Source organism: Scomber japonicus, chromosome 12 (genome assembly GCF_027409825.1).
Source record: "Scomber japonicus isolate fScoJap1 chromosome 12, fScoJap1.pri, whole genome shotgun sequence".
Classification (NCBI taxonomy): Eukaryota; Metazoa; Chordata; class Actinopteri; order Scombriformes; family Scombridae; genus Scomber; species Scomber japonicus.
This window is the reverse complement of record NC_070589.1, coordinates 22,107,767-22,169,148: the sequence shown is the minus strand read 5'-3', so window position 1 is coordinate 22,169,148 and position 61,382 is coordinate 22,107,767. Positions and strand designations below refer to the sequence as shown.

Sequence of the window (61,382 nt, the reverse complement as noted above, 5' to 3'; positions counted from 1 at the left end):
AACCATGGAGATTTGTGGCAACATGGTGAGGTAACAGTTGGTAGAACCCCTCAGGACTTTACCATCCTCTTTGAAGCCTCCAGGACCTTCAACAAACCTGGTCATATTGCCATTGACGACATAGACTTCACCAACTGCACCCTGCCTGGTAGGCTCTGCTACCCTGCTCTACCTGCACATGTTTTTTTCAAGTTGATTGACATTCATAAACATTATCTTTGGTGTGTTTTTTCAGAGCCACAGCCTGTATGTCCTGAGAACATGTTCATGTGCAATAATAGTGTGTGTGTAGAGAGCAATCAAGTGTGTGACTTCAGCGATGACTGCGGTGACTGGTCTGATGAGAACATTTGCGGTGAGCTATTAGAAAATATCCAATGGTAGATTTTTTACCAGTACAGTGAATTCATATACATATAGTGCCTGCACACTACTATATACATTAGTTTGATATCATACCGCTTAAATGCTAGTCATTTAGAAGTGCAAATTCATTCTAGTGCAAAATGTATTTAAGGATATATCCTCTTGTCCTGAACATTATTTAATCATTTCAAATACCCTTGAAATGGTTAGATGTTGAATCAGCTTTTGAATTTTGATGTGAGGTTGGAGACATGGTCACTTTCACTTAAAAGTGAAAAGTAATATTACTTTATTAACCATACTTGTATGATTTACCTAAGTGAGATATAATAATGCGTTATTGTATATGACTATTTATGTATTATGTGTTGGCAGGTTGATCCAGTTTATAAGTTATGTTGATTGTCTATATCTCTCTCATTTATCTGCTGGTAATATTAATTTAGAGCAACAAGGTGTAGTGGAGCGCTGCAGCTTTGAACAAGGCCTGTGTTCCTGGGCGGAGAGTGAGGTGGACACCCCTGGAGCTGAGTGGACACAACACAGAGGGCAAGAAGCCTGGCCTAAATATGGGCCGCCCAGAGATCACACCCAGAATTCAGACGCAGGTATTAAACTTTCTGAACTGCTCGGTAATGGGATAATCCTCAAATAAATAGTTTGACAAAAATGGACAACACTCTCATATGTGTCCATTCAGTATAAGGCTACAATACAGCCAGCAGCTGATTAGCTTAACAGGCAGAAAACAGGGGAAAAGAGCAAGCCTGGCTCTGCCCAAAGGTTATAAAATTCAACTCCAAAGACCATTCATGTTATATCTTCTTTATTCTATTTGTACAAAAACTTAAATGTAAAAACTACAATACAAAATTGGGGATTTCTAGGGCATTATGTGGACTACGTCTGGGCCAAGAGCAGTAATGTAATGTACTAGGCAACCAGCAGAGACTGCAGGAATTCTTTAACTTTATCTTTCCATTTAATTTCTAATTTTATTAAACAGGTCACTATGTTGTCCCTGGGACTCACCTGACTGAGAAGGGGCAGACAGCAGAGATTCTCTCCAAAACCTTACTACCCAGCTCTAATTGCACAGTGAGTAGCCCATAGGTACTTACGGTCCACCTGGGTATTTGGAGCACAGCTAACCAACTAAAATTGACAAAAACAAAAATAATTTAATTAAACATGTTGTCATCTCAGAGATTAATAACATACAAAATATGTGCAAGTCTATATGGGTGACATCCTGACAGGCTGAAAATATCTAGATTTAATAATACTTTTTGTTTAGGCAATATAGTTGTTGTATTTTTTAAATGTATATCACAGATATAAATGAATGTATGCATTTAGTGTGTTTTGACTATTGAACCTCATAAAATTCTGATTGAAATGATCAGCCTCAGCAAAACTACAGATGATACTGCTGTAATGCCATGCTACTTAAGTCTCTGTATTTTACTACCTCTACCAGCTTATCTCTGATCTGCAAAGGTACAGTAGGTTACATTATTAATCACTTTTGCAGGGTGATCACAGTTCACAAGACTGTTCTGCCCAGTTCGATAAGACTTAATTTCTGTGAACAGCATCACTTAATTCTCTGTGTCCTACAGTAGCCAATGATGGCTGTGCTTGCAATTATATTTTTACTGCCATTATCTGCAGAAAACTAGCCTCATTACCTCAAAATAACAAGATAATCAACTTGTTATCATGAGAAAACAAAACGTTGCTTCCTCTTTTTGCTCGTAAAGTATATCAGAGATCAGGAGTGACATGGCAGCATGCATAGATGGTTATTTGACAACTGGAGCAGCTGATTTAAGGTGAAAGTGTTAGATCATGGAGTACCCATTATCGATCAATATATTATACTGTACTTCAGTAGGCCTTATCAGCTAGAGCTCCAGAAGCAGGCTGCATAGATTACACTGGTGTTCCTTGATGGTGTGATGATGTGTAAAGCTGATGGCTGTGTGGTCTCATCCACTTCAATATAATATCAGGGACTCTCTCTATATTTGTTGAATTTGGCTATTCCTGATCTGATCGGCATAAGCTATTCAAACACATAAACATGATATTTCAATGATGATTAATGTCAATGTACAGGTCTTTCTACTTTTATTTGTTCTTCTTCCTATTATTATTTTAACGTAGGGCTAACTTTATTCTGGGTTGACTCTGATGACAATTATTGTATCCACACAGCTGAGATTCTTCTACTATAGCCTGGAGGATACTACCACCAAACTGACCGCCCAGTCTAGGACACAACGTTCTGGTGTTGACGATACTGTGTTATGGCTCAGGGAAAACTCACAGAGCTACAGCTGGCAGAGAGCAGAGGTCACCTTTTCCTCCTCAATCAATTGCAAGGTCAGTGAAGAAAACAGTTGGTTAAATGACAGGTGAGAGTTTTAGGCAGCTAGGGCATTATGTATGAAAATGCTATCAGATTTTAAGTTTTACCATATGAGAGAGCAAAGATTAAAAGTCCCGTTTCCAGCTGCAGAAGGCAGCTGATTTCAGTGACAGCTCAGCAGCAAACAGCAGGCAGATTTAAAGACTAGCTGGTGGACATTGTGAAGACTTAAACAGCTGAAGAGTCAGACATTTCTCTCAGGAGTTGGTGGAGACCAAAACAGAGTTTAAAGGAAAGTGCATATTGGACCCACAGTTGTTAAGTAGACACAAACCCGAATCCAAATGCAAATGTTGCTTTATGGCTGATTGATGTGTAAGTAATACGTTCACCATATTAACTGTATATAGTCATAACATGTCAAAGTGTGCTCACGGTTTGTTGAACTGTCACCAGCTGTCACTGAACTTACTTATGGTAGTTTGTTTATGGTATTTTTTTTATCACAGCTGATTCACAGTAACAGGGATAACAGGTAGCAACAAGGTCAGAATGGAGTGTTTATGGTGTGTGTCCTCAGATTGTCTTCAGATACGAGCAAAGTGATGGTCACAGAGGACTGGTTGCACTGGATGACATCTCTTTCTCCAAAGATTGTGTATTTGACCCTACCAACAGTGAACTGCCTGACACATCCCCCACCTCTGCCCCACCTACAACCTCTCCTGCAGTCACGTCAGCCACCACACCAAACAACCCATGTCAGGTAAACTACTTATGCTGCTCATGGCAGCAACGGTAATCCTGTGAAACATGAAGCATCCAATAAACCAGGTTTGTAAATTGGTTATAATAAATCTAAGACTACTTTTGTTTTTTCTTTGCAGGATAATGAGTTTTTCTGTTGGCGTTCAGCTGGCAAAGTGTGTATTCTGGCTAGTTTACAGTGTAATTATCATCCAGACTGTCCTCAGAGGGAGGATGAGAATGGCTGTGGTAAGCTGCCTGTTGCACTCACTGTATCCATTTAAAACAGGCTGTAGGCCATTGCACCTACTACTACTGCTTTGCTTACCCCAATCCAACGAAGCTAAAAGGGAGTTTTTTTCTTGCCACTGTTGTGCTTGCTCACGTGGGAATGTTGGGTCTCTTTAAAATTAAAACCTGAAGAGTTCGGTTTAGAAGCTGATCTATGTGTAAAGTGCCTTGAGATAACTCTGTTGTGATTTGGCGCTATACAAATAAAGATTGATTGATTGATAAGATTGAAGCTTGATTGAAGCTTGAAGCACTTACATTTCAACAACATCCAAATGCATGTATGTGGTGCATATAAGTAAGGACAGTTGTTTTAAATGTTTTGCAGTGTTTTTTAGGATGAAAGAGATTATTATCATGATATCATTATATTGAAGAAAGCATTAAAAACAAAACCCAAAAGCATAACACATTCATCCATTTTTATAGGAAGTTGGTTGCAATGAAATCCCCCATGTATGATAGGGAACTGACTTATTTTTACATCTTGAGAGATGCAAAGGGTTTTCCTGTCTGGTGTTATGTGTTGATTACTGCATTTCTCCGAAATATTGGAAGTATAAAAATACAATATTTGTCTGCATGCTAATGCAGCTGAAAAGGTATCTGATCTGTACAATACTGTGACATTTCAAATTCACCAACAGAGGTCAAAGTGCCCTACAAGAGAAAAAATTTCAAAAACCTGTGATTCATGAACCAGTTTACACATCTCATCCCTGCAATATTACTCACACTTTGCTGGAACGTTTCAGGTCCGTGCACATTTGAGAGTAACGAATGCCAGTGGTTAGACACCAGTGATGGACCAAGGAGGTGGCAGAGACAGAAAGCCAGTGACAACACAGAGCCACCCACTGATCACACTACAGAGACAGGTGACTTCAGTGGCTCATTGATTGGTTGATTCCTGTATTGATTTTATGAGTACACAGGGCAAGATTCAAAGGGGTAAACTGTAAGGCTTTATACCCAACATGGCTCTCATATATTTATGACTACAACCTTGCCTCAGCAGTTGAATCAGCATTGAATCCGTTTGTGTTAATTCATTTTCTCTCATTCTCAGGCTACTACATGAGTGTGAATTTCAATCAGGTGTCCACACCGATTGAGGCACGACTCCAGAGTCCCTCACTACCCCCGTCATCCCCCTACTGCCAGATTCTGTAAGTGATGACAACAACATTGATAGCTAGTTTGTACTTATTGTCATAATTAACGTCTGTAACACATTTGTTTTGATAGAGTTGAATATCTTAGTGTATGAATTGCTCAACGCTCCCCACCGACCCCCGTCTTTCTACCACGCAACTCCCCTTCCCAATCCAACACTCTCCTCGTCTTCCTTCCTTCTTTCCTATACCCAGGTTTCACTTCCACATCAGCTCAGAGTGTGCTGGGTCACTCAGAGTGCTTATGCAGCAAGCTGATGGAAGTGAAGCAATCCTGTGGTCACGTAGTCACAACACTGTCTCTCATTGGACACCGGAATATCTGCCTCTAGGCCTGCACCAGCAGCATTATAAGGTGAATGCTCATGACTCCACTTTTGAACAGTTGAACAGATATATTTTAATTTCACAGGTATACATACAAATGGGTGACAAATTAAGGAAAATAGCTGAGTCAATGAGTGGGGGAAAAAATTATTAATCCATATGCTTCCAGGGTTCACTGTGCTGCTTTTTCCTTAACTAGGTCACCCATCTATATATTAATAATGCATGGAGTTTTAATACATAAATATGCACTTTATAATGTTAATGCAATACATTTTTGAAAAGATATAATAATGTATGATCCCTTGAATGCAAATTAATTGATGCAGTATTTTGCACAGTGTAATGTGTATACAGTATATCTTCCATATGTGTATACAGTATATTTCCATTCCCTTGAATGAGAAAGTGTGTCCAAACTTTTGACTGGTACTGTATCTACCATATGCATTTTATCTGAATGTGAGAAAAAATATACATCATCTACAAACCTATATATTAGTAAATACATGTGGAATGCATCTATGTCAGTGTCAGTAGGGTAGGGCGTGCATGAGGGTGAGGATTTTCAAATATATGTCCATGTATAGGATGTTTGAAGTGCAGTGCAATGCAATGTTTGTTTTTTGGGACTCTTCTCAGATTTGGTTCAGTGGCATGAATAAAGTGACTCATGACTGCTCCACCTCTAAAGATCACATTATTGCTGTGGATGATATCTCTTTTCTGAACTGTGAAACATCATTCCAACCACCAGGTAAATAAGGTTTGATCAACTTATGAAGTTATTTGGCATGAGTAGAAGCAGTGGTGGGTGTTGCTAAAGTGCTAAATGTGCTATTATTTTTCCATCCTCAGCCCTGTCTGCCTACGACTGTTCTTTCGAAGATGGTTCATGTGTTTGGGTGCAGGACGCTAAGGATGAGTTGGACTGGCTCAGCAGGTCAGGTCCCACCGACACACCAAACACTGGGCCTGCTGGAGACCACACTACTGGCAAAGGTTTGTACTATGCTACACTATCTTTAGACAAGCAGTCTACTAGAACACTAAACATACTGTGTAACTAAATGCAACCATTGAATTACATTTATAAACAAAAGCACATCAAGCTTTTTTTGAGAATTTTGTTTTAAATGCATAATGAAATGAAGTGTAATTTATTATAGACAGCTAAACATTGATAGTTTTGTGCAGTAGTGGTTTCCAACCTGGGGATAGGGACACCCCAAGGGATAAGAGTCAGAAACAAGATTCCTCTCTGCAGATTTTGAGTGATCTATCTAATCTTTCTTTTTATTTTAGTAAAATACTAGACAGTTTTACGTCCTCGGGCCTGTATAAAATGTTTAATATTCCTTTTTACACATTTATTTAATGCTCACAAGCCTAAAGCCATTGTTGTATTTGGTTTCACAGGAAAATACCTTTACATCAAGAGTTCCCTGCCAAGTATAAAGGGGAATATGGCCCAGCTGAAGTCCCCATTGCTGCCACTTGCTGGTGGAAAAGGATACTGTTTCACATTCTGGTACCACATGTTTGGACCCACGGTGGGTTCTTTAAGGATGTTTCTACGAACAGCTGATTCCGTGGACACACTGGTAAATAATGCATGAAATTAAATGTCTTCTTTCTTGATATGTTTTATCAAAGCCAATGCATGAGATTTTCATTAATGGTTGTGTTTTTTGTCTGCACGCAAATTACTTCCCTGTACTATAGTGTTAGAAAAACAGCTGCAAGGTTGATTGAGTAATAAATGGGACTGTTTCTGGTCGGCTTTCTCTGTTATTATGCTTTTCTCATAGTTGTGAAATGCTGATTGCAAAACCACATTGATATATGGTATAATGAGTACAAGTTGCACAGTTTCAGTGTATACCATGGTATTGCAAAAACCTCCTCACATCCTCATTGTGAAGTGTGAATCAGCCTCTTGTCTTTCCTGTAGGTGTGGCAAAAATCAGGAAATCAGGGGGATGAGTGGCTGCTGGTGCAGAGCCACATGACTTTGCAGAAAGTCCACCAAGTGATTTTGGAGGCCACAGTGGGAGGAGAGGCGGGGGACATAGCCATTGATGACATATCCCTCATCAGCGGTCCATGCCCTACCTCTGGTAATAAAACTGAAGATGTTTGTGCATATAACATGGAGTAGTTGACTTGTAATTTCAGAATACTTTGTTGACTATTTTAAGTGATTATAAACAGATATTCCCTGTTATATTTACATAAATTATTGCCGTCTCAAATGTACTATTTGCAAGTGAATCATTTGGGATCATCACTAAGCATGTTTAGTTGCTTGTTTAGTTGCTCATTCTCTCAACTACATCATCCGTCCCTACTTGCTAAACATATAATTGGATTTGGCTTTCAATGGAATTTGTTGGCAATAATAAAAAGATCAAATAACAATGGTCTGTTGAAGAAACTAGCTGGGTGTAAGGTCTTGAAAATCAGAACTAAAATAAAATTATATTTTGTTTAAAGCAGAGCGAAATCAAAGAGATATATTAATATACAAAGTCATACGGTATATGAACAACATTTAGAAAAGTGTAATTCTGTAACTAAGCTGCTTATGATCACAGTTTACAGTACACAGGATTATAAACCATCAGTCTGAAGCTCATTGGTCCTTTTGAATCACAAATAATTATGATTTTTGTCAGAATCCTCAAAGAAAACAATATCACAAATGCAAGAAAGTGAAATTTTGAAGCAATCTACTGTTAGGTCTTGACACTTATATTCAGTTAGTTACATAAACATGTTAGAGGTACTGAGTACTAAACATTGAGGTATTCTTTCCACTTCACACAGCATGCTTTTTATAATGCATTCCCAAATATTTTGTAGATCTGTGTGATTTTGAGGAGGGGAGCTGTAACTGGCAGCAGCAGACCACTGATGATGCTGAGTGGGTCAGACAGTCAGGCTCTACCCTCAACCCCAACACAGGACCAGACAGTGACCACACCACCAACACACCCACGGGCCATTACTACTACCTGCCCTCCTCTACTGCTGACCGCGCCGGCCACACAGCTGTGATGTTTTCACCACTGTACCCTGCAGGTGAGAGAGTTACTAGAAATGTCTAGAATCTCATTTCACTGCCTAAAAAGTGTCCAGTTAGTTGATATAATTTGAAGCACATATCTGCAGACCAACTTTACTTTTCTCTACAAGCAAATACACATATAGATATCAAAACAAGTTCACAGAGATAAAAGGTAAAAAATAAAGTTGTATTGCAATACACTCTGGATATTCCCTACAGTATTTCAGGGATCAAAATTACATTTGATATGGTTTTCCTTCCCATCAACCTTCAGGCAGAGGAACTTGTGTACAGCTGTGGTACCACATGTATGGAAAAGGCATGGGGACACTGAATGTTTACCAGCAGAATGTGGATGGGAAGAAATCTCAGATTTTCTCCCAGAAAGGAGACCAGGGCCAGCTGTGGTGGTTCGCTCAGGCTTCACTTCAGCCTTGGACTCAGTCTTACAGGGTGAGTCCCAAAGATCTGCCAAATGTTTGGGGGAAAGACCTATACTTGGATGTCGTTCAATATGTTATGGAAGATTACTCCCATTATGAGCTTTAGGAGTTTAGGATGTACATTATTTTTGGAGGGTCAGGGTCATCCAAATCACAAAAAACATAATCTCACGTAACCCTATAGTGGTATCTAGACACATTGTTTTATTTGTCCATTTTTATCTGCTGACAATTTTAGATATCCAGCTTTGCTACCAGCTTATCATAATCAGTTTATTCTGGTTAATCGAGCTAAACCACAGACCTTGTAGAATTTCCCTTAAAATAGTAGATATCTTTTTCTTTCTTTTTTTGAGTATTTTGGCAGCACACCTCTTTAATGACATTTGGATGTTATTAAAATAGACTATTATGACATCTAAAACTCCCTTCAAGTTAACTGATGTTAAAGGAAGTCTTTGGATTTACAGTAAGTAGTTTCCATCATGACTCACTTTGTGTTTCAGATTGTGGTGGAAGGTGTGAAGGCTGGTCCCAGCCAGCAGGGAGACATGGCTTTTGATGATGTGCAGCTGATAGATGCTCAGTGTCCTCCTCGTGGATATTGTGACTTTGAGATCAACATGTGTAGCTGGAGCAACCTTGGTGGAGGAGTCGACCAGGGTGACTGGCTCCGAGGGAACGGGGCCTCACCAAACCACAACACCGGACCCAGAGTAGATCACACCACGGACTCAACACACGGTTGGTTGTATTTTATATAACTCACATTCACATCTATTCTGCTCTAAGCGAAAAAACAACAACAAAGGTATGGCATGGCCAATGATTGAGTTTTTTGGAACTTGGATATAGAGGACTATCTAAATGAAAAAAATGAGTGAATGAATGAAAGGTTAAGTAGATTCTGGGTGCCACAGAATCAGGGATTCTAAGGAGCTGTTAGCAAACAATTATTTATTTACAAATCCAGCAGATACATAGTAACATTAGCATTGATTTGGAGTCATGTTTGTACATATACCAGGTTAATGCTTTGGGAAATATCTGATGCCTTAACAGCTAAGTCTTCCACTATGTCCATCTGTTGTTTAGTGCCATGCAGTACAGTCAGTTTTTAGAGCTTTTTTAGCTGTCTGCTGAGTCTTTAAACTACACTGATAAGAAAAGGTGTAAAAGGCTGTAAAACCAAAACAATAAGTGGAAAGGGTACCGCTAAAGCTCTCTGCTGAGTGAGGGAACTGTCAGGTGATGATTCTCATCACAAGGAGGGAGCCTTTTCACATTACATTGTTCATTTGATTCAAAAAAATATTAATTGTAGTAGTTTTAAAACCCTCTCTTCCTGTGTGAGAAGTCTCCTTTACAAGTTAACTCAGTGGGCATCACAGAAAATGCATGTGTAAAGACAGTAAGCAGCCCATACATAATCAAAGTAACTCATCATAAACCTGAGAAAAAATACAAGTTTTTAGTTTGCATGTTGCTCCAAGATCAAAGTAACAAAAAATACCATGACTGGATCATGATCCTATCCTAGGAGCATATTCTAGAGCAGGTCAGAAATATACTATATACACCTGCATTTAATTTTGCAATCCTGCATTGTACAATGACGAGTATGCTGAATCTTGAATGCCGCATACGAGCTGTACACATTTTTCCATCTCACTACATTTCATCCAGGTTACTATCTATATGTGGACACCTTGGTGGGTCAACGGGGAGACACATCCCTCCTCATCAGTGATATGTTCCAGCCTTCCACTAGAGGGCACTGTCTTACATTCTGGTATCACATGTATGGCAACCACCGTGGGACCCTCAGAGTCCTTATAAATGACAGGTAACCCTCATGTCTGATCAGGAGCAAAATTAAACATAATTTTACAGAACATTAATTAACAAATCATTCATTTTAATTGTTGATTTCCTGTCTTTTTATAGAAAAACACATATTGGTGACGGGATTCTGAAGTGGACTGAGACAGGAAACAAAGGAGACAACTGGCAGCAGGCCAGAGTGGATATTAAACATGAAGAAGCATTCTGGGTAATAATGAGCTTTTAATGGGCTTCAGCAGGATGAATGCTGATAGTGTTAGGATGAAAAACTAATTAAGAGCCTTGAAAGGATTTGGTTGTTTTAGTATTTGCTTGTATGACAGAAAGTCAGTTACAACATAACACTTAAAATAGCTCGTAGTAACTTCAATATAACAGCTGCATGGAGTCCATTTAGAGCAAGTGTCAGCCACATGAACAGCTGAATTGTCTCAGTAAGTGTTTGCAAATGAATCTCCTGATTTTGTTTTCTTCTGACTGCCACAACAACTTTTTTTTTGCCAGTTGGTGTTTGTATATAAGAGGGGGATGAATACAGGTGGACACATTGCTCTTGATGACATCTCCATTCTCTCTGTCCCCTGCTCCTCCAGTGATGGTAACCTGAAACCCTCATTGTCTATTTTTCTACTGAGCATCTATCATATGTACCCACAGTTCTTGGTTATTGAAATGATAATGTAAAGCTAGAGTTGTGTGTGTTGCTCTATTATATTTATTGATTCACTGACAAACTATCTAAAATACAAATTATTCAGAAATCATTAACAATCAATTACTCATCCCCTCTGAATTAGTTCAAACAACTATTTGATAAAAAAGAGGGGTCCAGACAAAGGCCTCACCATTTACTCTACTACCCAGCTTACCATTTTTGTCAACATTTGATATTTTCTGTTATGTAATTATCAAAATTGAATCATTAACCTAGTCAGTCAATTTTGAATACAAATACTTGAAAATACAGGATTTGAAAGCTTCAGCACAAGTGGAAAATGCAATTAAACAAAGAGATGCCTTTTAACAGGGTACTGATTTCACATATTGTGGAAATAACAAGTATCATCATTTGATATTCTTCGAACGATTCCCAATTGTTCATTATTTTTCATTGTTTTGTTTTGATATATTTGATTTATCTGAAATGTCTCTTTAATTGTATCTTTTATTATTAGAATTTGTTTTGGTCAAGTTAATGTCTGATGTTAACCTTTAAATCCTGTGTTTATTACATTCATCATGTCTTTCCACATCTGCAGATACGTTGTCTATAGGCCTCGGTGTTGGTTTCACTCTGCTGGCTGGTGTCATTATCGTCCTCGTCCTCTTTATAATGAACAGGAAGCGCTGTGTAAAGTATGCAGTGATTTAAATACCTAAATAACATACATGATGTACATAATAACATTAAAGAACACCCATTCATGATGTTTATCTACATTCCTGGTTGTGTTTCATAGGAACCAGCCTACAATTCTGCATAATGATGCGATTAACCAACGCGCTGCGTTTGACCTCTTTGACTGCAAAATAGATGTAAGTAAGCAAGAGTAGATAAGATTATATCTTGTTATGGTTTCATGGAGCTCAGATGATGATAAAAATATTTGTTTCCTCCCATGCAGGGCACACAGCATGGAAGTGAATCTGACTTATCCTTCTACAATAATCTTTATGGTGACTTCCCGCATGATGACACAATGGCTACATCTAATGCTTAATCCAAACACCCCCATTAATAAATACAATACAGCAAATAAACCATAACCAAATTATTGTACATTATACCTCTGATATCTTTTAAATTTTTATTTTAAAATTGAACATTTATGTTAATGTTTGATGTTTATTGTTTATTGTTTAGATCAAATAATGTAATGACCATACAGTCAAAGCCTTTGACTGAGGATTGAGACATGTTGTGCTTTAATAGAGAAACTCATTTTTATAAAAATGGAATTCAAGTAACAATGTAATAATATATTTGATGTTGTTGATCCTTTTGCTTTCTATGACCAGCAGAACCAATTAGATTCATTTTAGTAAATTATAAACAATTGACAAATGTCTGAGAGAGGTTTTTTGTCTAAAGCCCAAAGTGGTGTTGTTTTAAGAAACTATATTGTAAGGACATTACTGTATTTTCCTGTTCTGTTGAACATGTCATAACAGTTGTTCTGTAATGGTTTTAATTGCATAATGTTTAATCTGTGACTTCAATTACGAAAGTATTTAATTTGTCAGATTTGTTTAAAGCAAACTTACAGCCATCCATAGTGACTGCAGGGTCAGTTATTACAGAAGTACAAACATCTACACATGTACAGACAAAACTTTTACGCCTTATTTTTCCCCATTATTGAATCTTCTTTTTAATTTTTCAATGATAACACCCTCATTGGGACAGTTGCGTTCATTTAAAATTTGACCACTGGCGAGATATCAAGTTTGATATCAGCGGATATGAAAACAGCCTTCTAGTGTCAAAATCTGCACATGCATCATTCTGCATAGTGGCTCAAACATCCAAGCACAATAAGAGAAACACATTTTTTTTAAGTTCAGAAGGGCTTTAAATATGTCTGTAATTAGTGTTGATACTTTTACTTAATGTCTAAATAAATATGTGTACAGGGTTGAGAATGTTACTTTGGAAATGTAGGAGGACAGATTACTAGTTATCTTTTTTTAAATGAAATAATAATGAAACAATTTCACTTATTTAATCAAAGAAATGTAACTACGTTTTTTTTTTAACTGTTAAGGTAAGTGCACCAAAGTCTAAGTTCAGGTTTCTTTCATGGATACTGACATGATTTATAAAGGTGATCATTTCTTATAAAGCAAGATTTATCTCTCATTTAAAAATGTATTCATTAGTTCATGCAGATATTGGAATATAAAATAAAGATGTTTGGTATAAATTACTCCCACTCCCTACTCACACTGGTAATCTGTGTTACAGGGTTAGGGAAACAACATATTAGCAGAGTATTTTCATGTTTTAATTCATGTCTGGAGAGGGTCTGTATTTAAGTGTCATCCTATTTATTCTGGTTTCAATAAGCTACTGTACGAATGCAAACCGTCCATCTCATGTCTTTCTCCGGTCACATTTTCTCTCTCTCACACACAAGCACACACGCAGATACACACGCCTTAAAAAATACAGAACAAAAGACACAAGCACCTCCCAACCACGTGACATGCGCGCGCGCACACACACACACACACACACACACACACACACACACAGAGAGACAGGCTGTACCAAAGAAGTGTGTGAGAGGAAAGACTCAGGCAGGAACAATGGGAGTGGACGTCGAGACCCTAAAACCCGGAGACGGTGAGGATATGTTTTAATGTATATCATTCCATAAATGTAAATATGTCACCTCTATAAAAAAGATCCCAGTTTTAACACATATTTTCCTTCTTACAGGAAAGACTTTTCCGCAGAAAGGACAGAATGTCAGCGTGCACTATGTCGGTAAGACTGCTGACAGGGCAAAGGTTATTTTGTTCACAAACTCTCACTTAAAATAAATAAGTGAAACATCTGATCGATGTTTAAGTGTGTGTAATATTACCCACTTTTACGCATTTATTAGCTTTTTGAATGAAGCTACTCGGTGGTTTCTCGCTAAATGCTAACGTTTCGCTATCCTGTTTCTTTTATAAAGTCAGTCATTTGGGGGAGGAAAGAAAGGCTTGTTTGTTTTTTAATGCCGAGAGTGAGATGAAGAGATTCGTACATTTCTGTCTAATGAGCGTGAAATATGACTCTACAGCTGGTAAAAGGTTAGCTTGCCTTAGCTTCGCTTAGCTTAGCTTCGCTTAGCAGTCAGACAGGAAACGTGGGGAAGGGCTAATATTAGCCTGGCTCTGTCAAGAAAGAATCTGCTTTTCAGCACTTCTAAAGCTCACTCACTATTCTTACACCTTGTATGTTTCTTTACCTAAATGCCAAGATAACCAGTGTAGCAGCATGCTTTCATGTTGAGGTATGCTGCAGGCTTCATATTTAATGTGACATGACAGAAGCATGGTGGATCGGTCAACTTACCTCTCGATTTGAAAGCAAATGAGCAAATTTCCCTTCAGAAAATGTGGCTTATTTTGTACACTTGCTCATTTAAACACCCAGTTATATTGAAAAGTGTTTGAAAAAACTCAAAACTAGTCTTGTGGTCATACAAAAACAAATCTTTGTCAGCAGTGTGTTTTTTAATGCTGTTCTGGTTGTACTTAATGTAAGGGATGAAATGATAGTCCTCATAGTTGTTCTCACTGTTGTTTCCATGATTAGAGTTATTGATGCAATGCTGCTGAGTCTGTGTAACTCTTACTAATGTAATTTCATGTTTGTTTTATGTTGTACTTTACGCTGCCAAACCAGTTGCCCTTTGAAGGCAAATAAAGTTGAACCTCACCCCTTTTTTTTCTCCTTTTTTTTATTGAACAGGCACACTGACAAATGGGAAAAAGTTTGACTCCTCCAGGGACCGTGGAGATCCTTTCCAATTCAAAATTGGAACCGGCCAAGTAATTCGTGGTTGGGATGAGGGTGTTGCCCAGGTAAGGGTTAGAGGAACTTTAAAGGGGCATTCCAGTGATTTATACACATAAAGATCAGATTACTCAACATAAAGATGAAATAAGAGCAGCATCAGTTTCAAACCATCTGTGTCTACACATCATGCATTGAGTCACAGTGCTGCTGTTTCAGATCAATTAAAATAGAAATGTATCGTCTGTCAGCTCTCAGCTGTGACGAAGACGACTAAAAACGCAGCTGATACACCTCATGAATAGAGCAGCATTCAGCCTGTGGAGACATTTCTTTTTTTTGTTTTCTTAAAGATTAATTTTTGGGCTTATTATGCCTTTTATTCAGACAGTCTGACAGAGGGGAATGACTTGCAACATAGGTCCCTGGCCGGATTTGAACCAAATATAATCAACTCTGCGATTATATGGCATCTAACCACTCGACTACCAGGGCACTCCAAGACATTTCTATTAAGTCTCCTGTAGCTCTGCAGATTTCCAAACACTGAAAAAAAAAATGTATCAAGCTCAGACTTTACATTTTTAACAGTAAACATTTACCAACGTGAGAGGGCCCATCAAATGACAATGCTGCCTTATAGAAAATGTAGGATCCACTCCTTTTTGGGGTTGACCCATACCAGAGACTAAAACACAATGTCTTTATAGATATTCACCTGCCTATTTTAAAAATGTATGAGTTCCCCAGCATTATGAAAGTGTGGTAATCAATCAATGGAGTGCTCTTTTGACAGAGACGGCATACATATTAAATATTAGAACCATATTGTTACCTTGTTTGTAACTTGATCTTCACATTCTCCTCAGATGAGTCTGGGCCAGGTGGCCAAGCTGACCTGCACGCCGGACTATGCTTACGGCAGTAAAGGATTCCCTCCCATCATCCCAGGAAATTCCACTCTCATCTTCGAAGTGGAGCTGCTGAAATGCTGAGTGTTTAGCTGACGGTTGCTCCCCTGAATTTCTCATTCCACCCTCATCATCCCGGTCACAAATAACTTGTTTAATTAAAGGTGCTGTCAGTAGCATTTACAAAACACAAGTCATTGTAGAAATTATTCTGATATCTTGGCATAATTGAGACAAATAAGATTGTGTCCCAGTGCTTATGTTAGTAGGGTTATTGATGTTGCGATGACACTCAGTCACTAACTGTAAAGGAGTAGTTCAGCATTTTGAGAAATACTCATAAATTCTGTGTTAATTATGAAACATCCAGGAGAGGGTTACTTCGGTTTAGCATAAAGATTATAAATGGGAAAACGGCTAGCTTGAAGGTAACAAAATCCACCTACCAGCACCTCTAAGGTTCACTAATTAATGGGTTATATCTAACCCACTGTTGGTGGTAACTTCATGTTTTCCATACAGATTCGAGAGTGGCATCATTATTCTCTCAAACACAGTGTATTTTCCAGGATGTTGAACTATTCCTATAAATAAATCCAACAACATGTGTAATGACCTTTTTTAGTTGTTTAGACACAGTTGAGATACCACCTTTTGGTTGTAAACTTTCAGGATTTAGTTTAGCCTCATTTTTACCTTTTTATTACATATTTGACTTAACTCTCAGGTGGTTGAAAGCACTTAAAACACATAATCTGAATTAGAGCAAAAAACAAGGGAACATTAATCTAGTGCGCTTTACGAATAGCAGCTCTCTTTGTGTGCCATAAACCAACAGAATTATCACAAAATCTTAGTGAATGGCTCTGAAAAAAAGTAGTAAAGGCTGCCAGTCTATTCAGAAAATGTCTTTTGTGCATAAATATTTATTCCAATGTCTCAAAGGTAGTGCAGTAAAGATTATTAGCATATAAAATGCAAATGAAACACCTTTAATGAAAAGTTTATTTGTTTTTTATTCCCCATCGTAAACTTACCCCTTCAATAGATGCATGAGTTTGACAGCTTAAAACTTTGACACAATGTAAAGAAACACTTCATAAGTTTAGAAACAAAAATTGGCGTATGATTTAGTTTATCATTACTACTTGTGTTGCCATTTATAGTATTGGGAACAGATGTTAAAACCTGCTCCTTGTACTATACTTACGAGGCTTTTTGCCATAACAATTTAAATGTCTGAAGTGTCCTTGTATTATGTCACAGTGCTTAATGTTTTATTTCTTTGGTATCAGCCATGAAATTGTCTTACATTTGGGTATTGCATTCTTGCATTAAAAGGAATATACGATAATTATGTTTCATTTTTTGTCATTAATGTGAATTAGATTTATGTCTTAGGTGCTGGCAATGTACACAAGCTTTAAGTATCTTTCAGAACGTGGGGACTCTCTGTAAGTCATTGAAGCATCAAAGCTGAAAGCCTGCTATGATCTTGTTGTGTGTATTTGCCTTGGAGTGAATGCCACACCACACAATGTTTTCATGAAAACAACATTTTTGTTGAAGTGGATTCTGCTCTGCAGGTTTAGGTTGTCTATCATAAACAGGCTGCAGCTGTCTGTAACAATTTAATAGTTAAACAGCCTCTCTGCTGCTGCTTTTCCCCTAAGACTCAAAGCAAACAGTATATGTCTTAAATGCTAATTAAGTAAAAGAGCAATTAAGTTGAAAATGACTTGAAAATGTGGCAATTTTGTAGATTTAGTTACTATTGGTCACCATGAAAACGCCAATGTGTTAAGAGTTCACCTGTCCAGTAAGTTCCTCTCTCCAAGGTGTTGATCATTCATATATTTATGTGATTCTGTCAGTTATTTTAAGAACAAAGTAAACAAAAACAGAATAATTGATCAATATAAAATGAAAAACAATGTCCAAATGTAGCTGATTGCAATATATCATTAAGCTGCAACAGTAAAGTGGAATTGTTGATTTTGGAAAGTACATTTATTTAAAGTAAATGAAGAATTGGTGGAGTTATTTCTCTTTAAGTAACTTATTAATCAAATTCAGTTATCAAACTTGCTCAACAAAAATACATAAAAGTTTGTGTAATGAAACTGCACTCTATTCAATTGTGCTTAAAAGTGTACAAACATTAGTTAAAACATCTTAATATCAGTGACCTCATCACTCTATTTACACCAGCTATAGGCCTATTATGTTTTATGTGTTTTGGTATCTATAATGCCTTTAAATGTGCTTAATAGGTTTATGATTATATTTATTTATTTTGTGCTATCACAGGATTACAGAGGTTTAAATAAGACTTAATATTATTTTACTAGCTATAACAGAATTTAAGTGGTTATTTTGATAAAATATCACGTTTATCAGGTCTGTAGCTTCGCTTCAGATACACAATGAGAAATTGCAGATTATGTGAGAGTTAGTTTATGGCAGATTTGTCAAACTAACTAAAAGATGTGCCGGAGTAAGTGGCCCTTAGATCTGAATCTAAATCATGACCATGACACAGGCAGTCCTACGCCATCAAGTGGAAGAAGTTGGAATTGCAACAACCTCTGCTGCATTTATTTGCACCTGATAATCTAAATGACTGCACGTAGAGGTTTGTACTTATTCACGGACATTTGTTGGATTTTATTTTGTTTTATTTTTTTCTGTTGTACAATTGCCGAGGACTCTTCAGAAAACAACAATAACCTATTTGTCTGAGTTCAATGTGCATTAATCCCTTCATGAGGTGGGGAGGGGGCGTTTACACAGTTTTGTTGAACATAGTAGTTATACATAATTTGTTCTGTCAATTGACTTGTAATAGTGACAATTACGACGACACATGAAGGCAGCAACTCTCCAGGTCCAGGCTCTCATCACTAGCAGTTCATTTCATTCCTGGCAACAGTGAAGTGACACTCAGTCGGTCTGCAGGCAGTTTTTAAGTCCACATGGAAAACAACATGACGAGAAAGTTTCCTTTTTAGGCGACTGGGAGCTTTTTGTTTTATTGTAACCAGACATCCTCCAACAGTGAGACGCTGCAGGCTGAGTCTCACTTTGCGCCCATTCATGAGTTTCTCTGTACTCTGAAGTTAACAGAGAAAAAAGGATGTCGATGATCATGACTAAGACAATTCATCTTATCACAGGACTGGTCATCGTTTCCCAGTTTCAAATAAGCTTCATGAAGCTAAAATCTGCATATGGTAAGTCATAAAACGATTGTTTGTAGGCTAGGAACAGGAGGACAGTTTAAACAATACAGCAATATTATTGTTGATTGAATTTGATTTGCAACTATTTAATGTTTTGTTTTCTTCTTCTTATACAGTTACATGTTGTTTTTACTTTGTTTTGCAAGTCAACACTGACTGGCAAGTCTTTTTATATTAGCAGTGCAAGGTTCCGTGTATCTTTTGAAAATGTCATTACATTTCATGTCTGCATAGATACTTGCAACAATAACAATGATGATGATGATGGTGATGATGGATGATGACATGAATTGTTGTATGATAATATTTTTTTAATTGAAGATGTGCAGAACTTTTCAGCAAATGTTTTGACATTTTCTTTACAAGAAATCCCCAAAAAGGCTGAAAAATATCAGTTTTCTGTGTTTCCTGTGGTATTTTATTCTTAACTGGGGGGGGAAAAAAAACAAGCTTTGACAAAGCATTGTCATAGTAGACATACGTTTAGATAATTAATTCTAATCTGCCATTTTCTGTTTGATTCTGTGTTTTTGTTTTAGTTTCCGACCACCAGGCGGAGAATGTGTATTTAATGTGACTGATAGAGACTTCATTAAGGTCATTTTAGATTCAGGTGTGTTGCTGCTGCTCTGTGTGAAAGAAGCTTTACTCTATCGCTTTATTTGCTTTATTTAAAGTGAAAATGAAACGGTTGACTAAGCTGCAACAGCAGTCGGTGATCTTTATTGGACTGTGTGATAAATTTGACGTTTGTTGATGTACAAACTAAAACAGCGACTGTCAGTGGCTTCACTGGTGGATAATAAACATAAACAGTATGAGGTCCTCTTGCTAACATCATACAGACAGAAGTGGTGGGAAGTAACACCACTAATAGCACATTAAGTTCTTGTACTTAAGTATTTCCGTTTGATGCTACTTTATAGCCTACTTCCACTCCAAACATTTTAAGTGGGAAATATTGGATTTTACATTTATTTGATACCATGAGTTACTTTTCAGATGAAAATATGACACACTGAATAATATAAAAAGCTTTTAAAATGCAACACATTATTAAAGATTAAACTAGTGGTTTCTAAACTTTTTGTCTTTTGACGTCTTACAAAAAGCAGTATGTAGTCGGGGTCACATTTCAGATGTCTTGTTAACAGCTTAAACTTCTCACATTTCAGTGATTTCAATTTCAGTAAATGTTCAAATGGGACAATATTTCACCAAAAATTTAAAGATTAGAGAAACACTCCAAAAACTGTAAACAGATATGTGTATCAGAACTTTGTTTTTCCTCCTTTCCTCTCACATTAATCATCTCATGAGCACTCAAACTTGCCTGGTGACCCCTTGGAGGGGTCCGACCCCTTGGTTGAGAACCAAAGGACTAAACTAGCTAACTATAGTTGAAACTAGCTCCACTTCCAGCAGCTACAACAGTAATATGCTGCTCTCACACTGATACTTCAGTATTAATCATCTAATGGTGTCATATATAATACTATATCAGTCAGAGGGATCAATTCAGTACTTTTACTTTTACTTTGGTGCTAATATATCTGTACTTTTACTGAGGTAGGGTTTTCCGTGCAGGGCTTTTTACTTATTTTTTTACATTTCTGTAGTGGTACTTTTACTACAGTAAATGATTAAAATACTTCTTCCACCATTGAAAACAGATTATGTATCATCAGTACATTGCTCATGTCACACACACACACACACACACACATGTGGGTGCCTCTGCAGCCACAGGGCCACCATGTGACAGAAATATAGACACAACACCCACCACTGCCCGGCCTCACATGCCTGGTCCTGGACCTGCTGGTGTGAAGAATGTGAAGCATGCTTTCACCCTCTCCTGTGAAGAGAAAAGTTTGGATGCACTGTTGTCACTGGAAAAGCAGAATGACGGGACCGCCACGCATGTTTGCCACATGGCACATGCTGAAGATGTGTTTGTGTCCTGTTGCATGTGAGCAGAAGATACAGCAGATTACTGATATAGAATGAGGCTCACAATTAATTGTACACAATTAACTGGATAAAACATACAGTTTTCCCTGTTTAAGTGGCTTTCAAGGTTGTTATGAGCATGTTTCCACACTATCTAACAGTATTATACTGTCTATGCATATATTGTATCAGCTAGTTTAAGCTCTTCAGTGAGCATCAGTACATGATGTTTACACTGAAATATTCAGACCCAAGACTTACACCATTTTAGATGTCTTGTGCATCATTTTACACACATTTCCCCAAAATTCAACCCACCATATTTAATATTTGGTATTCAGTATCATATTTGGCCAACTTTGGGAGTTCAGTAAGTTAGAGCTGTGCTTGGCTGCACAATGACTGATCCACTGTTGTGCCGCTGCATGTGTAAGGGTTTGTAACTTACAAAACAGTAGAAAAACATCCCATACAATTTCCCACAGGCCAAAGTAATATGTTCAAGCTGCTTATTTTTGTCTCATCAGAAAATTTCAATTTACAGTTAATATAAAACAGTGAAAATCATCATTTTGAGGACTGAGTATGACTTCAACTTCTTCTAAATTTTGATTGTTTTGTTTAGTATTTTTTAATCAGTGGTGTTATTTTAAAGTTAATTAGTTTAATTTGTGTGCTAAACTTGAGAGCTGTGGCTTCCTTGTTTTTGTGTTGTTTATTTGTTTCTTCCTTTTTTCCATATTTATCCATAAATGAACAAAAGTGCAACTCCCTCCAAAAAATCCAGTCAATTAATGTTAAGATGATCGACTAATCTGATATAGACTAATCAATTCTAGTAAAGGTCTTAAACTGCAAAAATCTTGGTCATAAAACATGTATTGCTGTTTGCTGTGTTTATTGTGTATGTTGTTCCTGACACGAAAAACCTTTTGAACAGTTGAAACACATTAGAAAAGAAAACAGTGTGATCATGACCCATCTGTTTCTCCTTTGCTCCCAGGGGTCTACCGTACTGACACGCAGAGGCTTTCTCCTCCAGAGGAAAGGCCGTATGTGATTACCAGAAACCACAAGTCCAGAGAGAGGAGGTGGGCATCCAGGCCCAGGTCTGGGGGCCCTGGCTTGTCTGCAGATAAGAGGGGCCACTACAGAGACCAGCACCTACCAGAAGAGTCGGACCCAGACCTGCTGATGGAGGAGGGACATGACAATTCTACGAAGATTGTGGTAAACTTACTGCAGCAAGAAAATGTTTATCAGAGAAATAGAAATATAGAAATATAGAGAGTAAACAGGTTTTTGAGGTGACAACTTGTGGGGAAAAAAATGTTTATATTGTGTGTTTTCTGGAAGTAAAAGAAGTTTTTATATGGCTAGTTTAAATTTAAATACATGTTTACTCTTTACTGTGAAATTTTAGTGTAAGTATGGAGAAATAGCAACAATATAAATGATTAACATATAATGAAAGCACTGACATATTTTTGGACAGGACTTTGATCACGCCTACTACACGTCTAAAATCTACGGTCCTGGAGACGCAGCCGGTAGAGAGCTGTGGGTGAACATTGATGAGATGGAGGAGGATGACTGGAAGGTCCATGGCTTCCTGTCCAGCACCCACCGACAGGCTGAGGTATGAAATGAGTCTGTGTGGAAATGGGACATTTATGTAAATTAAATAGCTACTGGAGAAAATGTTTCATTGTCAGCATGTGGATTTCATTTCTTGAATATCTTATGACAGTTGCTATTTACGGTCTGAAAGCATCGAAGTACAGTGAGCACACTGAAATGTTCCACAGACTCTGCTCTCAGTTACAATAAAAGTTTTTCATGTGTTTTCATTATTTGTTTAAAATACTAATGGTGGTGCACTTTGTAATTTTTTTGCTTCCAGAGAGTAAATCTTTCCTTCGACTTTCCTTTCTATGGTCACATATTGAAGGAAATCACTGTGGCAACTGGAGGTGAGTCTTTCATTACACACACATCTTTTTTTCTAAAAATTGTCGTATTTGTATTTTGAGGCCCCATCTGTATTTTTCTGAGAAATGGTCTTAATTTAATTTGGAGTTTAAAGTCTTAGAGGGGTTTAAATGTTACAGTTAAACATGTTAACATGGTTAGTATTTTTTAGGGTAATTCCAGTACCTTCAGACTCAGCATATTTATATATGACAACTTTTAGGTCAACAAAATAAATAAAGAATTCAGTAATTTACCAATTTTATAGCCACAAAATAAAACACTTAATTCTATGGCTATATATGATTGCCTCTTAATTTCCTGGGAAGTTTCCTTGAAGAAAATGTGTAATTTGCTACTAATTACGAAAACCAAGTTCATTTGAGTTTAGTTGTTGATTGCTGGATTTGAAATAAAGAGAAAAAAATGGAACAGCTACCTCCATTGTTTTACATGTGCAGGTGGGGGTGCTGAGGGGACTCATGACCTCAGTATTTCCAACATCCTGTCTTGTGCCGTGATATATGGCTACATTATATGATTAATAAATTAATACTGCACTACAAACAGCTGATGAATGCATGCTTGTCTCTGCTAGGTTTCATTTACACTGGAGATATAATCCACCGCATGCTCACAGCCACTCAGTATGTCGCTCCTCTGATGGCAAATTTTGACCCGAGCCTTTCCAGAAACTCTTCTGTGTTTTACTTCGATAATGGTAAGACAGAGTGGCCTTTTTGAATGACCACAATATTCAAACTGTTATGAGTTGTTGCTTTTTGTTTGTAGGTCCGATGTAGAATATTAACGTGAATATAAAGTCATTGTGTTGTGCATTGTATGTATGTCTACCCACCTTAAGGCACTGCATTGGTGGTGCAGTGGAGCCACATTCATCTCCAGGACAACATCAATCTGGGAACTTTCACCTTCCAGGCCGCATTGCACAGTGACGGACGTATTGTGTTCGCCTACAAAGAGGTGACGTTTCTTTCCTCTTTCATGTTCTTTTTTTAAGGGGACATCAGTTTAACCTAACAGCTTTATTTTCTTTTATAGATCCCATTTGACATCATCAACATCAGCACTGAGAATCATCCTGTTAAAGTGGGCTTGTCAGATGCTTTCGTGGTGCTTCATGAGATAGAGCAGATCCCCAGTGAGTTCTGCTTTAAGTTTCTTTTTAAAACCTAAAATCGATTTTATTTTTTAGCAGACAATTTACTAAACAACATGGTCTCATCAGTAATGAACATCTTTTGTGATTTTTTTTTTGTGATGTATTAAAGATGTTCGGAGGAGAACCATCTATGAATATCACAAAGTTGACATCCTCAAGTCCAAAATCTCCAATTCCACAGCTGTGGAGATGCTACCTCTTCCAAGTAAGTTATTCTTACTTTAAGTATGAATACACAAAGAAAAGTAAAGTGCTACTAAACTGGCAAAACACACTGTTTACACACTGCCTTTACCCATGAATTGTCATCCATGTATATTTAGATCAGTGAACCTGATCTAAATGTCTATTTTTTCTTTTCTTTTTTGTCTTCATATAGAAAATATAAAGAGAAATAATAATACATTAGTAGCCATTGCAAGTTGGCTCTATCTAGTGGGATGGCCTGAAAATTGGATTCAAGTTTTATTTACAGAAGCCAAAGCTGTCTCTTCCTCCACACTCTTCACTGTATATCTTTATTCTCAGCATGTCTCCAGTTCTCCAGCTGCGGTCCATGTGTCACTTCTCAGATTGGCTTTAACTGCAGCTGGTGCAGTCGGCTACAAAGGTAAACTGGAAAAGCATACAGCAAGAGAGCATACCACTGACAAGCTGCACATTCCCTCAAATGCTTTTTTGATTTAAAAAAAAAACACAAGGGGGGGGGGGCAACGTTTAGAATTCTTGTCATTTCTGCATCTGAATTTGGATGAATAAACCATGTTTGATGGCAGCTGTGATATGAAAAGTGTCTAACATAATCCTGTTGACTACAGTTATGGCTATTTAAAGAACTATGTTGCTGATTTTCAGGATTGCTTGGAGTTTGTTTATATTTACTAGGGCTTGAGCCAAATCTTAATATTAGGTATTCAGAAAAGCACACAGTGTTTTGTTTTTTTTGGGGGGGGGGGGTTTACAAATATTTAGTACTTTTTTTTAATTATTATTTGTTTACAGGAAAAAAAAGAAATAATTAAAATAATTATCCTTTTTCAGGTGCTCCAGCGGCTTTGATCGTTACCGCCAGGACTGGGTTGACCTCGGCTGCCCGGAGGAGGTTTGCATTATTTTACATTACAGAAAACTGCAGAAAGTTTAACTCAGAGTGAAGGTAGCATCGGTCCTGTCAGTCTGAACAAAGTAGTTTACTCATGTTCCTTCTCCAGAGACGAGATGCCCGGTGTTTCCGAATGACAGACGCCACAAACACCACATCTCACCACCTCACACACACGACCACTCCAGTCACGGTGACCGCAGAGCAGCAGAGGACCTCCAGCGTGACCTCTGCCCCCCTCAGCAAGACGTCCACTGTCACAAACCCATCGACACACAGCAGCAGCAGCACGAGCAAGAGAACGATAGCCACTCCGCAGCCTCCAACCAGCAAACCTGCAGAAGGTAAAAAAGCCTTTCACATCACCTGTAGTGAATGCAAACTGTTTTATTGGTTGTGATGGCAGTATTTGTCTTCTTCTTTTTGACTATTTTCTAAGTCATTACCTTTTACAGAATCCTCTCGTTTGTCAGCTCATCTTCAGTGAATATTTAGGACATATTACAGCTCAGGTGTCATTACCATCTCATGAATTAATGCTTGTTCTCTTAGCACAGTATCCACGCCCACTAAGAGGGTCAAGTGGTCAGCTATTTCCCAGCCCTCTGTTAGCTCATAGCTGAGTGTATACAGCGCCATGTTAAATACTGCATAGTGTCCTCAGCTACTGAAGGATGACTCAATGTACAGTATGTGTATCACTCTGTGTCCTAGTTGGGTCAGGATGTGGGAGGGCTGTTATTTCTGGCTGTGGTGGCTATTATGTGTAAGCTGAAAGAGTACGATGTCCTGTTCAAACAAAACTACTGTTATTTTACTGAGATTTTTCTTGACTGTTAGGAAAATTACGTCAAAAAGTAATCGTGTTAATCCTAAAATGTCTTCTATTTCTGTAGGATATCATTTTGAATAAAAAATGACAGTCTTTTCTTCATTGCTGAACTGCAAATCAGAGTCATGAACTCGAGTCATGTGATCTAGAAAGAAGTCAGACTTGTAGTCATAAATCTGACAACTTTAGACTTGAGTTGATAAAACCAAAAGGACTCATTAACACTTAGAAACATTTCATATCTTCCTCTAGCCCAAAGCTTTAAAAAGGTGTTTTAAAAAAGTGTGCAGCAACTTAACTCAACTAAATTTCCAGACAACAGATACTTTTAATCGATTCAACAGAAGATACCTTTAATTATTGTTCAAAATTGCAGACAGCGATATGCGAAACTTTCTGTATGTGTTTAAAAGTAATAACAAAACATGTTTATTTTCTCTGTATATTTATTAGATCAGCTATTGTTTAAAATGTTCTTAATATGGCATTTAATTAAACTAAGGGCACACTATGACTGGTTAACAACTGGAACCGGGATGTTTAGGACTTGACTCAGGATTTAATAGTTAAAACTTGAAATTTCTGTTGCAAATTGGTTAAATTACGATGCTTGTGAGGAGCTACACATTATGATTTGTCCTGTAGTTAAGTATTTCAGTAAAAACTAACAAATCGTAAAGTACTGGTTAGGTTAGCCTCTTTTGTAGGGATCTCTTGTATGTGTGTATATGGTTGAGAGTGCTATTTGTATTCGTATGTGTATATATGTGTATATGTATTTTTCTGTTTTGTCTTGGGGGGGGGGGGGGGGGGGTTGGTTGGTTGGTTTATGTTTAAAATTGTTACATGTATTTATTTTGTGCCTGGGCCCCTCTTAAAAAGCTTTTTAAGCCAACTACAAAATGAGTATGTTGTACATGGTTTTAACTGAGGTGTGAACAAAAGAAATGAAATGAAATACTGACTTAAACTACTCTTAAAGAACTACTAAAAGAACTATAGAGATAGTAACAAGAATGTAAATGGATAAATGGACACTCTCAAAAGTGAGATTTTTTCTTTTACTCTTGGAAAAAATTGATAAAGGTACATGACATTGCATACTGTTTTTTCTTCTTGTAGATGACACAAAGATCTCTTTCCACATCAATGAAACACGTAAGTCATTAATGTTCTACCTACAGTGCTTTATATCTGTAATGATATATAACTTCTTGTTAATTGTCAACATTATATTTGAACCTGATGACTGAGCTGTATCATTGAGTCTCACCTTCACTTCTGTACAGCAGGAGACAAGGACGACACAGGAGAGGGTGATGAGCGGCTGCAGATTGGTCTCCTGGCAGGCATCGTCATGATGATGGTCGTCATGGCAGCAGCCGTCCTTCTGTCTGTCTACATGTACAACCACCCGACCTCCAACGCCAGTCTCTTCTTCATGGAGGTCAGTGACAGCAAGTAACAAAAACACACTTATGTTCCCCCTGTCTTTATTTTTAAGTTTTAGCCCATAACCAACAAATTGTTCATACTTTGCATTTGTAGCTCCCATTTTCTAAAGCATACCACTCTTAGTTTAACCTTTAAACTCCTGGTACCTCTCTAATCAACCCACAGAGACTTTAAAATCTGTTTATTAGTATCAATAATCCAACAGAGGGAACATTTTGTTAGCTTTATCATTTGCTTTGCAAGCAGTGGGGACTAAAGATGATTATCCTAAAGTTTGTCAAAATGTTCTAACACTTTGATCTACAACAAGATGTCTTGACAACTTTTAGTAAATACTGGAGGATAACCATTAAATTTGGCCTGTATACTACAAAAAGGACCATTAAATCAAAAGTTCTCTGTATCGAAAATTACCTTCTCCAGTATAAAGCAGTTTAAAATGAATGGCTCGACTTCTGTGTAATTTTCACAATATTCATCATTCCATGGTGATGATATTTATTGATTTGGGTGACTGACCTTTTCTAGCAGCACCAAGTTCACATAATTTATCTGCATCAACCTGCGTATTCTGAACATTTGTTTAGTGCATATTTCAACACTAAAGCAACCAAAGCTCTCCTCAAAACAAGAGTTTGTCAGAAATGTTCATGTCTTTCTTAAAACCACAGTCAGGTGTCCATATGACCATTGCTTTAATAAGTTCTCCTTTTCATACTCATTTCTAACAAACCTTCAATGTAAGTGATGGGGAACAAAACCACAATCCTTGTTTTGTGCAGAAAGACATTCAAAAGTTTAGCAGAAGCTTATGACACTTCAACTGTCACAATTAGTCTAATCAAGTGAATATAATAACAAAAAGAGGGAAATTTGTACTAAAATGCTTTTAACCTTTGAAGATCTCCACTTGATTTGACTGATTTGGGTGTCAGATCAACATGTTTTGCACAAATGTATTTAAGACTGAATTGTGTTCCCCATCACTTACAATGAAAGCACATTAAGAATTCATATTTTAATGGCCAGTATGAACAGCAAGAATGATTGCAGTGAGCAAAACCTACTTCAATGATCAAAACTGAGAATTATTTTGAGACAGACTTAAAAATATTGTCAATGTATCCTTTCTTACAAAGTAAAACAGATAGTTAAATGCTTAAAAGTGGTTTATTTCAATTATTGCATTATTTTTGGCAGGTTACCGTGAAGTTTGATATGAAAATAAGTCAGCTGATGTTTTCTCAGTATGGCATCCACATTTTCTATGAAGAAACAGTTTTAATTTTTTGTTCATTCCTCCCACAGCGACGCCCAACCCGCTGGCCAATCATGAAGTTCCGACGGGGTTCTGGTCGGCCCTCCTATGCCGAGGTGGAAGCTCCCGGTCAGGACAAAGATGGCACGGTGGTCATCGACCCCAAACAGGCCTTTGTCATGTCAGCCAGAAGAGAGAGTGAACAGAAAGAAGGATTCATAGTCTCTGATCAAAGGGAGCGCTTCCTTGTCTCCGAGAGCTCCTGACCAAAACTGCATATCCCAGAATGCTTTGGGACAGAGCTGGTTCTCTATGAGATGAAGCTATTTGTATTTTATATTCCACTGTTGCTCAAGTTCACTTTTAAGGACAGAATAGGAGCATTCAGAAAGAAAAACGTCAAACCTCTATGAGGAAACTGCAACTAGAAAATATTTTATGCAACAGTATGGCTTAAGACTGGTTGAGCCATAAAACCGGTTTCCTGTAATATGCATTTGTGAAGACAAACATCACAGGAAAATAAGAGAAAAAGCGTGTTTGTTCTCCACTCAGGTCGTCCGCTTGCGTTTACTGCAGCATCACAACGAGTGAGAGGTGGCGCTGCTGAATATTTGTCTTGAGACCATTTCTCTCAAAGACGGCTGTTATTTTCCAGAGCTGTTATGTGTTGTTCCCACACACCTTCACAAGAAGGAATGTCATATTCGGGTGTCATTTCCTCATCTCAAAAATACAGACTAAATTCCTCACCATTACACCCACGTTCATCTACGGGGCAAACAGGGTGCAGAGTGTTTTCAGGGTCTCAGTGCAAAACATTTTCACTGTGGGGCAAATGTTTTGAAGTTAGTGACTTTATTTTCTGTAAAGGCAGAAAACAACATTTACTGATTGCTTTGCTGTATAAATAAGTACACTACAACATTACAAATATACAGGTGTACAGTATATTATCCATAGTATTCATTTTAAACATGATATGGTCTCCCAAAACAATTTTCTAACATGCTTCAATTGTTTCCATGTACTTTATATCTGCTTATTGATTATGATTTACAATAAAAACTGTATAAATGCAGGGTTTATCCAGTAGCTATACTGCTGAAAATTTCAGTGTCTCTTCAGTTCATATTTTTGTGAGACTTAATTCATCAATGACTTAAATGGACAACTATTAGTGTTAAATGAACTCTATAAAAAGTATTACAATTAAAACATTTAGCATTATTCCAGCTGTTAGGAAATCTAAAAGAATCTCTTGCACATACAGTATTGCTGCTTTTTTGCAAGACTCAATTTTTAGGGATTTTCTTGTCTGTAGGTTTAGTGAGTGATAATTGATTTAACCTGCTACTTCTCTTTACAAGGTTAATCATTCCTTAAGGTTTACCCAAAATGATTTCTTGTACTATTACACTGTACAACAACACAAAATACACATACAGTTCTAGTGTCCAGCGTTATCTGAGGCATGTTTGTTTTGTGTAGGATGAAATTAAGGCAAATGGTATCTGAATGGATCGCTTAAGACTGGCCTGTAGACTGCAGAGTGATGAGGTCAAGGCACTGGTGTGTGGGAGGTACTGCAGAGGTCCTGGGTGGATGAGTTAGGGCTCCTTGTCTTCTGAAATATAATGAAACAAAATAAGACAAAAACGCTGTTATATATTTGTAAAACAGATTCACCCGAGGTACCGAAAATAAGACTTAAGCTTCAGTCAAATAGATTGTGCATGAAAAGTATCAGCCAAAAAATCTGTAAAAAAATAGATATCAGTATTGTTCTGTCCTAAATCACAACTACTCCAACTTTGTAATGATTCTGTCATTTAATGTTGGATGAAATAAGGAGACTGTTTCTCACCCTTCACTGGCGGTGCAGGTAATCGCCTCCTCAGCTGTCTTGATGAGTCCAGGGTGACTGGCTGCAAGTGGAAAACAATATTTTTATTGTTCTTGTGTGAGGTTTATGACATTACTACTGTACTTTTGTATACAGTGTATTTATGAAATACTGTACCATAACTGGGATGGTCCTGGTCTTAGGTTGGCAGGACTGTGGGTCCACATTGAGGCCTGCACTCTTCAGAGCAGCAATCCTCGCTGAGATGTCACAGACCTACAACAGCAACACCACAAACAAGTTATCCAGTGTATGTGATGCATACACACACTGGTCTAAACAAGATGACTCATCCCGGATCAGACTGGTGTTGCTACAGTGCCTCCATCAGGCCCATTGATATCTTTAAACACCAGAATGTTTAAGATGCTGTTGTTTCATTAAAATCATCAATCAATGCAGCTGTTTCTGTCTTAACTTTCTTCTGTCCACTACTTTGTTAATAAACACAGAAGTATTATGATTTAAGAATTAGTGGCAGAAAATCTGTCAGATGTCTTTTTATACTGCTCTCAGATCTAAAAAAGAACACATATCCAGCGTCAGCCCACCTGTAGGTCAGACTGTTGAACCTTGGCAGCTGCTGATGCCACCTGCTCCTCCAGGAAGGACAACTCCATATCAGACGTGGCGCTGCAGATGCCCCTGGCACACTCCTCCAGGTCGCTCAGCTCCGCCTCCAGACTGTACACTGTGCCAGCTGCCACATACACCTGCAGGGAAACTTACGGGTTTCAACTTCAACTTTCTCTCTCCAAATTTTCAGAACCAGTCCTAGTCTGAATCAATGATCACACAAGGGGTCAATTTTTGACAAGAAAAAAAGGTAAAGACTATTTTGAATTATAGCATAGAAGGAGACCTACCAATTAATTTACCAATGAATTGTGAACATTCTGTATCCAAAACTAAAAACCGAATGGACATTAAATTAATTAGTCAGCTAAAACTAAAGCACCCAATTTAACATTTTAATATTTGTTATGGACTGATTAGAAACTTTACATTTAGTCATCATGTTATTTCTTTTACCTTTAATTGCATGAATTGTTTGAACCCTCTGTCTTTGGTGCATTCACACATCAGCTTATAAAACCCTCTTGATTAAAAGTGACAAAAGTAGTCATTTTATACAGTTTCTCTAAACAAACAAATAGTGTATGTAAGCTAGGAAATAAAGGTGAACTTACATGCTCCTCTAGTCTGGAGAACTGTTGGTCCAGTTTCTTGGGGTCTGTGTTGGGGGGCAGTGAGATGGTGGAGAGGCGGGGGCCCTCTCCTCCCTCCACTCCCTGCAGCAGCTCCTCAGTGGCATTCAGCACCTTCAGCACCTCGGTGGTGATGCTGCGCAGAGACACTGCAGAGTACCTCTACAGCACAAACACACACAAGCAGATATATTTCTGCAGCTGAGTGATATTTTGTTACATCTCTTTTCTTACATTAAGACTACAGTTCGGTTCTTTTCATGTCATAAAAATGACAAGAACTTAGTGTCTGCATTTAATTCTCATTAGGATGAAAACTATAAGACACAAACGCTATTTCGGTTGACCCCCTCCACTCAAGTTAAAGAACAAATGTTGAAAGGAATTTTTTTTTTTTTACACAATCTGATGAAGAGAGGAGCCTTCATCAAGTCATAGGAGTCATTTACAAGACTTTTCATACCTTCATAATTGGCCAATTACATCAGTATATTCTTGCTACCATGGCAAAAAAACACTTTTAATAAAAACATATAAATCATTTTCACTTTCATTCAGTATTCTAACCATACTGTCTCCTTTTTTTGATTTAACGCCACATGAATGTTTTTTCTTACCAACCTATCGCTTTATAATAAGTTTGTTTTAATGAGAAACATTCATTTCCTGTCATAACAATGAACTACATGAGGATTGTGTTAAATCAAGAGAAGTTTAATGTTATAACAATAATGAACAGATATTTCCATAATATTTTAGAAAAGCAACAGTGGCGCCACAACACACATTATGTGTAGATGAGCACTAACAACGATGATGTAATGTGACAAAATTAGATTAGAAGCTGCATGAAAGCAATGAGAGGAGAAAGAGTGTGTGAAAAGTGATTGTAAATGAGGCACAGCTGCACTATGATTAGCAATCATGCAACATGCATTTTCCAGCATGTTGCCTCTCTAAAGCAAAACATGTTCACTCTCACCTGCTCGAGCAGAGTTGATATAAACTCTATTGTTTTGTAAAGCTCCACATCACTACCCTACAGCTCACACAGAAAAGTGCAGAAAGCCAGATAGAAACAGAGGACAGGTGGAAAAAGAAGTTGAGTAATTAGTTGCAGTGCAGTGAATATTTTCTTAGTAGCGACTATAAAAAAAAGCAGAACTTGCCCAAAAAAGAAGAAAAAGAGCTGCAGTGCTTACATTTTGAATCTCCTCTGGTGACAGTAAACCCTCCTGAAGAGACGAGGTGCTGCTCTGCTCCGTGTCATCTGCGTGTTTTTCTTTGGTTTCCTCGAGTCTTTCATTTGTGTCTTTGCTTTCACAGATTGCAGCATCTCCCTGCCTCTCCATCATTTGCCACTCTTTCGTCATTTCTCCTTTTGTGTTTTCGTCATCCACTTCCATTCTTTTACACGTCCTCTGGGCACCATTGATCTCTTTGCTTGTCATATCTGTAGGTTTTTTGTCTGCCAAACGTTTATCTTGTGGATCTGTGTCTTTTTCCTGCAGTTCATTTTTATTCCCGCCTGTAGCATCTCCGCTCTCCTGTTTTGTAGAAATATCTCCTTCAGTTTGCTCAGTTCTATTTTCTCCTGGTCTTTCTTTTGCGCCTCCTGCCTCGTCTGCCTTTAAAACAACTTTCGCCCCCTCATCTGTCTCCTGCTCTCTATTCATCCCTCCATTTTCACCATTATCCTTTAACGCTCCTACCTGCATGTCCTCCAGAGTCATCATCAACATGCTGCTGATTATTCTGTCAAATTCTTCATCCTCCTCTTCACTGTTTGAAGCTGTTTCCCATTTTTCCTCACTCTGTTTGCTTTCGCTAATCTTTTCTTCTTCCTTTCTTCTCTCCTCTCCTTCCTTTTTGTCTAACAACTTCGCCTCTGGCTGATTTTCTGGTCCGACTCTTGTCTCATAAAAGGCTATTATCTCCTCAGTCCTTTCCTCCCTCCTCTCTGCTCCCAGTCCTGTTTTTAACTGTGTCTCCTGCCTCTCTTCTGTCTCTTTAAAAACAACTTTTCCGAAAATCCCTTCATCCTCTTCTGTCTTCTCTGTTACTCTCTCTTTCATGCAATCTATCTTTTTAGGTCCCTCTATCTTTGTTTTTTCTGGCTGGACTTTTTCCTCTCTTCTCTCATTCATTCTTTCCTCAATTTTTCCCCTTAAATCAAACATTTTTACATCTAAATATTCGATGGATTCTCTCCTCTTCTGACTCTTTCCCACTGCTCTCTCCCACACTTTTTCTATCTCGATACTGCTCTCTATTCCTCCCTCATTTACCTCCTGCTCCGTCTCTCCCTCATTCTCTCCAAATTTGTCCAGTTCGTCCTCCGTGGAAGAAAACTGAGAGGCGCTGACTAGACTGGCCAAGTCCCGCACTTTAGCCGCCCGGACTGCTTTTTGCACCTGCAGTTTCCAAAACGTCACTTCATCTATCGCTTTCTCCCTCTCTTCTCCTCTCCTGTCTAACTCATCATCCGTGGATGAAAATTGGGTGACGTTGACTCGGTTTGCTAATCTGCTCACTTTCAACGCCAGCTCCTCCTCCTCTCCTGTCCTCTTCTCTTCATCTGTGATGCCAACTCTGTCCAGCTCATCCTCCGTGGATGAAAACTGACTAGCTCTGACTTCTTTTTCTAGCAGACAGAGTTTATAAGTGAGTTTTTCCTCTTTCTGCTGTTTATAGTCCTCCTCCATATCGTCATCTCTCTCCCCATTCCATTCTTCTTCACTCAGGCTTGCTCGGTCTAACTCGTCATCAGTAGACGATAAATACGTGAGTCTGGACTGTGCGACAAGCCTGTACAGTCTGTCTTTCATGTCTTCTTCATCTATTTCTTTCTCCTCCTCCTCCTCCTCCTCCTCCTCCTCCTCGTCCTCCTCCTCTTCTCTCTCATCCTCTGTTCTTGCGTCATCCAACTCGATCTCCATCCTCCATGGCTTCTTATGTTCTCCATCTTTGTGCTCATTTCCTTGTCTCTTTTCTTTGCTCTGTGCATTACTGTCAGCATCTCTCTGTCCATAAAGTCCATCGTCTATCGTAGAGGAGTCAGAAACTGTGCCTGCGAGCTGTTGCAGTTTTAGTGTGAGCTCCTGCTCCATCGGATTGGCTCCATTTCTGGTGATCTCACTCTCTGGGTTGAAGGGTTCAGGGGTTGTGCCCCCAGAGGTCAAAGTGTCAGGGGTCACAGCATCAGAAGTATGTTGGGACTGGTCGTCTTTTTCGCTGTAATCCTGGAAATACAAGAAATCTAAGAATAAATATTTCTGTGGTGAATGACATACAATGCATTTTTATTGTGATGAATTGTACCAATTCAACCTAACTGGAACATATTTATTTTTATCTTCATGCGACTTTGGCAGCATCTCTACAGCACAAAACTGTCCAAATCTTTATAGATGAGGAGACAGATGAAACAAGTTCCCCATACAAGCTATACCTGCCTTTTTGTATTTTATCAAAAGCTGAATATACACTCTATAGTCTGTTTTTCACAATACATTTCAACAGCATCACAAACTACAACCTCAAAAATGTAGGTATTTTTATAATTTATAAGAAATTGTATATATTTGTTCTATTTTCCTTTGAGTACCCTCTCTGTGCTACACCTTGTGTTGCATCTATGTCAAATTATTTGCTTATTTCTCATCATCTGTCTCTTGTTTAAGTCTTTGTCTTATTTCTCTTGTTCTGAAAAAATAGTTTGTACTTTGATGTAATGTATTTCTCACCAGCACAGGAGAAGAAACTATTGGCTCTTTTTCACTCTCCTTCTTCTTCTTCCGTGACCTCCTGACTTTTCGACCGGTGGGCTCAGTGGTCGCACTGCTCTCCTCTCCTGCTCTTTCCACGTTAAAGTTCATGTCGATGATGCTGGTCCTGGGGGATGATGAAGGTCGCCTGATCTCCACATGCAGCCTCCTCTTAAGAAGACCCAGCGCAGGTTTGTTAAGCTTCCAGTTGCCCTCAGAGTCTGAAACCAGACTGTCTCTGCTGCTTCGGCGGTCCATTACTTGTGGCGATCCTTGTGAGATCCTGTCCTCGGCGTCCGGGAGGTTAAGGTTGGAGTCTGTCATCTTCCTGTGAATCTCATGGAGGACGGCACCCCAGGAGCTGTCCAGCTCAGATTTAGTTTCATTGTCAAAGCCCATGCCTTCATAGGCCGACACCACTCCTGACTCCCTCTCCAAGGCACTGAAGACCAGGCTCTTCCTCCTGGTCAGCAGGCTGGGCCGCGACAGCTGGGCGCTCTGCAGGGCAATCCAGTTCCCATCTGGGCTCTTGAGCACTGAGGACACACCTCAGTATCCAAGAATGCACACACACACACACACACACACACACACACACACACACACATACAAGGACACAAATATCATGCAGACAAGCATATGCCAAGCAAGCATACCACAGAAAGTACAGTCACGCATGCAACAAACAAACAAAACAAACACAGTGGAGGCTCGTATTAGTTTACAGTGAGACAGAGTTTCAATATTTCCTAAAAGTAGCTGCTGTGTAAATGTCCATTCTTATGTATTTTTTTGGAAATCATTATGTAATTTGTTAGTATATAAAACATTTACTCATTATAAAGTTTTTAAGACACTCAAAACTACACACTGAAAAAACATCTGTCAGTTAAGTTTTTAATTAAGAGTTAACGTGTGGGCACTTACCAACTAAATTACTTTTTATTCTTATCATTTGAACCAAATGATACAGTTTCTGTAAATTGTCCCAAAAATTAGCCATTAAATTACTTCAATGGAATTAATAAATTAGTATAAAATTCAAGGACCTGTAAAATAAAGCATTACTCAGGGAAATATTTGAATTCAAGACAATGTTTTTCATTTCAAAGCAAATGGCTTGAACATCAATTTCCACACATTTTGACGTGAGGGTTTAAACAATGTTTGCACAGCATGACTCTGTAATGATTTACTGTAATTTACACTTATATACGTTTGCAGGATGGCATAATGCATTCCAAGACTTATTTCTAGTATAGTAAAGATGCAGGAGTTCAGGCAACATTACCTACAAACTAACACTATTAATAAGGACCCTATTATTAATTATGTCAGTATGTTTAGCACCGTTCTTAACTATGAAATCCAGGCACAGGTCATCAAGTTCAGGCTGCATTTTCCCAAGCTTCAAAGCCCAATTTAGATTTTTCTTTTTTTAATTTCTCATTTTCAACTGTTAGTACCTCTCTATTTTGAACAATATTGTAGATTCTGGTTTGGACGGAAGAACGTATAAATGTTGATTGTAAATATTGTTCTCCAGAAATATGATGCTGTTGTGATGATGATCTGCACAAAATAAGCTGTTCTGCTTTTGTCTCTGGCTGAACAACTGTTGTAATTGTGTGAATATTTACTTGAATTTTTAACATGTAATTTCACTTTTAATTTGATATTGTGCAAATAAAATAAAACAAATCTATATTATCTATATTACAAAATCACACCAATTAAATAAATAAATAAATAAACAAATTAAATGGTATGCATTTATATAGCACATTTCTAGTCTTCCAACCACTCAAAGACATTTATACTACATATCAGCATTCACCTGTTCATACACTCATTCACACACCAATAACAAAGGCTTCAGGAGCAATTTGGGGATCAGTATCTTGCCCAAGGACACTTCAATATGCAGCCTGGATGAGTTTGGGAACAAGCTGCCATTCCTCAGATTAATGAATGACCTGCTTTACCTCATTAAATACAAATTAATCTAAAATTGATGTGATTATTTATTATTTTAATCTGCAAAGGTGACTCATTTCAATTCTTGGGCCAACAGAACCTAAAGGAACAAGAAGTGCATGGTGGGTCAGTGAGGTTCGACAGGTTAAAGCAACAAGCTCTCACCTGAGTTGTCCAGCCTGTCGACACTCTTCCAAGTAGACAAAGCCGAGCCAGCACCCTCCTTCTTCAATGCCTGGTGAGTTTCTTGTACCAGACCTGGAGAGTCGTTGTCCAGCAGTGAAAAGGCAGAGTGTGACCTCTGGAGAGAGAGATGAGAAATAAAACTGACAGAAAAAACAAAACAAAGATATTTGTGGTTTTACCTACAATCATAATCGAAATGCTGGATGCCAATAATTCAATCATGGCACACACATTACATGAAGGGCTTATAACACACTACAATAATGTATAAGGACATTTTTAAGTGTTTATTAATGTACATTATTTGACAACAATCAAAACTTCTCCTATGAAGACATGTTATATTATTACGAATGTGTTTCATTATCTGTTTATACTCCAGCCTCCACTTAGAAGTGTTATGGGTGCTCACAGGAAGAGTTATTGTTGTCAATACAGTAATAAACACATCTGCTGGCATACCATAAAATCAATAGAGCATGTTTAACCAGTAGAGGTCATCAGTGTGTGTGTGTGTGTGTGTGTGTATGTGTGTGTGTGTTCTTTTTTTTTTTACCCAGAGGCCCGGTTGTTTTTTAAAGGAGCTGGAGGCTTGATCATCTGCGGATGGTTGAAGAAGCAGGTCCATGTTGTGTTCAAACGACCAATCCTGTTCATACTCAGCCTTTATGTCACTCACAGTCTTCCTCCTACTAATGATCTTGCGTGCACAAAGACAGCATAATAAAAATCAGCTGTTTTTTCTGTTTAAAAGGCAAATTACTGGTGCTGTTAGTGTGTGTAGTGCACAATGGCTCAATCAACCTAATTGCACACAGTTATGGTGAATAATGAATGTCAGCAGCTCAGAGAGTAAAATCTGTCCTTTTTTCGTACTTGTTGCACAATAGTTTTGGCCAGTTCCTCAACAAGCTCTCCTCTGTGCTTCCGAAGATAGTTTGCCTCATCCTGCTTCTCCTGGTAAACAACAACAAACACAAGTAAAAAAGCCACTCATTCAGCACCCCACACACAGTATAAACTGATTGCTTCTCTAAATATACACTCTAAATATGCATATTTTCTGCACTGAGTTCAAAAGCTTTGTGATACTTTAACAGATTAGAGAGAAGAAAATCATTTTGAATATAAACTGTAGTGCACAGCAGTATGTTTGAAAATGGCAGCAGGATCAGAAATGTATCTTTGGGATTTAACACACAGATTGTAGGTCAAGAGGAGTACATGGATTATGCTTCTTTAGTGACCTTTGAAAAACAAAGCACAAAGATAATTTGACTTGATATAAAGGGCCAGAATGATCGATTGTTTTAGAAAAATGATATGATGTCAAACTGACTGAAAAGAAGAAAGTGTATAAACTATAAAATCAGTGTTTTGTAAAACTAGATAAAATAAATAGTGTCTCTTGTGAAATAGGGAAGTGTTTTCAGCCAGTGAACGATAAACTGAACATAGAATTTATGTACTTTAGGTAACAGTTACACATTGTAGGGAAACACATCTGTATGAATTTTAATGAATTCTTTGTTATTGTCGGCCTCCAAAAACTGACCGACTGACCGAAAACTAAAATTACTTTATGTGATAATCCATGTTATTTTTAAGCAGTATATAAAAGTTAACTGTAACATTAAAATGTCGTTTGGATTCCAGAATAATCTGTATTGTTTCTCATAATCTGACTGACAATTCAGATTAAAGAGAAACTTGATGAAAGAACTGTATTCTGCTGAAAGTAGGACATTTATCAGCATCTACACCTTCCATCCAATGCTTTTTACAGAGAAGTGTAATCACAGTACAAATGTCAGGAAACTAAAATGCTAACAGTGCACAGTAGTTTTTGTAATACTAAGCGTAAAGGAGAGTGCTTGGATGAGAAATCTACAAATACATTTATAATGACAGTCTATTTATGATATGTGAAAAGCATGAATAACCTGACTGCTAGTATCGAACTCAGCTGTGGAGATGGCCTCGTCTATGGCCTCTTCTGCCACCCGCAAGGCCACAGTGAGTGTCTCTGCCATGCTGTGCTCTGAACAAAAAGAAACAATAAAAACAATAAGCACTTGTTTTGTCATTATCTGAATGATCCTTGAAATAAAATCAAAGCAAAAAACATGATTTAGTAATTTCCATTATGTAAAATTAAGTTAAAAAGAGAGGAATAACTGGATAATGTTCATATTATTGTATCGTGCATGGCTGATCTGTTTTCTCTGCCTCATTCGTGTCAGAGGCACTACAGACAGATGCATGACCATCAGGCCGCTGCAGCTTTTCACTCATGTTTGCAGTCACTCATTCTGTTAGTGCAGTGAACTGGGAGAGTGAGGAGAAGGGACGTCAGAGTGAGACACAGAGGAAGGCATGCAGAGGCAGGAACGACAACATACAGCTGCTTGAGATGCAACTGGAATCAAAAGATTACAACCAAGATCCTTTAACTATATATTAATTTCTCCGCTGCTTCATCTGCTATAAAGGATTAGACTCATGGCAGCTGGGTCAAATATGAGTTTATGGATTCATGAGAGGATTACAACGATCCCAAAATAACCTTGAATGTGGCCTCAGAACGTCTGTTGTTGTGACTTTCTTGTGGAAATGGAATTAGGCACTAAGCACCAAATGTGCAAAGTGGACCACCAGACCGGAACCCCAAAGGCCTCAAATTCACTGTGGGGCAAATAATTTGATCAACTGATGTAATAGACACTGACAGGGAAGTAGCCTTAAGGCAATTCCTGCATTTTTACCCAAAACCCTCATGTATGAGTTTTGTGGAGGAGGCCAGGACAAAATCTAGTTTTAGTTGTATCTTTAATATATCAGTTGATATTCTGATTACATGACATATTATTGAAGGGGACATATCATGCACATTTCCAAGTCATCATTTTTATTCTGGGGCTCTACTGGTCAGTCTTTGCATGATTTACAGTTAAAAAACAAACAAAGTGATGTCATCATGAGGAAGTAGAGGTAACACATGCAGCATTCAAAGCAGGCTGAAGTCTGGGCTTCATTTTTTATGTAGTTCAACATTAAATTGGAACATGACTATATTTAACAGACACATCCAGCATCATAACAGTATATAAATTATAGAAAATTACAAAAAAGCATATGTTCCCTTTAAATAAATTAACATTTTATAAACTTTTAACCATACTAAACTGTAGAACTTAGGGGTTAAACTGACACTGGTACTAATTACAATACACTTTTACAGATACAGTTTTTTGCTTCTATGGTGCTGCTCCTGCATGCCAAGTCCTGATACCAGTGCAACTATGACTATAATAACTTTTTATTGTGACTAGTATTAATTATTTACCACCACACAACTAAAAGCAGAGCAGCTTAAGAGACTTTTTTTAATCTCACAGTTGCCATTACAGAGGATCATTTTATCCTCAGAAAAAGATTTAGGCCTGAAGCATTGCTGCCATTCTAACCTCTGTCACTACTAAAGTATGTGATGTACATATATGACGCTCAAAAACAGAGTTGAGGAAAACTGTGGAATGAGGAAAAAGCATTTGAATAAACTTTCAGCATTTCATTTCTTTCCTCTTCTGTTCAGAGCAAAACAATTTATATTAGTGATTAGTAATATATTAGTATTAGAGTATAAGTATAACAGTGTCTTGTATACACTGGATGGGTCAGTGTTTGGCAAACGGTGAAATAATTATAAAACTCATTTGCACCTCGAGATTGTCTGTAGAGGGTTGAATCACTCCCACAGACGCTGCCCTCATTGCCGATGCTCTCTTCATAGGCGCTGCCCTCTGCGTTCGCACACACACAAAGACATATGTTGACATGGATGTGAAAAAGCTGATACAGTACAGTCAACAAAAGGGAAAATGTGTCTCTCTTCTTATAAAAGTACATGCATGAATTTACCACAATATGTATTCTCTGTAAATGCCACAGCAATGATGATTACTTTTACACACATTGCATTATTATAGTATGTATCAAGTTGAATCTTATCACCAATACTCTTCATTCATGCAGAAATTTGAAATTTAAAATATCTATATGGATATGTTTTTTCTTGCATTACATTTGTAGATGGATTGTTGCCTCTTTTTTTTAAGAGGGTCAACAATGTATAACTAATTTGATTATTTTAACCAAAAACAACAATAAAAAAGAATAACTGAGCAGATGAGCAGAAAATCATAGCAAGTAATATGTCTTTCACCACAGATGATGTATCTCTGGCTTTAAATATGGTAAATGAGATTTTAAATTCATGACTAGACTTCAGAGATGATGACTGAGCAGCAGCCTTTAGGGATGTGAGAGAGCTCAGTCCGACTGTGAACAGTTTCCTCTCCCAACTCTGAGCCTTGAGCTGTTTTCACGTTGTGCAAATATTCATGCAACAATGCAGCCATTTGTGGTTATATAAGTGCATTAGAGCAACCTCGTGTGTGGTATTACCAGGCGACCTGATCTGTGTGCAGCAGGCGTTGGTTCAGAAGTACAGTGGAGTACACAAGGTCACTTCCAATCATTTTAAGGGGCAAAAAGAGGACTTAAGTTATATGATCTAGATTATTTTGAAAATGAAGAGAGCACTCTTTGATTCTGAGAGCCCTTTAACTGCTAAAACCATGTAGACATGCATGAGTTCACACAACATGAGACAAACTGAGCATCTTTATTTGTATTTCAGTGGCTGAAATATTAATTATGTGCCCCCTGGTAGATATGTGTGTGTATACATCTGTGTTATAACATCTAGAGTCAGGGCACATTTAGCTCCAGCTCATGGACATGAAAAAACTCATGACCAACATGGTTGTCTCAACCACAGCAGCTAAAGGTCATTGTAACCCTCAAGGCACCATGGGACTTTCAGGAAGATTAACTGACCGTGGTGCACAAACTGTATCTATACAAAAATATAATCCTGATTTGATTTTTCTCCTCAATGTATATGATGGCAGGTTAATTACAAGAAGGTGAAAAAATATGACAGAACCAGACTTAAAAGGCTGAAAAAGTACAATTCAAGAAGAACTGACTTACAGAAGGGTTATTCTGGGTGATGTCAAATTATAATTATGATTCATTAACTTCTATACATAACAAGTTCCTTGAAAAGTGTCCCTAATATTTTGTCCACTCCATACATGAAGGGGGTAAAATATTAGGAACATGTTTTATTACAACACACTCCAGTAACAACCATCACTACCTTCTACGACCTGAATAACAAAGCAGAATGATCACCTCCCTGACAATATCATCAAAAACCGAAAATGTTTAAGCTCCATTTGTATTTGAAATCTTTTTTTTTACATGTTAAAATAAAAAATAAGTGCTTGGTGGAGTGTGTATTACGGTTCCATAATTGTTAATTTGGACTATTAACATTGTTTTCTATATTGCTATATTAAATTCAAAATACTTCAATTTGAATGTAAAATAAGCATCACGTAGTTGTGACTTTTACTAGGCTGTATGTGTACTCTTGACCATTTCCACTGTTCCTGAGGGTCATTTTGTTCTTTTGCTTCACTCTTTAGAGGGGGGTGTCTCTGAGCACTATTGAGTCACTGGGCTGTGTTGGAGTCTTGAGGGGAAAACTGCTACACAAATCTCACACAAGATGATGCCTATACTTTTAGCTCCCGAATGTCAGCTCTATTAATTCTGATGCTATTCATGCAGCTCACATTGTTCTTATGCAAAGTAACAGTAGCAGGGCTTTCCATGAGTCAGGCCATGCAGATCGGATTTGGCAGAAGGATAAATACAGCTGAATTTCCAGTGCAGGTCAGTCATAAACAAATTATAATGTATGATACAGTATGCGCCTCGAGTGTGTGTGTGTGACTGGAAAATGAAAACAGGGCTAACTAAATCAGAAAGAGAAAATGAACGGTGGCCTGATGCCAGCCCGCCTGAGTCCCCCTCCCACGAGGGTCACAGCTCTGCATCATCTGCAGCCAGCAACCTCTCCTCCACAAAACAGATATAATGCTCTGAAATCCCTTCTCTGTTCTATCAGATCAGAGACTCTGAACTAATGGCCTGGAGATAGTCCCCTGTGTAGCATATACTGCCGGTGAAGACTTTTATTCAAAGTACTGTATAGTACGATGAATACATTTTCAGCATGGTTGGCTCTAGTAAAGCTCCTGGTCAACATGTATGTGTATTTGTGCCTGACGCTTCACATTAAGCTGTGCAGGACTGCCTAAAGAAACACACCACTGCTAGACACAGTGAATTAAATAAGACTGTAAAAGAAACATTGGGACTGTGCCTGATGATGTATGATAATAACAAAACAAAAATAATGCCAAAAACAAACGCAAGTGGAATGGATGGTAATGTCCATCTGTCGTTCAAGCATTTAAGTCCAGATTGAACTCAACAATTATCAGATGAATTGGCTTTAAATTTTGTACATACATTCATGATCCCTAAAGGATGAAGGCCTCTAACTGATCCCTGACTTTTCCTGTACCACCACCATTATCCAAAATCCAAAGATATTCAGTTTACTATCATGTATGACAGGAAATCTTCAGTTACAAAAGCTGCAACCACAGTATAAGTGACATTTTTGCTTTAAAAAAAAATTAGCAATATAATTATTCTATTAGCAAAGTAGTTGAAAAAGATTAATTTTCTATTGACTAATCAATTAATGATAACTGGATTATACTTTATACTGAATTTTGACAGTATTTTTAACTTCTAATTGTTGAAGTTGAAATAAAAGGTGTTTTTGTCACAGCCCGGGTGAAGTGTACATACAGTCTGCACCTACCATTTGTACACACAGAAACACCTGTATATTATATAATAAAACCCAAATACAGCAGCCCTGATTCCCTGCTCAGTGATGATGGAAAGGAAGCAAACAAACAACAAAAAAGTCTGGAGTCTGGCAGCAGTCAGACTAATCTGCTGAAGTTATGTGAGATGGAAGCCGAGCAAGACCTCAATCCTGGTCCCCTCTCTTCATAACTTCCTGTTCTCTGCTGCTTTGAGATATGAAACAGCAAAAATCATGCAGATACACTGAAACATTATATACTGTGGTTGAATTAGACACTTTCTCATATACACAGCATCATTTCTAATGACAGTAAATTCTCCCTAAGTAATCCCTTTACAGCATTCAGTGTAGGATTAAGTTTGTAGATCTGACCTGGTCATATACAGGATTTCAGTACCCTTTTAGATGTCATGTTTTGCCATAAATACTCTCAAAATGTGTTACATAAGACAAGTTAAGCACACTGAAGGTTGATTCTTTGTTGTGTAATTTCTTTTTCTGTTCTGCACAGGTTTACTCTAAATGTCATAATACCAAACGAATGCAAACAGGTTTTAGCAGCAACACTAATAAACAGAGTAATTTACCAGTCAGCTCTGCAAGTGCACTGTGCTCCACCAAGTGCTTCCTGTAAAGGGTCTTCAATACTTTAGCGCTGCCAAACCTCTTGAAGCGTGTCTTCACATTAGTGTAGAACCATTCCAGTGACTGTGTCTTCAATAACCTGACACACACAGAGAGAGAGAGAGAGAGAGGGAGAGAGAGAGGCAGACAGACAGCAGTTTAAAATGTAGTCAATCTTAAACCTTTTAGACACATGCAGAAAGAAAGAGTCTTTAGGAAAAGGTCCAGTTAAGTGAAGCCACCATCTTTTGGAGGGAGACAATTGAATTTAGTATTTGGCATTAAGATTCTCCCTTAAGTAAAATGAGCCAGATATGTGATATATCAGTTTAAAATATCAGCAAAGTCTTAAGAGGTATAAGAAATGACCTGATCCCTTCTGAATGTAGATGTGAAAAGATGAAGCAAATTGGAAATTTAATGCTGAAATTGAAAAATGTGTTTGGTGCACAAAGTTAATATTAAAGACACAATGGCATACAGCAGTGCTTGCTGCCAGTTGATAATGGATAATAGAAATTAAAACAACGTATCAAAGTTTTATTGTAAAGTTTCTACAAACTATGACATCAGAATAATTTGAAAGATGCTTAAAACTAATAAAACATTTTCAACACAAAGTGGCTTTTAATCAGGTTTGTACACCAGAAAGAATCCAATATTTCAAACTTTAATTTATTTTAGGGATAAACCATCATGATGTAAGTTACAGTTAGTTTCCATCATCTAACAGTAAGTTCTTTAAATGACTAATTTAACAGGTGCCTTATGAAAATTAGTTTTGATGTGGACCTTATTTATGCATGATGTAATTCCCATAAAAAAGATGAATGTCTCATCTTCACCTTTCCTATTAAGAATTAAATGAACTAGAATTAAGTTGAATGTTGAGGAATGACAGGTGTAGGATATTTCAGAGATATTCATGTCAGCATGTTTAATGAGTTACCATCTGTTCAGTGTGCAGTCGAGTTGCAGCGTGACGGGGAGCTGAGTGCTGAGTGTAAGTGTGCTGACAGGAGGTGGAGGTGACACCAGTAGACTCGTAGTGTCTCCTCTCCTACAGTGTCAGATATCCACTAATTAAAAAACGGAAGCCGACAGAGCCTCCAAAGTCCCAAGAGATCAATTTCTTTAATGATTATTGTTACTAGTATTTTGCACATTTTTAAACTCCTCTCACAATCTTAGCTTGCACACCAAGCTAGGTCCTCAGTCCTGCATGAGGAACACCATCGGCCAATCAGGATCCCACTCCATGGCACAGTCAGTAAATGCCATGGTTGTTTTATAAGTACTGAATCATGAATATCATGTTTGATAATATTATGAAATTTTATTGTGAGTATTGATAGACAGAGAGAGAGAGAGAGAGAGAGAGAGAGAGAGAGAGAGAGAGAGAGAGAGAGAGAGATAGAGAGATAGAGAGATAGATAGATAGATAGATAGATAGATAGATAGATAGATAGATAGATAGATAGATAGATAGAGATAGATAGATAGATAGAGACATAAGACACTGAGATACAATACAAAACAATATGCTAAAAATGCTGCAGGGTACAATGCAGAAAAATATACACCCCAAGGCATCAGTCAGTTAGTATTTGTACAAAAACCTACAGTACAGGCAAAACGGAAATGCCCAAACAGCATCTGTCCCCTTCATTCCATGAAGGTTGTCAGATAAAACCTGTCTGTCCTCATCAATTTAGACAACAGACAACAGGAATGTGTGTCACGTTACGTCTGAATGATAGATTTTTGTTTCATCGTGCCTGTAAAGTGGGCTAAACATAGCAGAGCAGTCATCTGATCTGAGTATTTGAAAATAATCAGTGAGTGCCTGGATGAACATTAATTTGTGCACACAGTAAAAGGAGCCTCATGGAGCTCCAGTCCTGACTATTCTTAACCTTAACCTGCAGAGTGCTGTTGGTTAAGAAAGAGTGATACCACCTAATAAATGCAGAGTTATAAAGGACTCTTCTCACCCCAGTCACCACTACTTTGACCTTCTGCCTTCAGGGAGGCAGTACAGGTCAATAAAAACACGCACCAACAGACTATTGAACAGTTTCTTTCCCAAAGCCATCCAGAATCTCAATAAACACACAAAGTGACTCTGCAACCCACTTTTAAAAAACTCAATATTTTACAGACTCTTCCACTCACAGTACTTTATTTTTTCTTACCTGCTTCGTCTTAATTTTACCTGCCTTGTTTTGTGCTGTCGCATAGTTTTATGATGGGTCTTGATTGATTGTGTGTGATACTGAATGTATGTAGTTGTATGTGTGTGTATGTATACTGTAGGTATGCATGCAGTATGTTAAAATACCACTGTGATGGGCACCAGCAATTTCACTCTATTTTAAGTACAGTGACAATAAAGGCATTTTATCTTCTCTTATCTTATGTTAATTAGCATCCAGTTGACTAAGACTCTGAATTACAGTATAAAGTCTGAAGAGTGTTAAAACAGAACTAAAATCAATAAACTTTACTGTACACTAGGGGCCTGATTTACTAAAGGTTTGCGTGTGTAAAAGGTGACTTTTGTCACTGTGGAGAGGAGGAGACGGAGGCACAATGACAGAATATGCACAGGATGGAGTTTTTCCACCTGTGTTATAATTTTGGAGTGGAATATTTTTTGGTGTTACTAACAGCATTGACTTTGTCACAAATACTCTCGCATATGTCGGTCTTTCTGGTAATATTTGATTTTTTTATAACTCAATATATTTGTTAACCTCTTCCACTAGAACCTGATCACATTTCATTTTGCGCTTGCAGCTTTCTGCTGATCCAAGCTCTCCATTCAGACACGCAGAACCCTCATTTAAATACTGCTGTCTCCACCCTGTTGCACCTGTTTTCATTTACACAGTTATTCTTAGTAGATCACCTGCAAAACACACGCAAATGAAACAAGCAATCTATTGCACTGTGCACGCAATTTAGTAGACTACCCTCTATTTGGGATTGTTTTACAATCAAGTGTATAATAGCAGTAATGGCATCATCCCTACTGTGTCCCTGTCTATAAGCGAACTATAGTGCGTCTAGTTTACTATCCATGTCCGTTTTCAAACTTGACCCCACAAACTCCTCAAGGCCTTTCTCAAGGCAACTGATGTAACTGCAACAATCATTATTTTCAGTTGGATGCGCTTTCTTAGGAACAGGAATAATTATGGAGCTTTTCCGAAGAACAGAAACCTTTTGAGAATCTAAAGACTGTTGATAAGAAAGTGCACCAAGCTGGAATTCAGCTCAGGTCTTTGAAAGGAGCTTTGATAGAAAAGGTGAAATTCTGTCAGGTCATTTTAAAGAAAATGATATATGTTGCAGTTTGGTGAAGTTTTTTTGTCTTTGCATTTGTGTGGATAAATCTGCAGACATTTCTTAACATTGTCACTAGAGGGTAGGGAGTCCAACTCCTTAATAAGCAAAAGCCCAGGTCACCAGCAGAGCAGCACCACCCAAGGCTCAACAGTGGTCAGTTTTTGCAACTTACAGCAAGAAGCTCTTGTGATGTTCTGTGAGGATTTCACATTTTTTCTTGCATCTGCATGAGTTTCCTCCAGATTTTCAGGTGAATTTGAAAGTTAAAAAAGGAGTTTGTTGACAACTGTCTGTCCAGGGTGTACCCTCCTCCTTGCCCAGTGCCTGCTGCTGGCATTTACTCCAGCTGCCCTGATCCAGAACAGGCTAAGTGGGTTTAGAAAAAAGACTTTTGAAATTTGAAAAAGTCTTAAAATACATTATGCAGTATGTTCAATATAGTATTGTATATCATGCATAGATTGTAGTTTTTAAAGGGTAAGCCTGGAAATATACTAAATTCTTTATTGTCAACAAATTCCATGAAAAGACCAAAACTAGCAATGAACTGTTCCTGCTAACAAATATAGTCTGTGTATCCAAAGCCTAATATATATTATTCCTCTGTGACACAAAGATTCATTATTGTCCAAAAACTATTCAAAACACATCAATGAGCTGCACTGGGTGACAGGTTATGACCATGGACCTTATAGTCAGTCTTCTGCTGGAATGGAAATATTCCCCTAAAAATACACAATTTACTCTGGGCAATTGAATTGAAAGCAACAGGACTTGTAATATGTCTATGAAGACGTTTCGCCTCTTATTCGAAGAGCTTCATCAGTTCTTACGTGTCTGACAAGTCTGTGCTAGTCTGGCTAACTGGTGCAATAACCCAGGTGTTTACAGTAATTTCCGGACTATTAAGCGCACCTAAATATAAGCTGCACCCACTGAATTTTATTTTTTTTTTATTTTGAACATAAATATGCCGCACATGTCTCTAAGTCGCAGGTGCCTACATTAAAACAAAGGAACTTTACACAGGCTTTAAAGCGATGGTTCGGCGTAATTTCGACCTAGTGTCATATGCACCATGAGGTCTATCTAATCTGAGCCTCAGCCGTTTATTTTCATTTGGTCGGAAAATAGTGGAGTTAGAGCTATCAGCCGAATGGCTTAGTATAGGCGCTAACGGGACCACCAGTGTATCTCGTAAATTACCCCACTAATAATGCCTGGATTGTTATCAAACTTCTACAGTAGTACAAATAAGGTCTTTACTCATAAATCCATGCATTGAAAAGTTGGTAAGTACACCAGGAGTTTATTAAAATAAACACTTACCTGATGGCTTTTACTCTGCTGCTAATGCTAAAGCTGTAAACATCGTCGAAATATCGCGCGATCACTGAAATACCGTGTGGTCATGCGATATTTTGACGAAGCTTGTGAAACTGGGAAAAATCCATAAATTAGTTGCGTAATTGTTTAAGCTGCAAGCTTCAAAGCGTGGGAACAAAATAGTGGCTTATAGTCCGGAAATTACGGTAACCTCTGTGGAGGTGTTCACAAAGGCCACTTGTCATGTGAGGCCACTAGTGAACGACTTTAACTAGTCGTTACTTAGTCGTAGACACTCCTTTTCAAGTAACTTTTGCTAAAACAACAGTACCCAGCTGCATTAGGGAATTTCTTAGCCTTTTTCTAAAGATGAAACTTTTATTTTTTGAGTTGGTTTAAAAAAAATACACATTCAGAGGAAGCAAATGGGCTTGTGAGTTCATTGCACCAGACAGAGCAGTGAAATTCTGAGAGACAATTGATGCATTCTTTGTTTTTTTTGGTCTTTTGAAGTAAGCACGTTGTTTGCTAAGTGCTTGTTTAATGGTGGAATGTAAAAAACCTGTTTCAACCTGTCTGACGTCAGAGATTGAGGGCTGCATCTGTTGCATCTGAGAATTTCGACAGTCACGCACCATTTCACACAGCAGTTGGACAGATGTGTGGAGGTGTGAAAGCAAGCAACGTTTGATTCTTCAAAGAATTACACCTGCCACTTGTCATATGTACAAATGATATTGATGCCTTCAGAGAAAAGACTGTCTGGTAGTGTGTGTTGTCGGAATGGTTACTGTGTATCCCTCTCTCTCTCTTTCATGCCACAACAACATATCATACTACAGTAACTAATGTGCATGACCCCGCCTTGAGGAACATAAAATAATACCAGCTTTATCCTTTAAGAGAAAATGTTAACTCTTCAGAATGTCATCTTTTCATGTAGAACATGAACAACACATATTCCAAGTGATGTGTTTTAAAATGTTCATGAATTTAGAAAAATAGAGACTTTCCTCATTAAGCAGATGTCGTTCTGAGTTGTAGTTAAAACATGACCTGACAGAAATATAGGAAAGCAATAAATCAATTTGCAATTGCATATCACAGGGTTTCAGTTATATGTAATTGAGATGCTACACTCAACACGCCATGCAGACAATGAAAAGCACAATGAAAAGCTTCACGTCTTTTAACACTTTTCCCTGCTGAGTTTAGTCATCTCTCTCCTTCTCTCTGCCATGTTGTGTTAGGCTGAGTACAAATATTCCAGCCAGTGACCCAGACTTTATCCTGTGCTGTATCTTAGTGTTCTGTGTAATAAGTGCTAAATCCATCTTTCCCTCAGCAAAGTAAGACCTTAATAACCTTTGGCATGACTGTCAGCCTCTCAACCTCAACTTAGCCTCTTTTTACTTAATATACACACACACACACACACACACACACAAACAGCATCTGAATCACCACACGACTGCCGCCAACCTTACCGACTCTTCTGGCAGATGGAGCAGAGCCAGGCTTTGTCCGGCTTATTGTAGACCCGGCAGGCCCTGCAGACGTTGTAGAGGCAGTCCCGGCACTGGCGCTTGGGGTTGAGCAGGAAGGTGAAAGGTGTGCAGCAGCGGATGCAGCAGCGCCGGTTGAAGCAACTCTGCCTTGACAGCAGGAGGCAGCGACTGCCCTCCTCGTCGAGCTCCTGCTTCAGTTCACTATGGGGAGGAGGGGGAGGGATGAGAGGGAAAGAGGGGATGAAGAGAGCGTGAGAGAAAGGATGGTTAGAGAGATACTGGGAATTTATGTATGTGTGGTAGAAAAAATGCATATATTTATAAAAGAATGAAAATATCTGATTCTATGAGTGACTGGGAGTAGGATGAAAAGGGGAAGATATAGCTTATCTCTGTGGATAAAACAACAGTCGTGGGCTTACTGTGTCAAATGGGATCACAAAGAGGACATAAACACGCACAATAACACTGATCCTTTGCCTCCTTTTAATGAAAATGGAACAGAAATTAAAGTGGTTTCACAAAGTCGGTCATTTCATTTCATCATAATCTAAACATCATTAAGAGATAAATGATGATTGAAAAAAGCAGCCATATCTCCCTTGACGCACATCATTCATTTCAAGATGGTGAAATGTCTTCAGGACATTATCAAAAAGAAATTCTCATTCATAAATGTCATAAATAATTGATTATTTAAGTTGAGCACTTAACAGTCCATGTTCATTTAAACGCTGCCTGCTGTGCTCATGTAAAGGTTAAAGGAACCAGCAGTGGTGAATAATACATGGTGTGTTTTCCTCGACAGCAGCAGCAGCTCTTCTGCTTACATGACTGCTAACAATACGACATCATGAACATGTATTACTATTAAAGAAGGTTCAGTAAGAAGCAATTCTAGGAGTTTTGATCAAATCACATGATCTGTAATAGACTTTTTGACATTTAGACACTCTGTTTTGTCATTTTTGAGTGAGAACTTAAAGCTGAGGTTCATAGTTATGTTTGACCTTGGAGAAAGTAGTTGTGAAAACAGTCTCACTAAAGTCTCCATTTAGTAGTTGTTCTGGATCTTTTGACCATATCTTATGAAGTCCTCACCTGACAGTCGAACTGAATTGTCAGCAGCTTTGGTTGGTTTCACTTCATTCAGTCAGTCTGTCACACTGTGTTCATGCTAGCTGTTTATCAATAAATCTTTTTTTGTCTAAAATGTCACAAAGTGGAGAAAAATGTTATAATTTCTTAAAGCTTGGGTTAGGATTAGGGTTTAGATCAACAGTCCCGAATTCAGCTATTCAGATTACTATTATGTAGGATACCAACAAAGTTCAAATTCTCACATTTGAGAAGCTTTAACCTCTGACTACTTTTGCATTTTGTTTAAAAAAATGACCGAAATTATTATTCTATTATCAAACAATTCATTTTCTATATAATCACCAATCAATTAATCGACTAATCATTTCAGCTCTAATCAAAAGTGCCACAAATGCTAGTGAATGCTCTGTGCTGAGATTGATCTCCCTGGTGTTTCTAAGGTTTAAATCTTAGATTTAAGTGTCTTGGGTTTGCAAAACTTTAGAGTAAAAATTATAAAAAAAAATTGAATATTCCAAATATTTAACACTTATTTGCATGTTCAAATAGATTTCCTGCACCCTGGCACTGAAATACAACAGAAAAGCACTGATACTGTACATGAACATACAGTACTGTACACTCGCCTCATTATTAGTCACATACGTCTCAAACAGAAGCAGACATGTCAAACAGGGGCTAAAAGGTGATGAAAGAAGAAACTGCAGCAGGGAAACAAGATGGATGGAAGCAAAGAGAAAGACAAATAAACACTTGTGTAAGTGGCTCTAGAAGGAAGGTGTGAAAAAATCCATTATTTTCACATCAGGACTCCAGAAGCATCAGCCATGACTGAATCACTGATAGGTAATTACTGCTGCATAGTGAGTGAGTCTGACAGCATGAGGACATAAACAGGAAAAAAGAAGCCATTTCAGTTTTATATTAGCCAAATTGTAATCTTAATGAAACAGACAGCAAAAGAGAATTAGGTAACTAACACCTGAAATTGTTGAACAATGAATATATAACTAAATAATGCACTATATAACTTAGGAGTCCCTAATCAAAGCCACATCTTGAAAATAAACACAGGGCAAATCTGTCAGCACAGTCAGCACATCTAGATCACAGTTTCTGTAACTCTCAAACTATAAAAATTTAACAGTGTCTCTGAGATGCTTGTCTGACAGAGAGATGGCTGCTCTTTCTCACTGCAGCAGCACACTCCATTACTGAACCTCAGTGGGCGACATAAATAACTCTGAGACAGACCGCACACAAATACACACAGTCACAGTAAGATATTCACAGCAAGAGGCAAGATAGTGAAGTAACATGCAGAAACACATGGAGGTGTACAAACACACCTCCGAAAAGCAGAAATTAAACTGAAAGCAAATATATCTCTCATTTAAATGATTATAATACACAATAATTGTTAAAAACTGTAGATAAACTCAGCACAGCCTCGTATACAGGCACTTTGTAGCTTTAAGAAAAGACAACAAGCGTGGAGAAAATCGAGCCACAATAATATTCACAAAAAGTCTGTGTCCTGGTGATAAGATGATGATGGTGAGGGATTCTTTTCTGTTGCTTTAGGAAGATGATACTCGTATTAGCTGTTATAGCTGTATTATATTGTTAGCACAATATGGTTTCTTGTCAGGAAAAGATATCTGCTATGCCGCTTTTGAACACTAGAGGGCATTCATCATATTTGAGTTGAACTAAAAGAGTTAATTAAGACAAGTCAAGAGCAGTAAAAAAGTGTCACCTGCTGAGGATGAGTTAGGTGTTTGATGACTACAGACTGTTTAATTTGATTAGAGGCTAAAACATGTCCTCCATCTTTGTTTTGTCTTAGTGTTGAGTTGATTCCAATTAAAATTACCTCATGGTCTAATTGTTGTTAAAGTATTCAGTCTCTGTCCAAAATAGTTTTGAAGCCGGGATTAAGCGGCATTCAAGAATTGCCTTGGTGATTGACATGATTTGTGTATATATTTTGTAAAAAAAAGAAAATTTCTCTACATGGGAAAAAAAGTTAATTAATTAAATTAAATTACATAGAAATAAGGCATAATGGGACATTATGTTCTGCTATGATATGCTTGGCATGAGTCATTGGTTTGAATGGATTGGTGATACCACTATGACAAAGACATAAGCAAAGAAAACTGCAATAAAAATCTATATAATTGTTACTGTAAAAATAGAAATGATAACAAGAAAATATGTTTGTTCAATGAATTGGTTTATATTCTATTTTAATTCAAATGCATATTGTATATAAATATTAAAGTGCATAATTTACGGTGTGCATATTGAAGTTAGTAATGCTGGCCATTTGGGCTTCCATAAAGTACTTAGCATAATAATTGCTGAGAAATCATCTACATAAATAAGTGCAGACGATTAAGCAAGAAATGTGTTATCATTTCTTCCCTGTTACAGTGATGCAGTCACCTTCCTGTAAAACTGAACACAACTTCACTTCCACAGACTCGCTGTCTCAATCTGCCAGGATTAGCAAGACTCATGTATGTATGACTGTGTGACTGTGTGTATGTGTCTGCGTGTATGTGTGTGTGTGTGTGTGTGTGTGTGTGTGTGTGTATGTGTGTGTGTGTGAGTGCTGACTCTGTGTTCTGTGTGTGGGCAGGTGACACTACAGAGAATTGCAAGCCAGCAATCTCCAAATCGTCAGGTGCGGTGGCAGTGAGCCGGCTCCTGTGGCTTTTTCCAAAGAACTTGTTATTCTGCATGTTAAAACATAAACACAGTCTGACAGTTGTCCACAATCAATATCACAACATTTTAAAACAAATTCAACACAGGAATAACATAAATCTTATATTTCACAGAGGGCTAATGAAATTAGATACAGGATACAAGATGTGTGTTGTGTGTCTACAGTGTGTAAACACATGTATATGCATTCCTATATGTGTAATTACTGAGCATGGCCTTAGTTAAAAGACCAATGAACTAATTACTTCAAGTAATCTCACAATTTAAAACAGGATTACATGGGATTATAATGTAAATACAGATTACAATATATATGTACAGTGTAAGTAGGTGTGATTACTATCACTCTTACTGTAGTTAAGACCAGTCGTTACAGTAAGCCACATAAAATCATTAGATCTGCTGCAGTGTTTCAAAGCCTGTTTTCTGTTCATCGCTGTCCCTGCTGCTTAACAGATGTAAAAAAAAAAAAAAAATGCATTGAAATCTGACTAATCACTTAACCAGAGCTCTGTCTTCTCTTTTCTTTTTCAGATTCAGATTCAGCTTTATTTATCCCTTAGGGGCAGTTCAGTTTCTACGAGCCCAACCTCATAACCAGACAGTAAACAACAACATTCACTCCCACACAACAACATCAGAGCAGGCGACAAATGACCAGAGGGGAAATAAAATACAATACTACACAATACTATATTAAATACAGCTGAATAAAGTGCTTGAAAATATAGCACAAGAATGTTGCTCTGAGTAGAGTAAAGTGCAAAGTGCAAGTGCAAAGTGAAGTTCCAGGGCTTTTTGCACATACAAAAAATATACAAAAGACTGTGCCAGGCCCCAGGAAAAGAAAAAGAAATCTTATTGTGCATTAAGCAGCTGAATGGCAGAGGGAATGTATGAACTAAGGTAGCGGTTTGTCTTTCTGTGTGAAGTAACTCTGCCCTGACGTCATCAATGTCAATTCTTTAGAAAGAGCGTGCTCACTGTTGATGATAGTTACTGCTTTCTGGAGGACCCCGACACTCCCAGAGAGAGTTTAGATCAATCAACTTCACTCCAATCATTTTTGAGCAGACTTTAACCACACTGCCAAGAGAATTTTTGTCTTTTACAAACAAACCGCCAAACCAGCAAACAAAAGAAAAAGTTAACAGGCTCTCGATGTATGACAGGTATACAGTCTTTGTAGACTGTGTCATTATCCAAAGTACTTTTGCTGTTGCAACAGGCTAGAGAGCAAAGCAGCACAGATTTGATCAAACTTAATATCAGTTCTGTTATATATGTGAGATATTTCAGCAACACTATTGCCGGTGATTGCAAGATTGATAGTTCTTCTATGCATGAGAAAAAGGAGAACCCTCCTGTGCTGCTGGACAAAAGAGAAGTAAACAGCTGCAAACTTTCTCATCTTAAATTCAACTCCAGATGCTGTTTTTCCTATTCTCCCCTGTCTATCACTCATGGCTATGTTGAAATTCTGTGTGACCACCGGATTTCAACTCAGGAAGGTGCCAGTGCAGAAATTGGAAAAGCAGGATGCATGAAAAATGGTGCCCACTTAATGACTGGAAGACTGAGGAAGCAGAAAACTGCACAATCTGCATGACGCAAGACATTTATTTCAAAGGTGTGGTATCCAAAAGTGGTAAGTGATGAAATGAACTTCTTCTCAAAAAGTATTGACCAATTATATGGTGTGAATGTGTTTGCTATCACTTCACTTAAACATAAAATAGGTCATTTTACATATGCCACAGAAATCAAATGTGTAAAATGTCCTCTTTTGTACAAGTCAGCCAGATGTCAGCACAAATCCAGACATACCTGGTAAACAACAACCAGATTAGCTATTGTTAAGCGCCTTGCTTGCCACACTTGTAAATGTTAGAGAAACTAGAAAGTTCCCCACTTAATCACTTTAGGTAACGCCACAGAGAGATTTACCCAGAAATCTTCCAGTTGCAAATATGATTCAAGTGAAACAGCTTAGTCATATGTTCAGTGCCTGTAAGTTTTGTTTTACAGATTTAACACACATAGACTTTTCACATTTATCATGAAGGTTCCCAGTGGTGTGGTGTTGTGTGGTGGGTGATGCTGTTGATGTACAGGCTGCTGGATGACTCTATCACAGAGTTTTAATTTAGTAAATTCACTTCTAAAGACTGTTCATTTTTTAATTTGCATTTTAATTATATGAGAAAAAAACAGACCAAATACAAATATACAACACGAGGTCAATACGCCTAGAGGTTACACACAAAAAGAAAAAAAGAAAGAAAATGTAATATAATTGCTTAGAAAATCATTACATCACCAATCCTCCGTGACAGGACTTCTCTGTTCTGCTTACAAGGATTAGGTTTCTATTTCATTGTACTGGCATTAAATCTTGAACAGTCAAAACACTTCTTAACCCAAATGTCTCTTATTTGTAGTTTTTATAAGTATCCATGGTCCATCTAAGCATATTTGGATTCATTATGTTCAGCTGTTAACAACCAAAACAGGCAGATTGCAAGGCTATTTGGCAGGCACAGACAACAAATTAAAACTATTGAATATTGTAAGACTATAATAGGCTTATGATCATATCTTCATAGGCTGGAGAACCAAAGAGATTGCTGACAAAAAAAACAGCACAAACTAATACTAAACTATTAGTTCTCATTCATGGCTTTCATGAAAAAAATACATCCAAAGTAAATACCAATGAGGAACAACAACAACAACTTATAAAACCAGCACAGCAGCTGATCTGAAAACGACCCCTGAATCCCTTCTCTCTTCACCTTAAGTACTGTATATAAACACAAAGATAAGAAATGAGGATGGATATATTTTATCTTATCATAAGTTATATACTATGTTTTAAGCAGACTGGACCAATTAATTAAGACCAACTTGAGCACTTCCTGTATAATTTTGATACTTTTTTCCCACAATGTTTGTTTCTGTTAACAGCTCATATCAGGATTTTTAAATCATCTATCACCACAGCAATTAACTCTGTATGAATGTGCTCTGTCAAAATGAAAATATGGGGCTTGAGCCAAGTTTCCACATTAAGGTATTGATCCCCTGTAAATCTGAAAGAAACTGCAGCTATTATGTTAATCTTGCGTGTCGTTCTTAAAAACAATGTCTTATCTTTTGACAGGCTTCCCTAATCACTGAAAGCATTTTCAGTTAAAGTAAGCAGAGTAATGGCATCTGAGAGAAAGAGCAGGATGCAATCCAACCGAGCAAAGAGTCACAGGGCAATGACATAACCATGTTATTCTTAACCTCTGAATACTGACTTGTGCTCAACAAGCAGAGAAGTAGTTTCCGACTATTATGTGTTTCTATTACTCTCAGCCCAAACTCATTTTGATATACACCAGAGACTCAGTTCAAACCCACCCAATTAGCATACTCTGTCTTTGTGTTTCTGTGGCCTCTGATGAATCTGAAGGCTGCAGGAGTTTTGAGGAAACTTGTCTGAGCGCAACAGGAAAGGGCTGTTACTTCCTGTCCGGTGTTTTGAGGAGCACAAAGCAGAGGAGAGAGGCATGATGGGAAATCTCCACTGAGGATGAAAGATGCCGGCTATGAAGGCTACGCCCACAAACCATGAAGCAAACTATAGTATTCCTTGTTCTTTACCAAAATGGACATAAAAACAACACATGAAAGAAAGCTTTACAACAACCTTAGTGACCAACGCTATGAAACAGAAGGTGAGCTGCTGTCAGCTTGTCAACAACATCAAAAAAATGTCAAAAATTAGGCATTCAGGGCAGTTTGAAGACTCATTTTTTGACTAGAATTTCTACAAAACCTCAAGTTTTGGAAATTCAACCATGTTAAACATATGAAAATAGCAGAAAACCTCAAAAAGTATAATATGTTCCCTGTAATATGGTGAAAACATTCAGTAGAAGTTGCCTATTTACAAATGTATCCAGCAGTTGAAGAGCAACATTAGCTTTCACTTGTAGTTGTATTGTTGGCCACCTGATGCACAATATTTGCTCTTTTCACATTAGACAAAGTCATTTGATCGATTGTTACTATGGATATACTAATTAGAGCATTAAACAAAGCCTTAAACAAAAATATTATTTTGAAAAATGTTTTTGTTAGACTGTCTTGAACACATGAAGTTTAATTTCTATGATTAAACCAACAAACAGGAATTTTCACATGGTGTTGTGAGCATTGAGTGTTATTCTGTGTTGTTGCTATTAAAACATTTTAGGTCTGTGACGTTATCGGCTTAATTGATGCAGCCATTAACGTAACATCTGTCCTTTTGTTTAAGTATTATATGTGCTAAATGTTAGTGGGTAAAACAATTATTTGAGGTGTTTATCATTCTGTCTGCACTTTGGAGTCCAGTGACTTTCTTAAAAATGCTTTGACAGGTCATACACCTCATAACGTAGCTGTTAGCTGTTTCAGGGCTCAATCCTGGGACCATCTGATAACAAATCCATCTCTCCTAATACCTGGTCCAATGGTCATCTCTCAAATTCACAGGGGAGATCTGAACTCACCTGAGGCGCTCCTCCTCTTTTTTGCGTAACTTCATGTCCCTGTGAACCACCTGCAGCACATGCTCCGCCTCTCTTTCCGACAGTCCTGACAGATCCAACTTTCGGCCCATCGTTGACACACTTTCAGCTGTCACTCAGCCCCTATGCCCAACCAATCAGCTTGTTGTCATCATCTGAAAGAGGAAACTGTGCATGAAAAAACAAACAAAAGCAAAGATGAAGAAGACAGAAACTTCACAGCAAAACTGTCCAAAACAAGGATTATTGGCAGAAGGTGTTCAGAGTAAATAATAGTATATGATGCAGGATATGATATTGTGTATATGATGCATTGTGGGCTTATCATATGTTATGAAAAGTTTGGAAAGCACTGTGACAAATACCATATTAACAAACTTTATGAACATTCATGACCCATGACCTTTAAAAAACACCTATGTCACCACAGTATGCCTTTGCAAGACAACAGACAATGTATATAAAAATCTAAACTTCTGCTATTCTGTTAACAAAAGACTATAAATGTATGGCAATATAATAATAACATTCATAGCACTTATCAAGATAAGCAGTTACAAAGTCAAAGTAGACATAAAGGGAGAGAAGAACAGAATACAATAGCAAATACACACACATTTCCTATTAAAAACACAAGAAACCAATAAATCAAGTCAGTACATAAAGATTAAAAGAAAACCTTACAATAAAGGCTTTTCAGAGGCAACCTAAAGGCATATACTGAATTTGTAATATTGGAATATACTACAATTGTCAGAAACATTCCCTGTAAAGTGTCCTTCAGGGTCCTGCTGACTGATGGTAAGCCAAGCTTTCCTGCATTTCCTCCCATTTTGACTGAATTACACGCCTTTAACCTGACAGCTCACACATAAACACCTCCTGGTTGACACTATACAGAAAACAACTGTGTCCGTAAGCACTTAAAACTCACTTTGACGTCCTTCAAACCACTTACGCAAGTAAATCAGGGGTATTAACACCGAGCTGGATTTCATTTTTCTGTATTAGCATTCCTGAGGATGAAATCTCTCTCTCTCTCTCTCTCTCTCTCTCTCTCTCTCTCTGACATAAAGTTCAACTTTTCTCTGATTGAAGCCAATATGTCAGCAGTCCAATGTGTCTGCAGTGAATCCATGTGGATTTCGAGCTCCTGGCTTGATGAGATTATATTAAATCTATAGCAATAGGGGAGCAATTCAGGATTTATCAAACTGTCTCCTCAAAACAGTAACAACAAAACTGTTTCATC

General features: G+C 37.8%; 3 protein-coding genes across 3 annotated transcripts; 2 read left to right on the top strand and 1 right to left on the bottom strand.

Moving 5' to 3' along the window:
• The first annotated feature begins 13,874 nt into the window (after positions 1 to 13,874).
• Positions 13,875 to 17,413, top strand: LOC128369039 (uncharacterized). Its single transcript, XM_053329992.1, has 4 exons — positions 13,875 to 13,984; positions 14,081 to 14,128; positions 15,104 to 15,216; positions 16,018 to 17,413. Exons 1-4 carry the CDS (start codon positions 13,948 to 13,950, stop codon positions 16,141 to 16,143), a joined length of 324 nt encoding a protein of 107 aa, XP_053185967.1. The 5' UTR covers positions 13,875 to 13,947; the 3' UTR covers positions 16,144 to 17,413.
• A 5,032-nt stretch (positions 17,414 to 22,445) lies between these two features.
• Positions 22,446 to 29,321, top strand: plxdc2a (plexin domain containing 2a). The gene is made up of 13 exons (XM_053330744.1): positions 22,446 to 22,484; positions 22,750 to 22,893; positions 23,158 to 23,227; positions 23,824 to 23,946; positions 24,091 to 24,209; positions 24,288 to 24,387; positions 24,518 to 24,613; positions 24,937 to 25,018; positions 25,450 to 25,510; positions 25,620 to 25,854; positions 27,465 to 27,500; positions 27,635 to 27,789; positions 29,106 to 29,321. Exons 1-13 carry the CDS (start codon positions 22,449 to 22,451, stop codon positions 29,319 to 29,321), a joined length of 1,473 nt encoding a protein of 490 aa, XP_053186719.1. The 5' UTR covers positions 22,446 to 22,448.
• A 765-nt stretch (positions 29,322 to 30,086) lies between these two features.
• myripa (myosin VIIA and Rab interacting protein a) lies at positions 30,087 to 61,132 on the bottom strand. The gene is made up of 18 exons (XM_053330743.1): positions 61,089 to 61,132; positions 60,113 to 60,298; positions 51,711 to 51,932; positions 45,510 to 45,646; positions 41,822 to 41,902; positions 40,043 to 40,140; positions 38,976 to 39,056; positions 38,656 to 38,799; positions 38,079 to 38,214; positions 35,916 to 36,472; positions 35,088 to 35,411; positions 34,356 to 34,964; positions 33,372 to 34,253; positions 32,152 to 32,331; positions 31,513 to 31,674; positions 31,079 to 31,177; positions 30,923 to 30,983; positions 30,087 to 30,682 (listed from the first exon to the last, which is right to left on the bottom strand). Exons 2-18 carry the CDS (start codon positions 60,220 to 60,222, stop codon positions 30,666 to 30,668), a joined length of 3,900 nt encoding a protein of 1,299 aa, XP_053186718.1. The 5' UTR covers positions 60,223 to 60,298; positions 61,089 to 61,132; the 3' UTR covers positions 30,087 to 30,665.
• Between the last annotated feature and the right edge of the window lie 250 nt (positions 61,133 to 61,382).

Excerpts from the sequence above, each read along its gene's own strand:
- LOC128369039 (XM_053329992.1), top strand. The coding sequence starts at position 13,948 with ATGGGAGTGGACGTCGAGACCCTAAAACCCGGAGACG. Across the intron at positions 13,985-14,080 it reads GACCCTAAAACCCGGAGACG|GAAAGACTTTTCCGCAGAAA; the intron begins GTGAGGATATGT and ends TCCTTCTTACAG. Across the intron at positions 15,217-16,017 it reads GGGATGAGGGTGTTGCCCAG|ATGAGTCTGGGCCAGGTGGC; the intron begins GTAAGGGTTAGA and ends CATTCTCCTCAG.
- plxdc2a (XM_053330744.1), top strand. The coding sequence starts at position 22,449 with ATGGAGGAGGGACATGACAATTCTACGAAGATTGTG. Across the intron at positions 25,511-25,619 it reads ACCTCGGCTGCCCGGAGGAG|AGACGAGATGCCCGGTGTTT; the intron begins GTTTGCATTATT and ends TTCCTTCTCCAG. Across the intron at positions 27,790-29,105 it reads CCAGTCTCTTCTTCATGGAG|CGACGCCCAACCCGCTGGCC; the intron begins GTCAGTGACAGC and ends TTCCTCCCACAG.
- myripa (XM_053330743.1), bottom strand. The coding sequence starts at position 60,222 with ATGGGCCGAAAGTTGGATCTGTCAGGACTGTCGGAAAGAGAGGCGGAG. Across the intron at positions 39,057-40,042 it reads AGTTCGATACTAGCAGTCAG|GAGAAGCAGGATGAGGCAAA; the intron begins GTTATTCATGCT and ends GTTGTTTACCAG. Across the intron at positions 31,675-32,151 it reads TCTCCAGACTAGAGGAGCAT|GTGTATGTGGCAGCTGGCAC; the intron begins GTAAGTTCACCT and ends GTTTCCCTGCAG.